General features: G+C 38.6%; 1 protein-coding gene, 1 long non-coding RNA gene and 1 pseudogene across 2 annotated transcripts; all 3 read left to right on the top strand.

The window, feature by feature from the left end:
* Positions 1–13,510: 13,510 nt before the first annotated feature.
* LOC127650183 (uncharacterized) lies at positions 13,511–18,200 on the top strand. The gene is made up of 3 exons (XR_007971399.1): positions 13,511–13,579; positions 16,331–16,502; positions 18,157–18,200. It is a non-coding gene; the product is annotated as an uncharacterized LOC127650183 (long non-coding RNA).
* A 3,546-nt stretch (positions 18,201–21,746) lies between these two features.
* Positions 21,747–27,199, top strand: LOC127651098 (protein TOPAZ1-like). Its single transcript, XM_052136821.1, has 4 exons — positions 21,747–21,874; positions 23,706–23,909; positions 25,995–26,172; positions 26,313–27,199. The coding sequence occupies exons 1-4, from the start codon at positions 21,748–21,750 to the stop codon at positions 26,521–26,523; spliced, it is 720 nt and encodes a 239-aa protein (XP_051992781.1). The 5' UTR covers position 21,747; the 3' UTR covers positions 26,524–27,199.
* Positions 27,200–29,132: 1,933 nt separating this feature from the next.
* Positions 29,133–45,380, top strand: LOC127650861 (E3 ubiquitin-protein ligase TRIM71-like; annotated as a pseudogene).
* The last annotated feature ends 24,929 nt before the right edge of the window (positions 45,381–70,309 follow it).

Below are 70,309 nucleotides of genomic sequence, written 5' to 3'. Positions count from 1 at the left end.
CTAGGATGTGCAGTTGAGTTAAGCATGTACCTCTTTAAAATATATATATGAAATTATAAATGCCCATTTTAGCCACAGAAAGTGAGAAAAACATTAGTGAATTTTCGTCCATTGTACAAATGTGCCTAGGTTTGTGCCCAGGACACCTTTCTCCTATCATGTGAAGTTTCAGTAAGTAAAAAGCAAACAAACAAACAAACAGATACTGCATTAATTGCATTAATTTGTTTAACACGTTAAACAAAAAAATTATAATCACAGAAATGAACGGAAAATTTCCCAGCTCTAGTGGTTAGCCTATATATTATATTTTAACCAGTTTATTTATTTTTAAGTGGAATTTGAATTGAAAAATATATTTGGTTTAAGTTTTTTGTGTTTCAGCAAATGAATAAAAATTGTGTGAAACATTAGTAAGTGTGACCTGGAGCTTCACCTACTTTGAGTCGGGCAGCTAATTCTCATTCAGTCAGTTAAGATCAGTCAACATGAACACACTGTTGTGTAGTTATTTTAGCAAGCTGGTACAAACTTACCTTCATCTGTAAAATTGTTTACATCGACACATTTTCTGAGAACGTCTTGCATCTGGCTATTCAAGCAACAAATGCACATTTTACTCTGCCCAAACAGTGCTACGCCAGCATGGGGATAACATGAAACATAACAGCTGTTACTGAGTATTTGCAATGCATAGGACTCAGGTTGTGCAATAAATAACAAATTAAGAAATGGATGCACGCCGAGGAGAGAGAGAACTTTTTTTTTTTTCCTTGTTTGATGCAGATCTCTGAAGAATCTGAAACTAAACGCCAACAATGAGCCCAGCTGATGCACATGGACATATCTCTTTATGACAAGCCCAAGGGGTTAAATACAGTGCACACACATACAGTTGCACGTGCGGGGCAAAAGTAATTTGGAATCAAATAATAAATCACATCTTTTAAGTTTGCTGCCCGGCATATAATATTAATATTTCACAGACGTGAAATCTGTTTTATATGCATATAGCACAGGAATTCAGAATCAGATTTATTTCCATTTGGTGGAGACGCATTGATGTGGCCAAGTGTAAATGGAATTGGCTTTTTCAATCAGATAGCAATCTGATCAGTAAAAACATATGAAGTAGCCATGTGTAAATACCCCCTGAATGTTCGCATGTTGCTGCTCCGCTGTTTCAGACTTCTTTTTGGCTCGTAGTGAAGAATGAAGAAGCGCATCATAGTGAGTGTGCTGGGGCCTTTAAAGCAACCAAAATGCCAAAAATTTTATAAAAGTAGTCCATGTGATTTGTGTGTAATATGTCAAGGCTTCAGAAGACATTCAATCACTTTTAATGCCGAACAGAAATTTGTTAGATATTCCAGGAATCAAATGATTGATCAACTGATGTACAGAGCCCAAATCAAATATGGTGACACATCAATACAATCAAACGTCATTGGTTGTCATGACATTTGATTTGTGCTCTGTTTTCATGTATTGATCAATGATTTGATTTGATTTCTGGAACAACATAAATAATGACAGAATTACAATTTTTGTTTGACATATTCCTTTAACGCAGGGGTGGGGAACCTTTTTTCCCATTAAGGGCCATTTTAGTATTTGTGAAATTATTCGCGGGCCACACAATTGCTTTCGATTTCTGTTTGTGGGTTGAAATTAATGTACGCATTCCGTCACGTGCTCGCACACCAAAACACTAAAAGGTCTGTCTATTATACAATATTTTGTGTTATCATTAAAAATTATTTTTAAACATTATTTGAAATGAATTTTTTTTTCAGGTTAATTGAATCAAGGCCATTTTTTACTTATCAAATTATTTCTCAAATGGCTTCGCAGGCTGGGTAAAATGGTCTCACGGGCCTTATACGGCCCTGAAGCCTGACGTTCCCCACCCCTGCTTTAATGTATGTGAATTTGGGGTATTTTAAACATTGGAAGGAGACTGGTTACAGCAAGGTTTTTTGTGTATTTTTTGCGACGCCTCTTTGTATTTAAATTGCATTTTTGCTCTCACACTTCTTGTCTCTGATTGCAGATATCAGTTCAAAACCTGAGCTGAGGAGATGTCTTAGGTCATCCACGAGACTGAGCTCGAGGAAAGACCTCAAACGATTGGTGAAAAATTTGTGCTGCACTTTGTGTGGTGACATTAAATACAGTCCTCCCCCTAGTAAGAATCTGGTCCGTTTACTCAATCAGAGACCGAGAGCTGGCCGCCCCCGCCTGACTGCATGGCAGAAAGGTGCCAGTTATATCTCAGTGTCCTCTCAGCCCCTGACCGCACCGATTATCCGGTTTAAGAAAAACCCCATGGTGAAACTGTGCGATGTAGCCCGAGTATTTGACATAGCCTCACGTGACTTCTCATGTGTCTTGCCAGCAGTACTGAGACAAAAGAAAATATTCAAAAGATGGTGGTGCTTAAAGAAAGAATTCAGGTGTCTTGTGCATCCTCATCTTCATGACAACAAGAAGCATAGGAGTAAGATTGACAACCAATCCTTGGACGTTTCCACACCAACAAATAGCTGTGCTTCTTTCTCATCAGGTGATCCTCAAACAGGAGCTTGCAGAGAGAATGATTCAGGCACAGCAGAAACTCAGGATGGATGTGTCAAGGACTGGGTTGGTTGTCTTAACAAGAGTCCAAACTGCAAGAAGAAACAGGCTGATGGAACTGCCCCAGTACTCCCACAATGTGATGAAGAGCACAATTTGAGCAATGGTGATCCTGGTGTGTGTTATTGTGAAGGAGAAATGTCGTGCCCAATGCAAAACATCTCTGAAACATGTGAAGGTTCATCCAGCCCAGTGCATCGGGTACCTCCTCTAATACTCAGACGAATTATTGCAGGGAATGGTTTTCAATTCAGAGAAGAGGATGATGACAAGAACAGTGGCCTTTTTCTGGATGAGGAGAATAGATCAAATGAGGATTTTGATGGTGACGTTAACTCACCTGAAAGCTTCTCCTGCCAGAGAACGCGAGCCTACATGTTTTTCCCTCTATCCTCCTGTTCTCGCACTTGCAAAACTTGGCCCTTCCCGAGATCTGGTCCACCTAACGAAATGAGATCATCACTGCGCACTGGACCTCGCTGGATTGTGGCCATCTCGCAAACTTCTCTCAGTACAGCATCAGAAAAAGACAAACTTTCCAAACCCACAAAACAAAGCAAAGGCAGTGTTGAAACAAGAGAAGTACTTGAGGGAAAGGCTTTTTCTTCTGCATCAGGTGAGAAGCCAACCAGTGGGACTTTAGAAGTGTTGGAAAGGACTCCAAGAGGCGCTTGGACTCAACATATTCATTCTCCAAAACTTGCAGACCAGAGCAATAGCAGTGCTGAAAGAAGAGAATCACTGGAACAGCATCCACTTTCTTTTGGGTCGGGCGAGAAGCCTCCCATGTGCATTTTAACAGAGATAGAAAGGACTGGAAATGGTCTTTCAGGAAGTCTTAACAGTCAAAGAGAGATTCATGTCTCAAAATCTGCAGATATTTGGTCAAACCAGAATTCCAACGAAGTTCTTCTCTTCAGTACATCTGCAGCGACTGAACAGGTTGACGCCTGCAAACCTGTTGTTCTTGGTCATGCAATGCCATTCGCAGGGAGTCCTAAATCCCTACCTCTGGTAAATCATTCCCTACTCAACACGCCTGGTCAGAAAGCTCTCTCAAATGGGTTAAAAAATCATCATGTTGTTCCTCTCATCAGAACATTTGGTCAAAACTTGCCAATAAGATGTGTTCCAAATCCCAAAAGTACCCCAAAAGTTTCCTGTCCTGTTAGCCAAACCTCATGTAATCCTTCAGTTGTGAATCAAGAGGGGGCCAAAAATAGAATTGGGGCTTTTACTAACTATGACCCAGAGTCACTTTCAGAACTATGTCTTAATGTAGGAATGCTGAAAGCACAGTTTCCTTCCTCTGTGACAACTCCTACAGTGGAACAGGATACTGATATTGTCTCAGACTCGTCCTCTTCTGAAGATGAATATGAACAGGTCAGTAGACTTTCTTCAAATGAGGACTCTGCGGAACATGATGATACAGAGAGCTTGCGGTCTTGTGATGATGTGATGTGTCATAACGATGAAGATCAAGACTTCAATCCCCCACAATCATCTGAGCTTTCTTCTACGGTTGGCAACAGCTTCATGGATGTTTCTCGAGCATATGAAGAAGATGTCCTTGTACTGGATGTGATACAGGATGATCCCGAATTGTTTGGTGCTGTTGTCACTGAAACTGAAAAGCAACAAGGTATGTTGGCAGAAGACAATGTCCAGGCTCAGGCGAAGACAGAGTCAAAACATCAAACCAGGAATCCTTGCAAGATTGTCTGGGACCTAAATGCAGACAGGTGATACGTTTAACTTTTTTTTTTTACTAAGTATGGTTGTCCGATGTTCAGTTTGCCTTTATAACAAAATCTCTTAATTCCTTTTGAAGCTCTAGCAAATCTGTCCTTGCTGCTACAGATGTAAACATGGAAAGTGTGGAAGATGTTGGTCTTCTTTCAGGTGTGTGACCTTTGAATGTTTGTGCATTTATGACTTGCTGATTAAGCATAAATGTCAAGAGGTAATTTTTTAGTATGTGTGTTCTGATGCTGATTTTGTAAGTTTACTGTTGTGGGGGAAGGTCAACTCTGTTTTTTCGGTCTTATTTGTTTTACAAATTTGTTCACATTGAAAAGAGTTACATTTAATATCTTGTCTGTCTTCCCTACAGTAAAGGAGACACATAGTTACAGAGCTCAGGCTGCCAATGATATAAGTTGCCTTCGGGTCAGCCCTGCTGCACAGTCAGAGGTCAGTTTCAGTGTTGGGGGGTTGCTAACTACATGTAGCGATGCTACTAACTTAACTACATTTTTCAGTAGCTTGACAGTAGCTCAGATGCTTTTAAAACGGAGTAGCTTTTCCATTAGCAAACTACTTTTTCCAGCAAGTAGCGGTGTAGCGTGAACAAATGCTACATCATGTTGGTCAGATTATAACTAATAGCCTTCCTTATTGCATAGAAGCCAAACTTTTATCGGTTTAAAACATTCGGCTATCTGGCAGCATATTTCTGTCTGCTGATCAGAATCAGGCAGCGTTGTACTCTTCTTTTGTTATGACAGATCACAAACAAACTAGTGAATTACCATTAACTACTGAGAGCTTTTTACAGCTCATTTGGATAAGAGATTGTCTGATGGTTAATAAAAGAACCTAACTATTTTAAATAATATAATTCAAAAAGTTATAAGTTCTAAATATGTTTATTTCGCTTCTCATCATCTGTGCGTCATTGGGAACAGCGAGTTAATTATTATCATATTTATAAATATACAGTATATATATATTATTATAATAATTACTGTCTTACTATTAAATTAACTATTTTCATGTAAAATAACTAAAATGATTGGTAAAATAAATAATTTATGGCATGTGTTATTTTCACTAAGGAGCCAATTTTAAAATTTTTGCTTGATGCATTTTTTCGAAAGAGGCATACCTCAAATTAATAATTTACTATTTTCAAAAACAACGTTTTTCAATAAAATAAAATGTTTATATTGCCCATAGACTACTCAAACTCAAACATATATGCAAAAATTAATAGGTAACATGTTGCAATATGGAATTTTGTGTGTGTCTCCATAAAATTACTTCATTTTACAATTGTTCATGAAAAATGTAACTGCTCTTTTGGGCTGTGCGATATGCAAAATATATTTTAATAATAATCGCATTTAAAATATCGTGATATCCGATTATATGGTCAACCCCCAAGGTCGGTGAATATTTTTGCTTTAATGGTTTTGCTTTAAAAAAAAATATTTATTTAAACATGAAAAACTTAAAAGTAATTTCTAAATTCAAATTGCAAATCGCTTGTACAAAATGCTCTTAAAAGCGAAGATCAATAGTTATTGGGAAACGAGGCCCAGAACTCTCTGAATGTGCGTGTCTAAGAGAAGCTTTCATTGTATTCTTGAACAGCGGAGCTCACTGCTCACACACATCAAATCAGACGTGTATCGGCAGCTTTTCTTTTGTGTGTTCTTCAAAATATAATTACGTTTTGTCAAACACGTGTCTTTGTGTTTAATTTCTTGTAATGTAAAATTCCGAGAAGTCTTATAGGTCGCCTTCCACAGTGGCTTCTACATCAGCTAAATACTCCGCATGGAAAATCCGCATTTGGCGGGTGTTCATTTCAAACCTTGTTCACCAGCAGTAGGCTGTACGACAAATTCGGGATAAAGGAAATCAAAACAGTGTCATGGACTTCAAGCTTTGCAATCGCTCCCACACTTTCTGCTGGAAAATTATCTGTAGAAAGTTTTAAACGATCTTTTGTTGGTGAATGGTGAGACACCTGGCGAGCCACTTGATTTTTAACAAAGAGCCACTTGTGGCTTGTGACCCATAGGTTCCCGACCCCTGATATAGGATGACCATCCAACCACTTATTTTGGACCTGAACAAAGCGAACAAATATTTGTAGAGCAACCTCTGTATGTGACCTGTATAGCTGGCACTTGTATGTCAATGGCAAAAAGGTCAGGAAATACAATAAGCATGAACTTAGGTGGGGCTAACAAGCTCTGAGTCTTTATTCACATATTATCCTCACTAAATATAAACTATAGAACAAAAAATGCCAGCCCAAGGAGAGTTTGTCATAAATATTTTATCTTTAGGGAAGTTGGCTACACCTGTCCACAGCAGGACTGAAAAGTGAAGTATAGTATAAAAATTATTTTTGAATGGCGGTAATTGTTTACACAATTTTTGGTTTTTATTTTATGGCCATTATTAACTATTAATGTTACTATACATTAAATGTATTAAATACATTTAATAAATGTAATTAAACACATTAAAGGTATTTAATTAATACATGAATTAATAACTTTCATTGGTGTACATTTCTTTTTTTGATATTATTGGTTTGATAGTAACATTAAAACAAAATATTGCCTCGTCAAATAGCTTCAGTGTAGCTAGCTACTTTTTTGATAGTAACTTATAGTGTAACTAACTACTTTTTCAAAAGAGTAGCTTGACTGTAGCATAACTACTTAAAATTATGATTTGCTTGTAGCTTGTCAAACTACAGTTTCAAAGTAGCTTCCCCAACACTGGTCAGTATACATGTCTCAAATGTTTGTGCTGGTATTAAATGTCTAAAGAATTTGCATTGATTATACAATAAGTTAATATTGACTTAGAGCTTGGTGCTATTTTGAATACTCTGTGATTTTGCTGGCGATGTAAACTAAATAACACGTGAATATGGAAATTATTTAAATTTTTATTTTACTAAAAACTAAGTTTAGTTTTGAGATCCCTCCGTGTCTCATTATTTGAAAAAAAAAAAATGTAATTGCGTAAAAACTTAAGTAGCTAAAATGTTTGGACTATTTGTTTGTGTGTGTTAGGTGTTTGGAAAACCTGTTAGGAAACAATGATTGGGTGTTTCAACTTCGAGCACTTTTAGCGTTGTGAAGTTCTAGAAGTCTCCTTAAAACATTTTTAACAATACCCACTAGTGTTTGTACATGCATCACAGGAGACTTCCATTTGTCTGTTTTTTTTTATTCTAAAATTCATGAAAATTCCCACAACATCTGAAATTCTATATTGTTAAGTTTTTTTTTAGTTTTAAAGACTCCTTTATCTTGCTAAGGCAAATTTGAAAGCTAAAATGTATCCTAAGTAAACAAATAATGAAATAATATTTTCACACTTTTTGTATAATTTGTCATAAAACTACAGCTTGATTGGAAATAATATTTAGATTGTTTTGTGTGTGTGTGTTCTCTACACATTACATTTTCTCATATTTTTGTCTCAAGCATGCTCTTCACTGACATTTTTGTGGACTACACTAACAATTGACATTTAGTAGTACACTAACAATTGAAAACTTTTTAGGGGCAAAATTGTTTAGTGTGGTGGAAATGATGCCAAAACTTTAGGACAATTACATTTTTGAAAAGTCATATTTTTTTTTTTTTTTTTAAATGTATCAAATGAAAATCACATGATTTTCACTAAATATAATGATGTTTAAAAGTTATAATTTGTATATTTGTAATTATTTTTTATATTTTAATATTGAAAGTGTGGGTCTTGAGCAAGGCTAAAACAATAAAATGTATACTTTTAAAGGCATTTAAAAGGTACCAAAAATAAATGATAGACGGCATAGTAAAAAGTCTGTCAGTTGTAATGTGAACTACATATAACAAAAAGCTGAAATATGTTTTAATAAAAATCAACCCCTGAAGGACATGAAATTGCCAGAAGTTGAAGATAAACCTAATTGTTTTTGCAATTCCATTTAGTGGTGCAGAAATTACACACATAAATGGATGGTTCACCCAAAAATGAAAATGCTCATCTTTGATGCCACCCCAGATGTGTATGACTTTCTGTCTTCAGCAGAACACAAACAATGTAAGTGAATGGTGGTTAGACCTTTGTAGCTCCAAAAATCACAAAGGAAACAGAAGAAATTAATATTACTCAAGTGTTAAAATCCATATATTCAGAAGTGATAAAATATGTGTGGGTGAGAAACAGATCAAAATGTAAGCCCTTTTTTTGCTCTAAATCTCCACTTTTACATCTGAAGGTGAAAGGAAAAGTGAAGATTTAGAGTAAAAAAAAAGGACTTCAATATTGTTGTTTCTCACCTACACCTATTATATTGCTTCTAAAGATATGGATTTAAACATTGGAGTCGCATAGATAACTTTTTTGTTTCCTTTATGTGGTTTTGGAGCTACAAAGGTCTAATCATCATTCACTTACACCTACAGAACTGATACACTTTTCTAGAAATCTTAATTTGTGTTCTGCTGAAGAAAGTCATACACATCTGGGATTGCATGAGTGTGAGTAAATAATGAGAATTTTCATTTTGGGGTGAACTAACCCTTGATTTGGCATTTTGTTTTCCAAATACAAATTGTGGTGAGCTTAGAATTGAATTGTGTCCTCTCTTTGTAGAATGCCACAGACTGCAATAACAACCAGAAGATCAGTAACACAAATAATCTGTATGGAATTAAGGTGATGAACACAAGATCAACAAGGCTTGTTATGGACACGTGTAATAATGGTAAGTCAGGCCCAACATCCACTGGCATTTTTAGAGTAAAGTCTGATGTGCTTTGTCTTTGTTCAAATACATTATATACAGAAGATCTGAGTTTAATGTGCCTATGCTGAATATGAAATATTCATATGTTTTGCTTTTGAATACATGATGGCGTATCTGAGTAAATGTGGTTACACAATTTGCATGTAAAATGCTCTGTTTTGTGTCCAAGTTCGTGTCTTGACTGCAACAGAGACTTCTGCTCGAAGAATTTCAAATGTGAGTGTACTTGGAGCAGAATGAACATTATCATTACATTAATGCTACCATAATTATTATTTTTTTGTTCTGGACTATATAATAAATATTTTATCAAATGTTATTCCACACTGATTTTACGAGTTTGCATGCACTATACACAATTAACTAATACTGGCATTATATTAATGCTGTTTAGCTAGAGGGGAACTGGCCCCCACAGTGAGTCTGGTTTCTCCCAAGGTTATTTTTCTCCATTAACCAACACCTTAATGGAGTTTTGTGTTACTTGCCACAGTCGCCTTCGGCTTGCTCACTGGGGTTCTAAATATGATTTAATTAATTTACAATCATATTTACTCAAACTACACAATGAGATATTACAGTTTAATTTTCTGTTAAAGCATGATTTTCTGTAAAGCTGCTTTGAAACAATGTGTGTTGTGAAAAGCACTATACAAATAAAAATGACTTGACATTTTCAACTATGTTTTTCTGTCTTTAGTATTGTTGGTACTATTTCAGTGAACATAACGCCTGCCTGCGAAGTACCTGTTGGTTCCTGCATACAATAAGAGATGGAGATGAAAAGGTTTGTGTTGTAATGATGTCAAATTGGTATATTGTTTCAATATCCTCTACTGGTGAAATTCAGAATGTCTGAATTGCCTCTAATTGTGTTCTTAAAGCTTGTGGTCTCTAATGGTTTGTTTGTTTTTCCTGTTGCAGTTCTGTATGGAAACTGTGAAAAATTTCTGTCATGTTGGTAAACATGTTATTGTATTGCGAGCAGGTAACGGATATTTATTGAACCGTTTAATACACAGCATGACTTGTTTTATGAAAGTGTTTGTGACCCAGGAATAGTTCACCCAAAAATGCTAATTCTGTTGTCATATACTCCACCTCACGTTGTTCTAAACCCTTTTGACTGCTGAAGAATGCAAAAGGAGATGTTATGCAAAATGTTTCCCTCAGTCAACATTCGCTTTCATTGCATTTTTCTCTATACAATGAAAGTAAATGGTGACTGAGGCTAACATTGTTCCTAACATATCCTTTTGTGTTCCACAGAAGAAGGAAAAAATACAGGTTTGAAACAGCATGAAGGTGAGTAAATGATGACAGAATTTAACATTTTCAGTGAACTTTAGGGTAAAAATTGCTTCTTTCTGTTTTCTGTCCATCTTTCTATGTGAAGTGGAGGTGTTTATGGGATATTACAGCCGAAGTTCTCCTGGTGTGAATTTTAGTCAAGAGACTGTAAACTCTCTGCTCTCTTGTCTTCTTAATCTGGGTTTACTGAGAGAATTTGTGGTCATCACCAACTTGCTTCTCAGACACAAGAGGCTGGTGAGTATGTTTGTGATCAAATGTAATTGAGGAATCTAATATATATATATATATATATATATATATGTGTGTGTGTAACAGGGTTATGTGGGCAAGGAGGAGGTGGGAACCGGACGAACCATCAAAATAATGTTTAATGAAAACTTTAAAAAGACACAAAAATAAACACACTGCAGCTGCGTGTGGCTCTCTCCCAAACTGCCGCATGCAGCTTGGCCTTATCCCTCTCCTCGGCTGATTAGCCTGATTGGGGGGCGGTCATGCACACTAATGGCCCGGCCCCACCACCCTCCTCATCACAAAATATATATATATAATATATTTCTCTGTTATGGAGAGAAATTGGTACTTTTATTCACCAAAGTGGCATTCAACTGATCACAAAGTATTGTCAGGACATTAATTACTATTGCAATTTGAAAAACATTTTCAGAACTTTTTAAACTACTTCAAAGAGGTCTCATCAAAAAATCCTCCACGTGCAGCAATGTCAGCTTTGCAGATCCTTGACATTCTAGCTGTCAGTTTGTCCATATAATCGGGTGACATTTTACACCATGGTTACAAAATCTTTTCGGGAACTTCTCACGCACCTTACAATCTAGCTGATCCCACAACACTAAGATCTGTAACACTCTTTTCCAATTATCTGTTGTCCAATGTCTGTTTCTTTGTCCACTCTAACATTTTCTTTTAGATTTTCTGTTTCAAAATTGGATTTTTCTTTGCAATTCTTCCCATAAGCCCTTCACCCCTGAGCCTTCTCTTTACTGCTGTACATGAAACTGGTGTTGAGTGTGTAGAATTCAATTAAGCTGTCAGCTGAGGACATGTGAGGAGTCCATTTCTGAAATTTGAGACTCTGATGTACTTATCCTTGTTTATGCCGAGTTCACACTACTCTATTTTAAGCCCGATCGCCGACAGTTTTGAGGAGATTGCCGTCAAAAGCCCGAAATCGTAGTCAAATCGGAGCTCGCTCCAGTGAGTGATGATCGCAATGTATGAATTATCAAAGATGCGATTTGAGAAGCATGGACACGTCCCCGATTTCAACGAGATATCTAGAATGTTAAATATCTAGACCTGTCTGGGATTCCAAATTGTGCAATATGAAATGTTTTGACTGAATACAACTGCAGCGTTGACCTACAGCCAATGAGAGAAAACGGGACATGGGAAGTTTCAGTGGGAGGAGTCCTGATGGACCTGCAACAGAACATCAACTAGCATGTCTGCGGTATCAAGAAAGTTTTGTAATGAGTTTACCCCTGTCGCCAATAAGTCGTGTAATTTCAAAATGCTACAACTTCCATGACAAAACAGAAAGATGTGTAATATGAACGGTACCATGATCCAACGTCTTTTGAAAGTCATGTATTGTGTTAGTTGTATCTGGGCCTTCCAAATATCTTTCTGTCCTTGTTAGAGCCAGTTGTCCTTTGTATGAAATACATCTTATTTATTTTTTGGCCATTTCAAGCATTGTACAGCCATCATTCCTTAAAACAATGATTGAGTGACGAATTTCTAGAGAAAGTTGTTTCTATTTTCTTTTGCCATATTTTAACTAAAATTGACCAAGTCTATCGCATACGTGGCAACTCAAAAACAAACACAAAGACAATGTTAAGCATTATTAAACGAATCAAATGGCTTTCAGCGGTTATCTATATAATGGCAAGTGATTTTCTAGTACCATATTAGCAACTTAGCATGATTACTCTAGGATAACATGTTGGATTGATGGCTGCTGGAAATGGGGCCTGTCTAGATTTGATCAAAAGTTTACTTTTTTCAAATAGTGATGGTGCTGTTTTTTACATCAGTAATGTCCTGACTATACTTTGTGATCAGAATGCCACTTTAATTCAGAATGCCACTGTACCAAATTTCTTCCAAAACAGCCAAATCTGTACATTATTCCAAACTTTTTTCCGCCAGTGTATGTGTGCAGAACTTCATATTTCAACATCTGTGTTTGTGATTTGTGTGTTAGCCTCCATCTGAGCTTGTGTTAGCCGTTTTTAAACATGTGCGAGAAAGAGGATTGATCAACTATGTACCAGAGCTCATTCACCTCACCTCAAAGGTAAAGTTCACATTCATGATCTTGATCATGTCCAGATCCTCTTACATTTTCACTTTAGCATGTTAACTAGTTTTAAAAAAAAATCGTTCTCTCAAAAATGTAAATCCTGTCACCGTGTCGCTCGCTCCAAACCAGTATCAAGATTTTGTTTTGGCCTCCTGCAAAATCAGCAAAAGTTTGCATATCAGCTGAACTGATGAAGTGAAAAAGGATCTGATCTTGAGATGATCTCCTGTTAGTGCATTTAAAACAGTTAGTGCAAGTAAATCCACAATTCATCTCTGTGTTACTGTGTTTAGCTTGTCGAGGCTGGATGTGTATTCGGTGTGGATCAGTGTGAGGTCATGCAGAGTCACCTTCAAATGATGCAGGTTCCTAGACAACAGATGGACATTTTTCTAGCTGTCAAGTGCAGGTATTATCTCTCTCTCTTTAGATTTTATTTGTGCCTTGAGACATTATGAATCTGTGCCTCAGTGCTTTTCTAAGCTATATACAAACAAGCCTATTGGTACTCATGCCCTAGCAGATGTTTTGTGTTACTGGTTTGTACGATTAAACTTTACCTGTTCGATTTTCAGATTGAGTGTCATTTTCAGGAAGTAAGGCTTTTACACATTCCAATCCTCATGACAACAACACTCAAACTTTCACACACTCACACTTTCCTTTATGTCTGTAGAGCAGTGGCCACTAACCCTCACACTGCAGAGCTTTCTGATCTGGCCCAGGCGGTGGTAAGAGTAGAGGTGAGTTTGCCAACTATTTTTCGTAGTTTCGTGACCATATATACTTGTTTACATATTTATTTTTCCTCTTTATCTTTCTGTCCTATACTCTGCCATGTTTTTCGATTGTCAGTTTGATTACTATACTAAATATGAATATATACCATTTACATATGCTTACTTATACTACCAGATAAGCAACATACAGTGAGTTAATACTAAGGAACATTAGTGTTTATTTCTTTTATACTTCCAATAAGCCAACGATATATAAGTTGCCAATTTTCAGTAAATAAAAGGAACATAAGGCAAGTCTGCAGGGTCAGTTGGCACTTGCTGGCTGTACATTACTGGGGTCTGCACTTGTGCCTACTTTAGCTAACTTTACAGGCATTTTTCTTGTGCTGCTGGTCTTACTGATGAACTTGAAAATTGTCCCTGAAGGCAGAAACAAAAATTTATATTTCATACATCGGAACAGTGCAAAGTAATGGTATTAGCTAAGTTTCAAGAATAATAATGTTAAAGTTTTTGTAAACCATGAAAAATAATTAATTAATGAAGACTAAAAGACAGATAGAAAAATATTAAATGGGAGGAAGACAAATGAACAATAAAATAGACGTTTGACAAATAAATGCTCCTTAAAAATAACACTCTAGCACCATCTAGCTTTCTGAAAATTATCACTGTTGAATGCTTGTCTGAATGTAATATTTTCTAGAAAATATTAAATAAATCTTTTCTCAAGAAATCAGAGGTAAATATATGAGCACATTTTGGACTAAAAAGTTCTAATGGATATTGATTATTGAAGCACTGGCATTACAGCATATTTAGCAGAGCTTGTATGATTGCACAGGGATGCAATCCCCTTTTATCCCCTTTTCTCCCCAATTTGGCATGCCCAATTCCCAAGGCTTACTAGGTTCTCATGGTGGCGCGGTTACCTCAATCCGGGTGGTGGAGTTCAATTCTCAGCTGCCTCCGCTTCTAAGACAGTCAATCCGCACATCACGTGGCTTGCTATGCATGACACCGCGGAGATGCACTGGATATGGAGGCTCAAGCAATTCTCCGTGCTCCATTGAGAGCGAGAACCACTATTCATGACCACGAGGAGGTTACCCCATGTGACTCTACCCTCCCGAGCAACCGGGCCAATTTGGTTGCTTGGGAGACCTGGCTGGATTCACTCAGCATCAATACTCGCTGAGCTACCCAGGCCCCCAATTATTACATTCATTATTACAAATCATAAATGTCGTGTTTTGATTTTGCATGCTTTGATGTGTACTGACACACATTAAGAAGCTACTTTCGATATTAAATTTGTCATGAAACAGTGGCCTAATATCGAAGCTGGAGAATTGGAGTAGGAGCTTTCTAATGATAATGTTAAAATTAACCCTTATGTTGTGTTCTGGTCATTTTGACTCTGATTATTTTTTTTTTATGCTTTTTATTTAAATTTTATTTTTTTATACTTAATCCTATTTATAAAATTCCTTGACTTCATTCATATATGGTATCTGAAATCACACTCACACACACAAATTTGACCATTTTCTTCAAATGGTTTTATTTTACTTTGATATACTTGTGTTTCTGGTCTAAAATGACCAACCATCGGAAATTATGAAATAAAGAAATATTAAGTGTTCACTCTTTGAGGGATATTTCAAGATCTACTTGTTATGTTGTGAATTTTATATACTAATACTCACTGCAGTTTGGCCTCTGAGTGAAACAAATTTGATCATTGCATTCTTCTAATTGAGACATTTCCAACGATATATAACACATCGCTATCTTTTTTTATGGTTTTACCAACTCTGAATATAATTGTTTTGGTAACAAATTTGCAAATGATTAGAAGGAAACCGTTCTTATTTGTCAGCAAATAAAAAGCATTATTTAAGAAGTGGTAGGATCAGTTATATACATTATAAAGTCCAGATTCTAAGCTTTAAAATGACATCTATTTTGTTCAGATCAAGGAAGTTTTTATTAATTTATGTAATTATAATTGGTAATTATTTTTGTTTTAGCAGAGAGTTCCCTCCACTGGCCAGGTATAAGCTCAGTTCAATTAATCCTCCTATCAATAAAAATGTTTTCTTGTTAAAGTAAGTTCAAAAAAAGAGTACAAAACCTGTCATAATTACTAAAAAAGCAGTTGATAAAGATCTAATGTGATTTCTCGTGATGATAAATGCAATATGAGAGCTTTATAAACAATCTTAGTGGGCCGGTCATTTTTGACCGGGAACACAAAATGTGTTAGCACAAGATGAACACAACACAAGGGTTAAATAAGAATATTAAATATGATGAGAGTATATGCCACCTTCTTGCTTGGCCATTTACTTTCCTGGTGTGTTTTCCTTTTTTTGTTCCTAACGTGTAGTAACTATAGTCATGCGTATTTAATACATTACACATCTAATTTTACCTGGTGCTTGTTCGAAATGCATATGAAATAATTTCTTTGAATAATTATAAATACTCCCTCAACCCCCTCCTCCTCCTCCTCTACAGTTGATATAACATTTATATTTGCATGTTATAGAATTGTTTTACTGTTATGGTTATGTTTGCATCAAGGAGCTCTTTTGCATGGCAAAAAATACAAGTACTCGGCTGCTTATAACATCTTTGAGAGCATGGGGTTGTGGATTGGGGGCCTTAGGCCACTTGCAGATAGGAAGGACCGGCACTGGCTATCCTCTCAATCGTCCCTTTTTCTGTTTTATGTGTGTGTGTGGCCAGATGTTGAAGCATCAGGAAGACTGGACTGGTTTGGCACAAGTGTTCTGTGGTGTTTGTGTTGGTACACACATTCCTACTGAACTTACCAGGTTCTGCTCCTGTGTTACAATGGCACTGTTGAAAGAACCTAAGGACAAACTCACCCTCCCATATGAGTTATTTGCTGAATCAGGTAAGCATGCACACCTATACAGTACCTGTCAAAAGTTTGGATAAACCTTCTCATTCTTTATCATGACCTATATTCCACATTTTAGAATAAATGTTATCACAGCTATGAAATTAACACAGTATGGGAATTAACTAATTAAATAAAAATAGATTATATTTTAGTGTCTTTGAAGTATTCACTCTTTGTGTAGATTACAGCTTTGCGCACTCTGGGAATTATCTGTCAACCATCTTCATGAGGTACATCCTGGGATGCTTTTTAAAAAGTATTGGAGTTCTCATGTATGTTGGTTACGTGTTTTGTTTTTGCTTCGCTTTCTAGTCCAACTCACCCGAATTTAATTAACATTTAGTTTTATAATTCCTACATAGGCAGAATATATATTCGTCTACAAAACTAATTTCAAGCATTTAAGTATAAATCACAAAATTTAAGATCATGAGAAACATGTGTCAAAAATTGACCAGGTTTAAAAAATTAGAAAGGTCATTGAAGTCATTCATGGATGAAAACGCCTCTAGCGTGGTCATCCACGTAGCCCTTATTATCAGGTCTTAAAGGCTATTGGCAATTGCAACAGGGAAACCCTGTCCATTGCCTTTATTATTTACTGCAAAAGCCCAAAATGACATAACGTTACATCTCTTCTGAGTAGATAAGTAATTGGCTCTCTGGTTAGATGTGTCACTCATCTCCCTCAGAAAATCGAGGTTACAGCCATAACCCAAAGTTCTCTTTCATTCGACATCTCAATATGGGATATAGATGGTGCCTTTTTTATGCTTCCAGCACTGCAAGCGTCAAAGCAAATCTTGTGATATCTTGTTTATAGAACCTCACAAACGTGTGTGGCAAAGCCCAATTGTCTGCAACTCAAACATGCTTGGTGGAGATTTCCTTGAAAAAAGCCAATGCAGCAGTCATCTTAAGTCATGGAGTCTATTTATATAGTCATAAATGTTGCTTCTTATTTCTTAAATTGTGCATCCTGGTTTCCTCACTCCTCCGTCCTCAAGCCTGTGAACTGGAAACCAATCAAGGTCCGCCATCATGAAGGATTGTTTTAATTCTCTAAATGCACTGCGATGTGGTGAGGAATGGTGAAAGCTTATCGAGGACACTTGAGCGAGGCAGCACAGGCACATCCTATGCAAAATACTTTTTGGTCGAAGCACATGACACACGTAAATTCTCTTCCCCCTTCACATCTGACAAAAGTTTTTATTCATGTTTCACCTTCACTGTTTAAATAAACCATAATTGTCACATAATTTAACAGTATCCCTTGAATTATTGGTTTTATTATGAAAAAATAAATTTACAAAATTTCAAGATCATAATGGCAAGCTCTCTGAGGTAATGCAGCTGTGCAGAGATGGCACTTTGAAGTGACGCTTGAGTGAGCAGGACAAATCTGTCTCACTTAAATTCCTTTGTCCCCATCTCCTTTCCTTTCATCCTGTCCGAGGACACACAATTTTAGAAATGAGAAGCACCCACTGTCAAAATGTTCTAGTAATGAAAAGCTCTTTATTTCATTGGTTAGAAGTTGGCCTTTGGGAGTGCAATCTCTTTAAAATGTTGAAAAATCCAGTACCCAGGAATCACAAATGATTACACTTGGATATTGATGTTGTGTTTTTTTTTTTGCTAGTATGTCAGCAAGTCTCATTCGATGACATGATGAAAACCATTCTGGGTAGAATTGGAGTCTCACTGATCTTTAGGTACCACAAGACAAGAGACTGGAATAAAGTGAGTGTATATGCTGTTTGAATAAGCACATGCTACAATAAGAATCTTTGACTTGACTAATACAGTGCATCCGGAAAGTATTCACAGCGCTTCACTTTTTCCACATTTTGTTATGTTACAGCCTTTTTCCAAAATAATTTTCCTCAAAATTCTACAAACAGTACCCCATAATGACAACATGAAAAAAAGTTTGTTTGAAATCTTTGCAAATTTCTTAAAAATAAAAAAAAACAAAGAAATAACATGTACATAAGTATTCACAGCCTTTGCTCAATACTTTGTTGAAGCACCTTTGGCACCAATTACAGCCTCAAGTTTTTTTTTGTATGATGCTACAAGCTTGGCAGACCTATTTTTGGGCAGTTTCTCCTATTCTTCTTTGCAGGACCTCTCAAGCTCCATCAGGTTGGATGGGGAGCATCGGTGCACTCCTTTGTTAATTTGGCTGTGTGGTTAGGGTCATTGTCCTGTTGGAAGATGAACCTTGGCCCCAGTATGAGGTCCAGAGTGCTCTGGAGCAGGTTTTCATCAAGGATATCTCTTCAGTGCTGCATTCATCTTTCCCTCGATCCAGACTAGTCTCCCAGTCCCTGCCGCTGAAAAACATCCACACAGCATGATGCTGCCACCACCATGCTTCACTGTAGGGATGGTATTGGCCAGGTGATGAAGTTTCCACCAGACATGATGCTTGCCATTCAGGCCAAAGAGTTCAATCTTTGTTTCATCAGACCAGAGAATTTTATTTCTCATTGTCTGAGAGTCCTTCAGGTGCCTTTGGCAAACTCCAGGCGGGCTGTCATGTGCCTTTTACTGAGGAGTGGCTTCCGTCTTGCTTCTCTACCTTACAGGCCTGATTGGTGGAGCGCTGCAGAGATGGTTGTTCTTCTGGAAGGTTCTCCTCTCTCCACAGAGAAATGCTGGAGCTCTGTCAGAGTGACCATTGGGTTCTTGATCACCTCCCTGACTAAGGCCCTTCTCCCCCGATTACTCAGTTTGGCCAGGCGGCCAGCTCTAGGAAGTGTCCTGGTGGTTCCAAACTTCTATTTACGGATGATGGAGGCCACTGTGCTCATTGGGACCTTCAATGCTGCAGAAATGTTTCTGTACCCTTCCCCAGATCTGTGCCTCAATACAATCCTGTCTCGGAGGTCTACAGACAATTACTTGGACTTCATGGCTTGGTTTGTGCTCTGACATGCACTGTTAACTGTGGGACCTTTTATACAGGTGCTGGTCATATAATTAAAATATCATCAAAAAGTTAATTTATTTCAGTAATTCCATTCAAAAAGTGAAACTTGGGTAATGTATACATTCATTCCACACAGACTGATATATTTCAAGTGTTCATTCCTTTTTAATTTTGATGATTATAACTGACAACTAATGAAAAACCCCAAAATCAGTATCTCAGAAAATGTGAATATTGTGAAAAGGTTCAATATTGAAGACACCGGGTGCCACACTCTAATCAGCTAATTAACTCAAAACACCTGCAAAGGCCTTTAAATGGTCTCTCAGTCTAGTTCTGTAGGCTACACAATCATGGGGAAGACGGCTGACTTGACAGCTGTCCAAAAGCCGACCATTGACACCTTGCACAAGGAGGGCAAGACACAAAAGGTCATTGATAAAGAGGCTGGCTGTTCACAGAGCTCTGTGTCCAAGCACATTAATAGAGAGGCGAAGGGAAGGAAAAGATGTAGAAAAAGTGTACAAGCAATAGGGATAACCGCACCCTGGAGAGGATTGTGAAACAAAACCCATTCAAAAATGTGGGTGAGATTCACAAAGAGGGGACTGCAGCTGGAGTCAGTGCTTCAAGAACCACCACACACAGACGTATGCAAGACATGGGTTTCAGCTGTCGCATTCCTTGTGTCAAGCCACTCTTGAACAAGACACAGCGTCAGAAGCGTCTCGTTTGGGCTAAAGACAAAAAGGACTGGAGTGGTCCAAAGTTATGTTCTCTGATGAAAGTAAATTTTGCATTTCCTTTGGAAATCAAGGTCCCAGAGTCTGGAGGAATAGAGGAGAGGGACAGAATCCACGTTGCTTGAAGTCCAGTGTAAAGTTTCCACAGTGATGGTTTGGGGTGCCATGTCATCTGCTGGTGTTGGTCCACTGTGTTTTCTGAGGTCCAATGTCAACGCAGCCGTCTACCGGGAAGTTTTAGAGCACTTCATCCTTCCTGCTGCTGACCAACTTTATGGAGATGCAGATTTCTTTTTCCAACAGGACTTGGCACCTGCACACAGTGCCAAAGCTACCAGTACCTGGTTTAAGGACCATGGTATCCCTGTTCTTAATTGGCCAGCAAACTCGCCTGACCTTAACCCTATAGAAAATCTATGGGGTATTGTGAAGAGGAAGATGCGATACGCCAGACCCAACAATGCAGAAGAGCTGAAGGCCACTATCAGAGTAACCTGGACTCTCATAACACCCGAGCAGTGCCATAGACTGATCGACTCCATGCCACGCCGCATTGCTGCAGTAATTCAGGCAAAAGGAGCCCCAACTAAGTATTGAGTGCTGTACATGCTCATACTTTTCATGTTCATACTTTTCAGTTGGCCAACATTTCTAAAAATCCTTTTTTTTGTATTGGTCTTAAAGTAATATTCTAATTTTCGGAGATACTGAATTTGGGATTTTCATTAGTTGTCAGTTTTAATCATCACAATTAAATGAAATAAACAGAAATATATCAGTCTGTGTGTAATGAATGAATATAATATCCAAGTTTCACTTTTTGAATGGAATTACTGAAATAAATAAACTTTTTGATGATATTCTAATTATATGACCAGCACCTGTATAGACACGTGTGTGCCTTTCTAAATCATGTCCAATCAACTGAATTTACCACAGGTGGACTGCGATCAAGTTGTAGAAACATCTCAAGGATGATCAGTGGAAACAGGATGCACCGGAGCTCAATTTTGATTGTCATGGCAAAGGCTGTGAATACTTGTGTACATGGGATTTTCTTCGTTTTTTTTATTTTTTAATAAATTTGCAAAGATTTCAAACAAACTTCTTTCACGTTGTCATTATGGGGTATTGTTTGCAGAATTTTGAGGAAAATAATGAATTTAATTCATTTTGGAATAAGGCTGTAACATAACAAAATGTGGAAAAAGTGATTACTTTCCGGATGCACTGTATGTCTATGTTCCTTTCCTGTTCTCATGCATGCCGCTCAGGGAGTGAAGCTGGTCAGTGTTATGTTCAGACTGCACATTGAGTTCCCCACACTAAAGGGGCTCATGGGTAATGAGCACAAGGTGTCTCGCTGTCAGCTGGTCACCACAGCAACAGAGCTCTTCCTTCATAGCGGAAGTATTGAGGGAGCTCTAAAAATGCTCAGAGGTAAAGAGAAGTTGTGGAACATTTTGCGCATTGTTCAGAATTTTCAAATGAGTGAATGCCTGAATATTTTGTATTTTTTCCTGCAGCTGATGACTGGTTTGTCACCTCAAACATGTGGCCTTGCGAGCAGGCTGACATAGATGATCGAAAACGGGTCCTGACTCTCCTAGCTGGAAAAACATCACACAGAGACACCTTTGAGATTCTTACCAACTTACCTGGACTCAGGCATCATATAAGTTAGTCATTTCATTTCATATAATATTTCTTATGTATACGCTATCCAAAACAAACTTTAGAAACAGTTGTTGATTCGCAGTGTTGCGTATTACAATCAGTTTTTAACATTGAAAGCTTTGTTTTATATAACAATGCAAAAAGTAAGAAATGTACTTTTACAAGCTTAATTTCATTATGACAATAAAGTAGGGCTGTCAATTTAATGCTTTAATTCAGTGTGATTAATTATATAAAATAAATTATGCATTAAAAAGTGTAATGCAACTAATCATGCCACCTGATCTGTATGAAAAATGCCTTAATAGTAGTATGTAATTTCTATCTTTATGAGCCATGTCAGCTGGGGGCAGTCAGCGCACTTCAGAATGCAGGGATCTCAAAATATGATTTTCAAAGTTTTCAACTACTTTTAACTTGACACAGCAATCTAAAAACTAGGGATGTGCGAAACTTCCAATTTTCATTATCGACTTGTCGGTGGGTTCTGTGTTAACCTATGTAAAACTTCGTAATGTTTGTGTGACCCCGGATCAGACACGTTTCAAAGGGATAAATGGATGCTGAGCTCAGCATTTGAACATGGTAACTAACAGACATTCAACAAATACTGTAAATAGACTAAAAACACTATAATATCTTATAGGTTGCACAAAAGTACTAATGTGCATCCTGAATGCAGAATGACGCGCTACAATGTAACCCGAGTGCTTTAGGACAATCCTTGCAAAACTGTCAGATTACACATCTATTTCATGTTATCCTAAGGGTTTAAACCTTTTTTTATGCAACTATTTTAGCAGTTCAGACTGAATCAGCAAAAGGCTTTAATCTGTCCACAACACCTCACAAATATGGGGAGAATTACTCACAGCAGAGGATTTAACATCTGACAGTGATTTTCTTTAAATTAATTGTTTATGCTGTGCTTTGATGGCTGTAAAAGCAGCTGTGCATAAAATATCTAGACCTAAAAAATTTAAGAGACTTCTTGCAGAGGGTTTATGCGGACTGTTATTCACTATTAAGCACAGCAAGCTATCATCATGCAAAAAAATGAAAACGGTGTGTCTCTTAAATAATTAGAGAATTGCTTCTCCCATTAAAACCTCCACCACTAAAATACGAATGTTAATAGTCGACCCCACTAATATACTAATTGGTTGTTGGACGACTGTTCGATTAGTCGACCACCCTGGCACATCCCTACTAAAAACACTGCATTATGATACTGAAAACCAGTGAAACACTCCAAAAACTTCCATCTGACACATGTACATGGACCGGCAATTAAAAGTAGCACAGACGGAATGCAAGAGCATCCTGTGAGAACCGGACAGATTGACAATGATATGGAAATAAAACAAAAAATATAGTTTGACTTCTAAAGCCAATTTTTGTATTGTCTAATTAGTGCTTTACTCATCTGCCAAAAAAATGCAATACATTTCGTATATATATTTATTTATTATAAATAACCAATATATATTTTTTATTGTTTGAATTATGCATTTATATCTTTATTTGGGGACATTTCTACACAAATATTGATATGTGAGAAATTGTGATTAATTTGTTTAATTGACAGCCCCAAAAGAAAGTAATTTTTAATCAATCATAAGTCCCCTGATGTAATTTCAGTCAGTATAGCATGGCGCCACTAGTAATGTTGTTTTCATCAGACTAAATTATATTTGTTTTAGTTATTTCAAAGTACGTTCTAAAATTTTGTCTTTGTTAAATACAAAAATTATCATGTTCAAATTTGTATGCCCTGATCGTTCAACATTGCTTACTTTTTTGACTATTTAACTTTCAAATTTGCTTTTCCAGACAGTATCCATGTAAATGAGTATACAGAAATGTTCAGCACTCATCTACATCTGTGTGTGACGAAGCAAACATTACAGGTTGCTGCAGATATTCTTGAGTTCATGTTAATACATGGTATGGCTCCTGATACCATCCAGCTTCAGAGCCTTATCCATAAACTGGGCAAGCAGAACAATTGGAGCCGTGCCAGGGCTCTCTTTAAATGTGAGTGACAAATCTCAAAATTCTTGTTAGTTGTAGTAATGCCATGTAAACTGATCCTACAAGAATCAATAATCTGCTCAAGTGAATGAGTTGTTTATTCTAGCGCTGTACGATATTGGAAAAAACTGATATTGCGATATTTTGTGTTTTTGCAATATATATTGCAATATGAAAAATTACAGGATGACTTGAAAAGCTATTTGAGAAGAATTAATTATTCTAGAATAATTGGGGTGATTTTGTAGGGAAATGTATCTTCATGGAAAAATTTTATTAAAAAAAGAAACTGAAAATTAGGGATGCACTGAAATTTCGGCAGCCGAAAATGGCACTTTCGGTTTTCGGCCGAAAGAGAAAAAAGGCCGAAAATATGAGCCGAATATATATATACTGCCTCGCCCCGCCCCTCAGTGCTCTGATTTCACTCTGGATCGATCTAGCCCTTATCACGGCGCTACCAAACAAAGGCCGATCATGTCAGCGGTGTGGAAATTCTTCAAAGTTTCTGATAAGGACATCACATTTGCGATCTGCAGTGTTTGTTCAGCAGAACTTTCAAGATATATATATATATATACATACAGAGTCCAGCAAGAGATTCTACAGGAAAGCGCCCCGATCCACAGCAGTGCCACAACTAGCGCTGCTACACCACAACTTGAGACCTATCTATCTGAACTACACCAGAAGCGACAATCCCCTTGACTACTGGCGCATAAACAAAGACCGCTTTCCTTTGCTTGCACGGATTGCTCACAGGTATTTATCTGCCCAAGCACCAGCACAGAGAGTGAGAGACTATTCAGTGCAGCATCTCATGTTCTTGATGAGCTTTCTGACAGGAGAGACTGTCAGAAAGTTTAGCAACTTTTGTTCTTGAAGAGAAACCTGTCACTTGTAGTTAAACAGAAAGCGGTCCAATTTGATGTGTATAGCAATTACATTACACTTGTTCTTCACTTGAGGATACATCTGTCGTTTACAGTTGAGGTTGGATTTAATTCAATTACTGCTGTTTTGCACTGTTGTTTTGCACAATAATGTTCACTTAAAGTGTACATACGTTTACATAAACAGAATAGAGCACTGATCTATATATATAATTATATATTATAGTTATATATAGATTAGTGGAATAGAGGCCCTCTGCCATTCTGTGTTCTGCCTGTTGTTTTAATTAAAATTACTGTTGCATATTTAAACTTTTTGAAAGATGCTAGCTAAGTTCATTACTTGACTGTTGTTTTACATATAATAGTTTTCTAAAACTTTACATTATTTGAATAATTGTTAATAAAATCTGTAAAATTAGATTTTTGCAGAACTGAATGATGAATAATATTTAATAATGTTTTAATATATTTTTTTGTCCAATATTGGTGTGTTACTTTCAATAAAAGTGTGATTTATTTTATTGGTTTGTAGTTTTTCCATTCAGATTCATTAAATTCATGAAATTAATGAAAAAGTATAATGTTAATACAATTGTTTTTTTCTTAAATAGGTAAAAAAAAAGTACGTTTCGGTTTTCGGCCAAGTGCATCCTGGATTTTCAGTTTCGGCCCAGAATTTTAATTTCGGTGCATCCCTACTGAAAATGACTTTTTGACTTATTTTGGGTAGTTTATTTTATTAGAATAATTAATACACCGTTTAATTCACCATGGTTGCATTGTATTCATGTAATACTCTTCTATCAGTTCAGGCTAAAGGGAATGATCTAACCTGTTATGATATTATTAATGCATGTTGCTTACCCTAAAATAAAGGGACTCATTTGCTTTAGCTCTGTACTCCAACCAGGTTTAAACAGAGCATTACACTGAGGAGGAAGTTTCATTATCACAATGGGGAATATGAAACAATTTATATTATAAACAAACACCAAAACTCAGCATGCCCCAGAGTGCACTAAAGCCCCACTTACACCTGTTATTATCATCCATCCTTCAAGTATATTTGGAAGCAACAGTGTTCTGCATTCGAGCTTCATCCCCATACAGTGACATAATAATATATATACATCCTGCAGTAAACGGGGCCTGAACGTCAGATATACAGTACATTTTGTCTTATCTGTTCTAGGCGCTCGGTTAGCAGGGTTTTACTCTGCTGTGGTGTGCGAAAGCGACAGTCTGTTTCTGCCCTGTGGTCTCAGTGAGATTGAGATGACACTGGCCTTTGAAATGTTTATCACCTCTGTCAAAACGAGCCTACAGCCCCCTGCTGGATCCTCCCAACCATTTCTGATTATGCTCAGACGGTGAGTGAGTGTGAGACATATTGATGGACATCTTAACAGTTTAAAGGCAAAACTGATTATGTGCTGGTCCAAACAGAATTGTCTTGGTTTGCTAGTAATTGTAGTGGTTTGTGAGAGTACAAATAAATTGTTTGTTTTAGGCATGCTGATGCTGCGGATGTAACGGAGTGTGTGTACTTGGCAGCCGGCTGTCGGCTCCTCTCTGCAGCTCTCATACCAAACCCCAAACTGAATATCCGCTACACAGCTGTCAATCAAAACCAAGAACAACTCTTTCAACTGGACCGTGGGTCTGCCCACAAATGGTTTTTACAGAACGAGCGCTGGGCACAAGAGATATGGGCAAGCTAACACAGGCTTGTGAACAGTCCCACATGTCACCACTGCTGTCTTTTTCTATGTCTAATCAAGTTACACTAAGCAATGCATCTGTTTCAGACTGTTAATTTGAAACTGGTTTCACGTAATTGTTTTTGTGGTGTTTGTTCATCTCCTTTTTATAGATGTTATATAGATATATTTCTGTTAAAACTTTATTGAAGGACAAGATTTTGTTTTGAGTTGTAAAAATTAGAGGTTTTCATAATGTTTAGATTTGTGTTTATTTGTTTCAAGGTCCTTAACATAAATCTATAAATCCCTTCATTTTAAAGGAATCCAAAGAAGATTCACTCCTGGAACTTTATTTACTTGACACCACAAACTTTGTTCCTGTTGAAAGAAAAAGCACCATGGCCACCATTTTTTCTAAACTCTTCTGAAATAATTGTGCTATATTTGTGATTTAAATCTATTTTTTCTACTTGAGATAAAGACACCATATTGTGCAGTGTGATATTTTTTTATTTTATTTTATTTACTGTTCCTATTGGCCATGTATATCAAAAATACTTTCTGTGGTTAATGTAAATACACTTGAGTGCAATGGTCCTGAGATGCACTTATGTACATTAAAATAATAGACATTCCATCATTAGGTCTGGTTCTCAAGGGATGTGCAAATTTCAGTTTGTTCAGTTTAACTGAAAATAATAAAAATATGTTAAACTCATATATCCCATCTGGTTACATGCTTCTGTTTTGGTACTCCTGTCTGAATGTTTCACAGAAAGAGAATTGTGTGTTCGACTTCATGCAGCTCCGCACTGGACTTCAATCAGCATGTTGATTTTTTTTTTATTTATATATTTATTTTTTTATGCTTTATTTGAACATTCAGTTAACAGTGTGGTACAACAAAATTAGTACACAAGTATTAAGAATAACAGCAATATAGAGAATAGTTAAAGAAAACACTTTACCAACACTGTAGCTAAAAACAAACAAGACTAAATAAGTAAAATAAACAAGAAGAGGGAATTACTTAAATAAAAGAACATTTCACATTAATTTAAGTAAAAAGTTTGTAGGCCATGCAAATTATACATGTTCAGAGTGCTTTTTTTTTTTTTTAAGAGGAGATGAAATTGTAATCAAATACTGTTTTATCTCATGTAAGAATATCAAAACTTAAATAGGCTTACAATTTCAAAACTTGCATTTATGAATATAAACTCTACATTGAAAAATAATTGGATTTATTATAAAGCAGGCATTTGGATCCGTTTCAACAAATCCAAAACTAACTTATGGGATTTATTGAAAAACTTTGCAATATATTGCTTGAGATAAACTACCATCTTTCCAAAGTTGCAGAGAATAACTGCACGACCAAAACAAATGAAGAGGAGTTTCAGTGTCTTAGCAAAAGAGCAATTGGTGTCAAAATCGGATCACGATTTTTTTTACTTTGAGGAAAAACATATGTTGCATGGACCATATATTTTTACATTTTAAATGATCAAAGAGTCCTTTCCAATATGAGATTGCAGAGACAATGTTCTCTTAAGTGAAACATATTTCACCAATAGGTGTGTTTACAGGTTCAGGAGAGGGTGATGAACCTAAAGAGAGAGCATTATTTTTGAAAATCATGTGTAAGCCAGATGGAATATCATCCATAACTGTGGCAAACTCTTTAGGAGTTACTGGTATATTATATTCTGAAAGAAATTCTGTATATCTAAAAATCAGACCTTCGTTATTAAAGCCCTGTCTAACATGAATTGCATGACTGAACCAGTGATTATAGAACAAAGATGTATTCTTAAATAGAATGTTTCTATTGTTCCACATGTAACCGATGAGGAGAAAAGTTATGCTTGTAAATGAGAGTCCATGCCAAAAGAACTTGTTGGTGAAAGTTAGATAGCTTTACACGGTGTTTTTGAATTTCATAATTACATATTAGGACAAACTTTGTGCCACCGAGTTGTGAGAAGGCAAGCTGAAGGAAAATATTCCAAATATGGGATGTTTAAGGAATCGCAAGTTATTTAATGAGCTAAAAATCTATGAAGTTCAATCCACCCTTTTTGTGAGAATTTAGTATCACTGACTTTTTCAAATAATGGGATTTGTTTATCCATAAAATGTTTTATTAATATTCCATCTATAACATTACATGTGGGCTTATCAATGTACAATCCGCTAACTTACTAATAATTACCTCTGTATTGCCAATACTGATGCCTTTTAGATGGCTTGCTTTGATGTGTGAACTAAGAAATTGTGTCGCAATTAAAAAAACATATATAGGGAGAGACTGGACTTCCCTGTCTTACTCCACGGTTTAAGAAGAATCTAGGAGATGTATTCATATATAGTACAGCATTTTGACCAAAACTCATGTTCTAGTGTGTCTAACTCTTTATAGTATATAGTCTAATAAATAAAATAAAACTTTCTTTTTGGAGTAAATATGAATATTATAATACATCTAATATTAAGCGTATGTTGTTTGATATATGTCTGTTTGGCAGAAATCCTGACTGTGTTTCATCAATAATGGGATTTAAGACACATTAATCAGCATGTAGGTTAGAAATGTTGTCCTACTTGAACTGGCGTCACCGTGACGTATGCCATCAAAGTACCGCGAGAGCGATCCAGCTGGCTCAGCTGCACAAGCTCTGATGACGACACAGCTCATTCACGATTGGCCAGACTCACGACACGTATTTCATTGGCTGCGTGCGATATTACATACTTCACATACTACTTTTACTACTACTGCTCTGTCAGTAATGAGAGTAGTATGGTAGTATGCCATTACCCTGGTGTTTATTCTGGCACCTCCAAATCGGCGAAAACTCAAACAACTCTGTGTTTTTATAACATGCCATATTATGTTTGTCATAGTCACATCATGTTTATTCATAAAAAAAAGAATAAAAATGATTCAAAATAGGCCTACTGACTCCTTTATTGATATTAAAATAATACAGGATTTTATTGGACTTTCTTCTTATACAACAACAGGCTCTGTATTAGCACAAAACTTTTTCAAATGAACAATGTTTCTGGTTATTTTATGTAAACTTCAAACATCTATCTGAATTCCACTTCGTCAGTAATAAACTGACGAATCTGATCTTCCGTGACTGCTGTAGGTTCAGCAGATGACCAGAAGTTTAACTGCTCTCTTTTCAACTCCGACTGCACCCGGCAAGTCCCGCCGATCGGCAAATCGTGATGCAGTTCAACTCGAACACACCTAATGTTTGTCTTGTTCTGTTTTAAAGGCACTAGTCTCTCTGTCTTTAAAACCACTAATAAATAAATATAAACTCCAAAAGCATACCCTACTTATGAAAAAGAAGTCCAGATCATCTGCAACAGTGGGAGTCGAATTTTTGCTAAATAGGCTACCTAAAAATAAAATAAAATAAATAAATATATATATATATATATATATATATATATATATATATATATATATATATATATATATATATATATACACACACACACACACACACACACACATAAATATATATAAATCGTCTCCCACTGGTTGCAGATGATCTGGAACTTATTTTTCATAAGTAGGCCTAGATGCTTTTGGAGTTTGGCAGTATCAGTATCTCCACATTGGATTGATTTTCTAATTTTTTATCGAAATAAACATTTTTATTTCCAAATTTGAGGCGAATTTCGAATATTTTCATTATTTTTAATTAGATTAAGTTAAGTTTTGAAGTTTGTAAAATATACAGTAATATTTCAGAATTTGTTGTATGTTTAAATTAGATTAAATTAAATAACACGTGCACAAATGATTCAAGAGGCAGTATACATTTAAATAATTTTTTTTTTTTTTTTAACAAATTACCTTTTCAGCGTTAAAAATTTTAGCCTATTTCAAATGTAAAACACAAAGAAATAAACAAATCTAATGCAAATTGATTTATAAGTTAAACTTACAAGTAAAAAAATAATAATAACTTAATTTGGCAAATTAACGACGACTGGCTATTTGTTGAATTCCAGACGGAATACAAATGTTTTTAATTGTTGTAATATGTTTAATTGTATGGTTTCCTCCAGAGAGAGAGAGAACATATAATGGAATAATTTCGGATACACAGACGGCACAACTTAAAAATTGTTCCATGGAATTTTTCGTTCTTCCTTTAAGGGCATGATGCTTATAAATAATCACAACGATAAATACGTTTTACTTCCAAGTTAATTCGTTGTTTATAGATCTTTACTAGCACGCCTTTCACACATCAACCCACCCTACCATCCCCTCACTCTCTCGCACGTACTACACGCCGAGCCCCCTCCTCCCTTACCAACCCCCCTAAACATGTCCAGCCGGAAGTGCGATTAGCTCTAGTCTAGATGAAAAAGTGTTACCACTTCTCTTACGGGAATAAGCATTTGTGGGGTGGGTGGCGCGCATCTTCATATTTGAGTGCTCGGTGGAAGTGGTTTTTTTATTTTAAATTTGACTTAAGGATAAAGTGGGCGTTCTGCACGCGCGCATGCTGCACGGATGATCAGCGCGTGCTGCCCTGCTGAACGCTGGTGGGGGCTCATACTTCAAGAGGAAACGTTTCTCTACCTCAACATTGCATCAAACACTGAAGAACACAGCTGGGACATAAGACAACACTTACACCGAGGAGTATAATGAAGCAAGAGCAAAACGTTTTGTGTTTTGATGAAATTTGTATTTTTTGGGATGTAACATCAGATATTATTAATTTCGACCATTGAGCGTCTAACGCTGTTTTTTTTTTTGTTTTGTTTTGTTTTTTTGTAATATTTTATGGACCAGAAACAGCGGAAGAATAAGAAAAAATACGTCTCTATAACGATGATTGGACAAATCCCATCGTGTCTAAAGTTACTTTTTTATACCGTTAACTAACCACAAAAACGGTAGGAAATTACCAGTTCATTTGCGTATGAAAATATTTAATGTGAAAATATAAACATTTGTATCATAGCAATTAAAATTCGCTGTTGTTTATCATTTTAATTGAAAAGGCTATTTGAAGAGAAAGATACAAATCATTATATTGAAATCACTGTTTTTTTTTTTTTTTTTTTTATTAATTTAATTTGAAAAAGATTGGACAGGCCATTGTGGCCAAAATAAGGTGCTGTAATTACCCTGAATAATCTGTAATGATTTAGTTCAAAGTGGTTCGGGTGCACAAGGCTTCTTCCCCCGACTCGGACCTGCAGACTTTGTCAGGAGCTCTGCGGCAGCAATTCATCTTTCATCTTCATCTCAGACCTCAATCTCAATTTCAGAGTTTCGGACGTTCCACTTCCTCCCTTGTCTACACGCCAGTGTTTGCAGACCAGGCGCAGCCCCGGGGAGCCGCTGAACCTCCGCTGTCCCACATGCAAAAAGACGGTACTCATGTCCGAGGCTGGGTTTGACTCCATTTCCTCCATGAATCTGCTTCTCAGCAGACTCCTGGATGCGGAGGATAATGGAGATAACGACGGGCGATGCGCTGGTTTCTCAAACCCGCAGTGCAGTTCCTGCGATGAGGGGAACCTGGCGAGCTCCTACTGCCTGGACTGTCAGGAGTACCTGTGTGTTAACTGCGTGCGCGCTCACCAGCGGGTGCGCCTCACCAAAGATCACCTCATGGCGGAGAAGACAGAAGCGCGAGCGGTGAACCGTGCAGGTGTGAAGCTCGCGCTCCCAAACCCTACATTATTACCCTATCTTCAGAACCGGACTAACTGCCAGCAACATATCAATGAGGTTAGTGGTAAAAAAAAAAAAAAAAAAAAATCTCTTGTTTAAATGTATTTGTAAAAAAACAGTTTAATCAAATAATGTTGGGAAACATTTGTATCATATATCAAATATTTTGCTTAAGATTTTTTGCATCACACTTTTTAAGTAAACTCTACTTATGGTAATTTAATGTCAGCATAACTTCAAAAACTTTGTTAGATATACATTGTATCAGTTCATTCAACTTTATTTACTTATATCCTATTTGTGTGACGTCCCTTTTATCAACTAATAGCACGTTTTTTTTTTTTCAAACTAACATCTATATTATTATTTTATTTAAGTGAGTCATTAAACTTGATTCCCCAAAGAAAAGCATATTAAGCTGCACTTTTGCTCTGCATATTTACGTTCAAGGCAAAATGTCCATGACTGAACAGGATCCATATTCACCAAAGGGAACACAAATCAACCAAATGGTGACTTTACATAAAACAGCTATTTAAAGTAAAAAAAAATAAATAATAATAATACTAAAAATAGCTAAAATCTCTATGAATTCTTAATGTCAATTAATTAAATGCCATTAAAAGTTCCTTTTGACCAAACAAACAAACATTTATACAAGCTCAAGGGCAAAACATCTGTTCTGTATTCGATCATTTGAGTTAGTACTTAAAATATTATTTTTATGGATTTTTAAGCAGATCAAGGTAATGTGCACGTTTCTGAGTAGAAGCTACTTAATTTCATACGCCATGGTTGACAACTAATTGATTTATTCAGTACAATTTTATAGCTTACAGTATGAGTAAACTTGTGTTAATTGTTCCAAAGGCTTTCACTAGTCCACACAGGCACTTTGATCATCAATTTGCGATGTCTCTTACTGTCAGGATATCCAGGATGCATATTGCCTATTAACCTCCCTTCATTCCTATATGTGTGATTTACTCATTGATTGTTGAGTTCAAAATGAGCTCATTGACATAGGAACACACACTGCTGAATCTACTTGTCAAATGCGTAGTTGCACTGATGTGCTACTTATAAATATATTAAATAGAAAACGAGGAAAATGTTTGGATGGTTGTTGATTTTATGTAGTTTTCTATGATGTAGATTCCTAGATAACTTACTAAACCACTAGTAGAGTTGACTCTTGATGTATTTGACTTTTTTGATTATTTTTTTTTTTACTTCATCTGTAGATTACTTTGTGCACTATCTTAGATTTTCTCCCATCACTGTGAGACTTTTTGTGTGTCTCTTTTATTAATGTTTTATGTCATATCATTTGGAGCTGTAACATCTGCCAGGTTTATTTAAAGAGTATTAAGTTAGTCCTTAAGTAATAGGGAGAAAAGAGGGCAAAGGTGGTGGATATAGGTCGAGGGAAATGTTCTGTGTTGGATGGGGGGTGTGGACCTGCAATGGACCTGTGTGGAAATGCAAATTAATGATGGTCCTTTTTTCCCCCTTCTCTTATTTCTAGTCATTCATGTCACATTGAAAATGTCAAATTAATGCATTTTCTTAGTTTTCTTTCTTGTTTCCCAGGCAATCTATATACAGTACAATAACAGTCACATAAGTAGATAGATGGATGGATGTGGTATCTACACATACTGACACAGGTAATGTGATTACTTTGGTACAAATTGAGGGAAAGCATTGTTTCCTGGGTAACCCCCATGGTGGCATCCCACTGTGTCCTATGTCTCAAGCTGGGTTTAATGGGGGCTAGAGGATATGGGTCAGAGTGTCACATAGTATCAGCTGCACTGCATTATTTTAAAATGAACACTGTCCCTCAAAGAGGAACCCTCCTTATTGCACGTATAGAGAGATTTCCCAAGAAGCAGTCCAAATACAGAAAGGTTCAGTAATAATATGGACAGCATTAAATATAGAGTTTGTGAGTGCCCTTTTGTTCTAATTCAGCTTTCTACAATTCAATACAAAACACTCCCCCTGTCTGCCATTGCAACATGATCACACAGGAAGTTTGCATGTTGTTTCCAATACTTCCAGTACCCTAGGATTGGGCACATTTTGCCAATTCGACAAGGGACATCTCCTATCAGACATGTTTTCATCGGCTCCTGCACGTTTACCTTCCCTTGTGGCTTGACTGTATGCATGTCAGAAAATAAAAACAAATTAATCGTGTTTGGTAATCCATTACAAACGCAATTCGTATGTTGCATTTTTCCTCTTCACTGTATTACAGCCTGTACAGCTCAAAATAAATTGCTTCACAACTCACTTTCAGAGCCCCTCTGTGGACTTTACATGCAGAAAATGGAGCTCACACATGCTGATATGCCTAACAACGCTTACTGCTTTGGCCACTGGGGGCAGTGTTTAGAATTTCGATAAGCACAGACTGATTTTATCTAAAAATACTGTTTCCCATTTCGATGGCCGTTGATCAGAGAAACAGCAGTCAGATTGCCCACCCCACAACTCATGCCAGTGTATGAGCCAATTTTGACATAGCAAACAGCTATGTTGTGATCCCGCCAATTATCAGTGTTGATACATTTTGGGGAAATCAACCTACAAATGCCTTACTTATAGTTGACTCTTTGTTTTAAGCTTGTAAAAATTGCACACAGCAGCTTTTAGAAATTAAGTTTTAAGCTCCAATAATGGTAAAAGAGATTTCTGTGTTTCTTCAAATGTCATCTATGCTATAACATTTGGGTTCGGCTAACAATATTCTTTGCTATCTCGGAGACATCTTGTCTGGCTGGTCCAGAGGATGGTGCTTTCGGTGTGATATAATGGCTTTGTGCCTTAAGTGCCTTACTTTTACCCCCCAGTGCTTGGGGTGTCCAAATCAGCTGATATTGTGCTCCTCTATCTATCACAGTTCTTGTGCCCTGTTGCAAAACCCATAATTGTCATCTGTTTCAGGAATTGTTAAAGTGCAGCTTAGCCTGTGAGCTTACCCTCTCTTTCTGTTTTTATGTTTATGTGTGCATATGTGTTATTCAAGGGGAAAGTATAAAGCCCACTAATGCCGTGCAAATTTATAACAATAAAAAGTATAAAATATAAAAGTATTAAAAGAATATTCCAGGTTCAATACAAGTTGAGCTCAATTGACAGCATTTGTATCTATGTTGACAACCAAAAATAATAATAATTTGTCTTGTCCTTTTCTTCAAAAGTGTAACCACGAGATATAAGCAATATGCATAAAATGGCATGCTAAGCTTTTCTGTGTAAACTTGTAAATTGTAATTTTACAAATTCGTTGCCATGATAGCGGATATCCGTAAACCCTAAAACGACAATAAAAACGACAATTTAAAATATGTAAGGTGGAATTTAATTACCTCATAAGCTCTTCAAGTCTTGAGTATCTGCTAAAATCTAAACATATGATAAAAGGCACTGATGATGGATCGCTGTGGTAGGTAAAAAATACATTTTAACTAGATGATGTATATAAAGAGTACATTTTCAGCACTTTCAAAATCTGCAATTAATTCCAATTAACTATGTGAAATCATGCAATGAACTGTGCTTATATATTTTTAATGACTACAGCACTACAGATAATACATGAGTTTTAACATAAGAATTAATGTAAGTGCTTTTATAAAATTTTAAGCTTCATATTTTTGCCTTTAAACATAAAAACTACATCTATTCACTTCCATTGTAACGCTGCGTTCCATTAAAAGTCAGATGTGGGATATTCCTACTTGATATCTCTGATCTCTGACCATAAAGGCATTCCATTTCCAGATGCTCAGAAGATGACATGCAAGTTAACGGCAATGCTCCCCTAAGCTTAGCAGGTGTTCGACTGTCACCAGAGATGTCTCATAGCTACCCAAATGATAATCAATGCTGCAGCACTAGCATTTGTGCTGCAGGTGTACAATTATTAAAAAAAATTATAAATTAGTATAATTTACCATGCTTTGTACACTTCTCTGCAAAAAATAAACAAGGTTTAATATAATGTAGGCCCATAGGCGGAAATCGTGGGGGGGTCAGGACCCCCCTATCTGAGGGTTGTCCCCCCCTAAAATATCATTAAAATATGTGTATTGTAAATAATTGTTTAAGAAATAAAATGATACAAATGCAAACGGGGCAACAACAAAAAAAACCTTGGTGTCCCCTTCAAAAATTGCTCTTGAGAATTGTTATGTTTATTGTCCCCCCCCAACATTTTGATAAAATGTTCGCCCCTGTGTAGGCCTATTGTAGGAACTTTGACTTTGAGATAAACTCAGCAAAATAAGAAATACGATTGTGAATTGTGTTTAAAAATAAGTAATTAAGAATTTATAACCCGAGCAAGACGAAGGCAACTGTGGCAAGGACACAAAACTCCATAAGATGTTGGTTAATGGAGAAAAATAACCTTGGGAGAAACCAGACTCACTGTGGGGGATAGTTACCCTCTGGCTAACATCATTAATATAATGCAAATATTACCTATGTATAGTGCAATTCATAGTTTAATAATTTTAAACTAAGTAAGTGTTAAGGGACAGTGTTTAAACGAAGATGTTTTATGAACTGTAAGTTTAATGACTAATATCATTAAAGTCCATCCTAGAATAACTGCAGAAGTTCACATAGATGCAATTGTCCTTGTTGCTTGGCTGATGAAGGCTTTTGTTGGCAATTGATAGTCTACGTATTCCATTTCAAGAGTGTAGTACATCATTAGACAGAGGTGATGCAGGCAGAGATCAGTGAGGTGCATCGCAGTTCAACTTGGATGGTATTTGTGGTGGGGTCTGTCTTAAGTCCAAGGTTCAGGCAGTGGCATATGAAGTATCCCATGTCTTGTGGTTGGAGTTGGATGAATGAACCATAAACAATTAATGAACATGCACCTGTGGAACAGTCAATAAGACAGACACTAACAGCTTACAGAGGGTAGGCAATTAAGGTCACAGTTATAAGAACTCAGGACACTAAAGAAACCTTTCTACTGAGTCCAAAAAAAAAAAAGATGCCTAGGGTCCCTGCTCATCTGCGTGAATGTGCATAGGCATGCTGCATGGAGGCATGAGGACTGCAGATGTAATAAATTGCAATGTCCATACAGTGAGACGCCTAAGACAGCACTACAGGGAGAATGGAAGGACAACTGCCACCAAGTTACACCAGGAATGCACAATCCCTCCATCAGTGCTCAGACTCTCTGCAATAGGCTGAGAGAGGCTGGACTGAGGGCTTGTAGGCCTGTTGTAAGGCAGGTCCTTACCAGATATCACTGGCAACAATGTTGGCTATTGGGCAAAAACCCACCTTCGCTGGACCAGACAGGACTGGCAAAAAGTGCTGGTTTTGTCTCATCAGGGGTGATGGTCAGACTCACATTTATCGTGGAAGGAATGAGTGTTACACCGAGGCCTGTACTCTGGAGCGGGATCGATTTGAAGGTGGAGGGTCTGTCTGGGCGGTGTGTCACAGCATCATCGGACTGAGCTTGTTGTCATTGTAGGCAATCTCAATGCTGTGAGTTACAGGGAAGACATCCTCCTCCCTCATGTGGTACCCTTCCTGCAGGCTTATCCTGACATGAGCCTCCAGGATGACAATCACAACTTCTCGTTCTGTGTGTGATATCCTGCAAGACAGGAATGTCAGTGTTCTGCCATGGCCAGTGAAGAGCCTGGATCTCAATCCCATTGAGCACGGCTGGGACCTGTTGGATCAGAGGGTGAGGGCTAGGGTCATTCCCCCTAGAAATGTCTGGGAACTTGCAAGTGCCTTGGTGGCAGAGTGGGGTAACGTCTCACAGCAAGAACTGGTAAATCTGTTGCAGTCTATGAGGAGGAGATGCACTGCAGTACTTAATGCAGCTGATGTGGCACCAGATACTGACTGTTACTTTTGATCCTTGCACCTGCATCTCGACGAAATAGGAGTTGAAGATTTCCACTCAAGTTTCCATGTTGGAAGTTCCATTGCACTTTTGCTATTGAAGAAATTCAGACTGTCCGGGTTGAATAGAATGCAGCATAAGTGCCTACTTGTAACCCCTTTTTTTTTTTTTTTAAAGAAAAGGAGGAATGAGTAAAAATGAATTAAATTGAGCTTAACTTGTATTAAACACAGAGTATTTATTTAATATGTGTGAAAAAATATATATATATTTCGGCCTATTTAATTTGTCAGCTTTACACATACTACATGCGTAAGGTATAATAAGCAGTCAGTCAGGTGGTCATTTTTTCAAATTAGGTGATCAGGTCTTCAGTGTCATTCTGAAGGTGAATATTTTGCAATTGTGACCAACTGACTGCACATTATTTTGCTAAATAGACAACTTAGCAAATAAATCCATTCGTGGAAATTAAATATTTGAGTTTGAAGAGATTATGGAGTGACACAAAATTGGCTTCATAATACAGCTATGCAGGAAATCAGTTGTTTGTGTCAATTATACAATTTCATTGTATTCAATCATTGTAGAATGCTGTGATTGAACAATCAGCATCAGGTATTCCAGAGAGACATGCAATAAATGTATATTGTGCATGGTAGTTAAAAAGGATACACAAATTTTACATTTTACAAAGATGTTGAAATGGTTCACAGCTAAAATGAACACAATGTATGCAGCTCTTAAGACAGTCTTTCTTTGTAAGTAAAGGCCAGGAAGAGTGGGGGTATCAGCACGCTTCGTTAAACTTGCTAATATGGATGAGGTGTTTGCCTTTTGGTCCCTTTCACTGGATGTTGAAGAGACCAAGTGCCATCTGCCATCAGTGACTGATGGATTATTGATCATTCTGAGAGTTGACTCCTCTGAAGAATGAGCCAAGCTGACCAGGGCAGCACTTAAGAATGAAATGTGACCTTGTGCCTGTCCATGTTTATATGTGTTGGATGTTGTACTTATGTTACCTAAACTTTAAAAAAGAAGAAGAAAATAATAAGGACATGATCTATGATATGAATGGAATTCTACCACACTGCTTACTGCACACCATGTTTTATATACTGAATAATAGCAACAACAACAAAAAATGTATAGTGTGAAATAGTGCACATTATATATACACTGATGAAAATTTCAACAGTAGTATGCTAGATTTTTGTCACATGACATTTAATGTATGTTCCATTCAGCTTCAGGTTCATTTGTTGCACTGGAAATAGGTCAAGTTGAGAGCATTTAGGGTTGGGAGGGTTACTTTTGAAATGTATTCCACTACAGATTACTGTTTACATGCTGTCAAATGTAATTTGTAACATATTTTGTTAGATTACTCAAGGTCACTAACATATTCTAAATACTTTGGATTACTTCTTCAGCACTGTTAGATTTTTTTTTCACTTGTTTTGACTATAAAACCTCAATAAAAAAAATGCATTCTCTGAAAAACCTAAATATCTTTTGCAGTGTTGTTTCTAAAACAAGATTAATCAAACTGATTTTGTTTTAAGGATTTTTAGATATTTTTACAGGGGGAAAAAAATACAAAAATGATCAAGAATATGATTTTTTCCCTAATATTAAAAGTCTTTCTAGAAAAATAAAATTATGATCCAATGTGAATTTTATTGATAAAATAATATTATAATGTCTGAAAACGTGCATGTAAAATGGCTATAAATAGCATTTTAGCTTAGCATAAAGCTGACAATTTACACAAGGTCTATTTCTAATTCTTCTGCTCTAAACTTCCTTCAAACTTCTCTGTCTGCTCATATGAATGTAACACATCATAAGAAGGTGTTTCACCGCTGTTCAAATGCACTTTGGATCACATTATATATATGTATAAATGTTTTCTATCTGAAAGGACTAAATATTAAATGAAACAAATGACAATAAAATGCAAAGTAATCTGTTCAGTAATCTAAATACTTTTTGAATGTATCTGTATTCTAATTACCAATGATTTAAATTGTAACTGTAGTTGAGTATAGTTACATATATTTTGTATTTTAAATACGTAATCCTGTTACATGTATTCCATTACTCCCCACACTGAGAGTATTCAATTCTGTGCTTTAAGAAAATGCAAGTATACATTGTGAATACTACAGAAATAGCAAGTTAGCATACTTTTTAGAACATGAAACAGTTGTAGCATGTGTATTACTTTTTTCCCACATATCTCTTTTCTGTCTCTCTCAAACTCTAGTTGTACTGTTTTTTCTGTGAGACGTGCTCTATGCCTGTGTGCCGTGAGTGTGCTGCTGGTCTTCACATCAGTCATGGGTTGGTGTACCTGCAAGATGCCGCACAAAAGTCTCGATCACTTGCCTTCCAACTGCTCACTGTGGCACAGCAGGGACGACAAGCTTTACGGGTAATTTTTACTTTTTACGTTAATGGTAGTATACATTCACCTTGGCTTTTGTTCCTATAAAAGATTATGTGGTAATAATGGATAGATTGATGGATAGCTCTCCTCTCTAAGTGGTATTCTTCTAACTGGGAATCACAACTTTCATGGACAATATGATTATGTCAGTATAGCTGCAGTTAATAATATAGTTTGTGGAGTCTTTCTCAGAGGAAAAGCATTGAAAAGCCATAGCTCCTCTTCTACCGAGAGACTGTTCCATAGGTCATGGGGGTGGTACCTGAAACAGAAACAAACCACAGAGAAAGGGGGGAGATGATGCTCTAAACAGATGCTCTCCCCCTTCTTTTTTAATGGGTTAATGTCCAAGGATGCTTTGCATGTTAACACCATTACCTCAGTTGGCATATAACCCCACCCTTTGACATCTGAGGTTCTGCTTTGGATGGTGAGGTGAAGCCCTCTCATTGGGCAATTTTATACTGCTTCTTTAGATAGAATGTTTGCATCCTGAAAGGAACAAATCTTGATCTCTAATATTATTATGTTTGTAATAAAACCATTCAGAGCCACTATTTGAAGACAACAGATTATTAATTTACCTTGTATTTAACTATCACACTAAAATGATTTAAGACCTAGAACAGGGGTCAGCAACCTTGTTGACTTAGAGTGCCATTTTTTATTTTCCTGGTCAATGGCTATGCAGTGTGTTTTCATCAGCTGAATGGGAGATTAAACACTTATTAAAGTGTGATGAGATTCACGTCTGCAATCCATTCGTGCATTACAAGCCGATCAACGATTTAGCCCTTTTCGGTCAATCACACCTGCAAAATCCTAAAACTTTATTTCCAGGTTGAATTTATATTTTGAATAGACTGAGATTTTTGAACCACACAATATGGGTTTATGATTTCTCTTTAAATCGTTTAATGTAATTTTGAGTGTGACTATGGTTTGAGGGGGTAAATGTATGTTGGGTTGGAAATCATCTAGGTTACTATTGTAACCTCCGTTCCCTGATGGAGGAAATGAAACGTTGTGTTGAAGAAGCGACACAAGGGGTCTTTCTTGAGAGCCTTGCGCATCTCAGAACTTCAGAAAAGGCCAATGAGAAGCGGAGAGAACTCAACCGCATCCAGGAACTACACAGGGGCGGATGGGCATCTTTATAAAGACGTGTCCTGAAAAGGATGTTCAACGCCGCTGTGTATTGCTCTTTCAGAGAAAATAAACTCTTTTAGGAAAATAATCACTTTTAACAGGCAGTCGAATCGCCCAGGGGCAAAGGTGCACTGTTGTGCAGAGAAGGAGAAAGCCGCTGATATGTGCCATAGATCCAACTGTATACGCTCTTGTAGAGATGAGTGAACAGTCAGTGAATACAGCTCGCTGATCACACAACTGCGTGGGCGGGACATGCAAATTCTGTCTGCCAATATCTCAATGGCCTTTTCTCATAGATCAGAGATGTGAAATGCTCTCAAGAGAGACCCCTAATGTCACTTCTTCGACACAACGACGGGAAACTCAAGGATTAATATTGGTGTTTCCTTATTACATCACGTGTTGTTCTGGAAGCAAAAAAAGAAACCAATGAAATACGGAATGTAGGCTGTCATCCGTGCAGCCTGACCGAATCAAAGCGGGCATGTTTACTCTTGGGATTAACCAAAAGTGAAGTGCTGACGGCTCGTGATGCACAAATGGCTTGCACGTGCTGCACAAATCTGTTGGGTATACTGTCTCGTCATATTTAAAAACAAATTTAGCCTCCTATTCAGCTCATGAAAACACGCTGCATGATCACAAAGGATTGCATAAAGATATAGATTAGAATGCAGAATTTATATAAATAATATATTCTACTCCTCTCTCGCCATTGCTGGCGTGCCGGTGATTACCACTGTGCTTGTCAATAGTTGCCCACCCCTGATCTAGAAGTCTGTTTATGTCCTAACTTTACATGCAAGTTATCTGTTTACAGAAAATTAGGAGAGCTGAATTTGAAAATGCTCTTCTCTTTGTGTGTCTTCACATTTGTGTGTAGGTTAGCGTGGAGAGGGCACAGGTTACAGCTGAGCAAGTAGAGATGAAGGCAAAGATGATTCAGACGGAGGTGAAAGCCATTATTCTCTGCCATAAAAAAGCCATAGAGGAACGGGAGTGTGAGCTACTCTGGAAGGTAAGTGTTTTGTATATCTGTTTGTTGGAATGTGTGTTATGATTGTCTATTTAGCTATGTTTCCGTCAATGTTTTTTTTTTTTGCACTTTTTGGGATATCGCATAAAAACTGCTGGATGGTAACGCCAAGATGCAAATAAAATCTCCAAAATGCACATAAAAAAACGTATACGCTCACATGAAGTGGATACATTTTTTAATAGATAAAAAGAAATGCACATAAACCATGATGGAAACAGATTTATCGAATAAACTCCTATTGAATTGATAAGGAATAAAAGATGTACATCAAATAAGTCATGTGATGGAATATCTCGTTCATGACTGGACTAAACAGCAGACCAATTATCGTATCTGAAATGTTGCACTGGTCATCTGGAAATAAAGGTGTTTACAAAATACAAAGACTGCACAATAAATAAATCAAATACAAACTTGAACTGTGCCAAAGATCAATAAAAGACACTTTTTAAAAATATGTTATAGATCTGCACGGTAAAGTCAAAGATGGATGAATGCACACATATAGTGTTCCTAGAAGTGTGTGACGTGCTGTCCCATCCAGACATGAGACAAAGTTCTTTAGTGTTTTATCTGCATGTTCTAAACCATCATTATATTAGTAAACAAACACACACAGTGGCTATATTTTCTCTGGAAATGAAGATTTTGTTCTTTTGAACACATGGAATGAAAACGCTGCTTTATTTGCGATACATTGATATTGCAATATGTTTTTTTTTGCATAAGTTAAATTTGTAACTTGGATGGAAACATAGCTTTTGTCTGTTACAGCTTTATGAACTCTGGATATAATGGAGTACGGCATTCCTGCACAACTAGCAATCTGTAATCTGTTTATTTCAGTGGCCCTATATAACAATATTGGCCCAACCAATAGCATTAGTTTGAGGCGGGACAACCTGTTTTGTCAAAATAATTCCAGATGGGTGGAGTGTTGGTAAAAATATATATTTTTGTAATTCTGTTTAGTGCCACTAGGGGCCTAGAAATTACATATAGCACCTTATGAATACTTCTTTAAATGGAAGACAATTGTGCAAAAGGGTGTCCTTAAGTCCGGACCTTCTCAGCTTCTTCATACCCTCTCAACTCTACTGCATCTCCTTATCTCAAACTCATTTATTTTCCGCTTATGTCCTCTTAGGTGGAGAAAATCCGTCAGGTTAAAGTGAAGTCCCTCTACCTGCAGGTGGAGCATTTGAGGCAACACCTGTGTAAGCTTGACTCTAACGTGACTGCAGTTACACAACTCTTGGAAGACGTTAGAGGCACTACAGGTGTGCTGATGGCACGGGAACGAATGCTGGCTCAGGCACAGGAAACTAAAGCACTACGTTCATTACTACATCCACAAGAGAATGAGCACTTCCTCTTTACCCCTCCAGATTCAGCCTTGCTCCAGACCCTGCGCTCTCTCGGCCATCTCAGTACCGGTGCCTTTGCCCTGCTCAGCACAGCCCAGGGAGAGGGTCTCAGATCTGCCTTGTGCGGAAAGCCTGCTACATTTACCTTGACGGTGAACGACCATGAGGGCCAGCGGCAACAGAAAGGTGGCGACCCTGTGTCAGCTGTAGTTTTGGCTGCTGATGGGAGTGTCTCTGAAGCAGATGTGTTGGACCATCATGACGGTACATACAGTCTGACCTATGTGCTCCAGAGTGAAGGGGAAGGCTTGTTGTCGGTGCTTGTCTGCAACAAGCACATCAAGGGCAGTCCGTTTTCTGTGAAAGTGACTGACATACGAACCTTCTGTTCATTCGGACAACCAGTGGCCACCTTTGGCAGAGAAGGAGAAGCAGAAGGGCAGTTGTGCAGGCCATGGGGTGTTGCTGTGGATGCGGAAGGGTTTGTTGTGGTGGCTGACCGCAGTAACAACCGTATACAAGTGTTTGGGCCCAATGGAGATTTCCAACATGCTTATGGCAGTCTTGGTTCACAGCCTGGACAGTTCAACAGGCCAGCTGGTGTGGCATGTGATTGTCAGAGGCGCATCGTGGTAGCCGATAAGGACAACCATCGCGTTCAGATCTTTACCTTCCAGGGTAAATTCCTGCTCGCCTTTGGAGAGAAGGGTGCCAGGAATGGCCAGTTCAACTATCCTTGGGACGTGGCGGTCAACTCAACTGGACAGATCCTTGTGTCAGATACACGTAACCATCGCATTCAATTCTTTGGCTCGGATGGCTCTTTCATCAACAAGTACGGTTTTGAAGGAGTCCATTGGAAACACTTTGACTCTCCTCGGGGTGTCGCCTTTACCTGCGAGGACCACTTAGTTGTTACTGACTTCAACAACCACCGTCTTCTGGTGATCCAGCCGGACTGTCAGTCAGCACGCTTCTTGGGTGTTGAAGGCTCTGGAAATGGGCAATTCTTGCGTCCGCAAGGCGTTGCAGTCGACCGTGAGAATCGCATCATTGTTTCTGACTCAAGAAACCACCGTGTGCAAGTGTTCCAGGCAGACGGAACTTTCCTTTGTAAATTTGGTACACAAGGGAAAGGTCCAGGCCAGATGGACCGACCCTCAGGTGTCGCAGTGACACCAGATGGGCTGATTGTTGTGGTTGACTTTGGAAACAACCGCATTCTTAAGTTCTGATTGGCCAATTCATATCTCTCTTACACCTTGTTCCATTTCCACTTTCAAATTGTGTTAGGCTCTGTTAATATAATGAGACAGTTTTAAAGGTGAAGTGTGTAATTTCTGCGCCACTAGTGGCACCAAACATAATTACAAAAACAATGACTGCTTTCAAACAGGCTTAACAAATGGCTTAACAAATCTGAACATGTAAAAGATTACACACATCACCTTTAAGGTTAACAAATGAGTCAAACTTGAGGTGCCACATTTTTTAATTATTCTCCAGATGTGATATTTCAAAGTCTGTTAATATACATTTATTCAGTTTGAGATTAATCTTGTTATTCTTTCTATAAACTGGTGTCCATAACCCATTAGTGTGAAGCCACTATTCATCAGCAGGAAAACTTCTCTCCTGACTTGATAAGCTTCCAACTTGAAATCTTGAATGTGATAACTTAGAGCTAATCAATAAACGCTATCAAGTGTGGTTTGATAGCAGCTCTTAAAGTCAGACTAGGGCATATTTTCATTTCTCACCAGTAAACTGAAACCTCTCATGATCTCAGGGATTACTTGAGCTGTATGACATTGTCTACCTCAGCATCTCACCAATCTCATGAAGCACATGTATGAATGTAGTCTTAGAGGAACTGTCCTCTTTCAAAGAATATTAAAGAGAAAAATGCTTTACTTTTACCTACCTCAGTACTTTTATATCTATTTAATGATGCAAAAAATAATATTAATATTCAGAAGTAGATAGTTGAAGTCAGATGTTTACATACACCTTAGCCAAATACTTTTAAACTCCATTTATCATAATTCCTATCATGTAATCGTAGAAACATTCCCTGTCATAGGTCAGTTAGGATCACTACTTTATTTTAAGAATGTGAAATGTCAGAATAATAGTAGAGAGAATTATTTATTTCAGCTTTCTTTCATCACATTCCCAGTGGGTCAGAAGTTTACACACACTTTGTTAGTATTTGGTAGCATTGCCTTTAAATTGTTTAACTTGGGTCAAACATTTTGGGTAGCCTTCCGCAAGCTTCTCACAATAAGTTGCTGGAATTTTGGCCCATTCCTCCAGACAGAACTGGTGTAACCGTGTCAGGTTTGTAAGCCTCCTCGCTCGTACATGCTTTTTCAGTTCTGCCCACAAATTTCCTATCAGACTGAGGTCAGGGCTTTATGATGGCCACTCCAATACCATGACTTTGTTGTCCTTAAGCTATTTTGCCACAACTTTGGAGGTATGCTTGGGGCCATTGTCCATTTGAAAGACCCATTTGCGACAGAGCTTTAACTTCCTGGCTGATGTCTTAAGATGTTGCTTCAATATATCCACATAATTTTCCTTCCTCCTGATTCAATCTATTTTGTGAAGTGCACCAGTCCCTCCTCCAGCAAAGCACCCCCACAACATGATGCTGCCCCCCCCCAAACTACATTCATCGCTAGGAGGCAGGATGTGTCTACTTCCTGAGGCTGTGTGGTCCCATGGTGTAGATACTTGCGTACTATTGTTTGTACAGATGAACATGGTAACTTCAGGTGTTTGGAAATTGCTACCAAGGATGAACCAGAATTGTGGATGTTACAATATTTTTTTCTGAGGTCTTGGCTGATTTCTTTTGATCTTCCCAATTTGTCAAGCAAAGAGGCACTGAGTTTGATGGTAGGTATTAAAATACATCCACAGGCACACCTCCAATTGACTCCAATTAGCCAATCAGTAGCAAATTGGCTAATTGCCTAAAGGCTTGACATAATTTTCTGGAATTTTCCAAGCTGCTTAAAGGCACAGTTAACTTAGTGTGTGTAAACTTCTAACCCACTGGAATTGTGATATGGTCAATTAAAAGTGAAACAATCTGTCTGTAAACAATTGTTTGAAAAATGACATGTATCATGCACAAAGCAGATGCACTAAACGACTTGCAAAACTATAGTTTGCCAATATGAAATCTGTGGAGTGATTTAAAAAATGTTTTTATGACAACTTAAGTATATGTAAACTTCTGACTTCAACTGTAGTTTGTTGTTATTTGCACATGGGTTTGTGTACAAACAAACTAGATTTACATAATGTATTATTTTTTAACTTTGTGTATTTAGATGTTTTATGATTATCTTTCTCAGGTTAAAACCTTTATGTGATGCTGAATGGGTCAAAGTTTCTGGGGTTCAGCTAAGGCCATTAATAACCTCATCAGACCATTTCCTCTTTTACACTTCAAATGGCAGATTTAATGTGGCTGCTTAATTTGAATGGCAGGTTTGAGGTAATGCAACAATCATGGTATGCCACTTTGTTTAGAAGCCATCGTTTTAACAAAAAAACCCTGAATCAGAACTGTCACAGTAGGATGAATCAAACAAGCAAACACAAAAGCAAGTTCTGTTAGATGCATCTCGATGCATGCATATTTCATGATATGCATTGTTAAAGTTGTTTTCTCAGTATTTTAGAAAACAATCAGCATTTTCCAAATGCCAATACTCTAGTATTGTCCCACTATGACTTTTTGCAAATGCACGCAAAAGTTTTTTAGAAAACATTAGAAAAAAAATAATCTAAACACTTGTATAATTTTTTTTTTTTGGCAACCATTTTGAGTTATGCACTTCTCATACCAGCTCTGGCTAAGCTACAATCACAGAAGGTCAGAGTAAAAGACCCAAACACCAAAGATTTAAATGTACTTAATTTTAGTATATATATAGTATATATACAGAGGGAGTTATATATTCTTCCTATATCAACCCTTTAACCCACCAGTATACACAAGTTATACTTAAATCAACATTCAGCACCCTGTATCCAGAGTGTGTGGGTGGTTATTATAGATTTTTTTCCACAGTCAAAAAAGCATATGTCCCCATTTCAAGATGTTTGGGGAGGTTTTTGGAAACATTTGTTTTGGATCATGATTTTTTTTTTTCACTATGCATTTTCTGCTCTAAAAATTGTTTGAAACAGACAGTAGTGTTTGGAAGACATTAGCATTTGAAGTGATGTCACCTATGTGTACCAATAACATTTTTGTAATGTCCAAGAAAGTCTTGTATAAATCTTCCAAAAGCCCCCCAAGTTTATTTTACCTCAACCAAACTTCTCTGTTTTTAGCTCCATTTCACAAAAGGCTTACCAGCAACAGCTAGTGATTATAAATGTTTCCACCTAAATGTCTTTGTATTCACTTTGAAGAAATAACAAATAATCAGATCTAGGATCTAAGATGGAGGAATGTCCTGGGCTAATTGGAGTTTGAAAGGTTTTGCCCTGTGCATTTCTTTGTTAGTTTGTTGTAAGTGGTTAGAAAGAAGAAAGATTTAAGTATTCAATAAGCAACCTAGGTTTTAATGCATCAATGTGCTAATTGGATGAAGGTAGCGCTTCCTTAATGGGATGTTTGCTAGTAGTATTAGATGTAGAGGAGTTAATGATATTAGTGTAAATGGTGATGTTGTTTATTAATGTGTAATTGACCAGTTTAACCAGTGGTTGATCGGAAGGTTTTCTCTTTAGCAGGTTATTATTCCTTAGATCCAGGAATCCTGTTGTCAAGCTGTTTTGTAGTTTTGACAAAAAAATGTGTAGTTGGGAACCAAAGGGGTAAAATGAAAGAAAGGTGAGACTGCATCCAAAAGTAGTGGTCACAGATCTTGAATGTATGTTTACTGAAAGAGTAGTATAACGAAGTATAGCTTTAAAATAAACTCTTGTTAACTAGATGAGATAACTGTCACCCACTGACTGCACAGGCCAAGTTTACAACTGAGATTGAACATTTTCTTTTCTTTTTCAAAATTCAGTTGCTCATTTATATGCAATTTTACGAACTTAATCTTAATTTTTAATAAAAATTCCTGTTATTACATGAAATAGTTTTGCTTTCTGTTAATTCACAATATTTATTTAAAAGAAGAAAAAAATTTGTTTTTTTTTTCACATTTTAGAATAATAGTGAATTCATCAATTTTCAAAACTTTTTTATTATTAAATTTTAGTTTTATAATGAAATAAATTAATATGGTGGCACAATTAAAATGTTGTCTACAAAACTAATTTCAAACATTATAGATTATGCCTTCAGATCAAAAGATTTTTAAGATCGTGAGAAACATTTTAATCAAGTGTTTCAAAACTTTTGACCGGTAGTGTGTATATGTTATACAATATATAAAATAATTGTCTTTTTTTTTTTCACATTTGCCATCAAATGAGGTCTGATCAGCTTTTTGGAATGGAAGGTAGTTGTGTGTAAGCATGACCATGGTTGTTTGTAAGAACATTTCTTTGTTTTTGTTTTTTGTTAGTATGACTTGAGTCCACTGAATGTACTGTAAATGTAACTCAATCTCATACTACAGGAGAGCTTATGCAACTTGCTGAGTTTAGCTTTTTAGCCTTTCTGTATACATTATATGTGTGAAGCTGCAACACTGTATGTCTCTTATCCAAGTGTGGTGGAGACTAAATGTATAGCTGTTGCATAAAGCTCTCTTTGTCTGTTGGATTTTAAACAGTTCCTCTGCAGTTTGCTATTGTTTATACTTGAATAAGATTAGCTTTTTTGATTTTCACATTCTAAGTGCATTTGTGATTCTTTGGCCACTTAACACATGTATTTAAAAAAATAAAATGAGTTTAAAAAGCTTCAAAACACAGTATACATTATATGTATGGTGCCTGCTAATGTTATAGCATCCTCGGTTAAGAATGCAGTTTTACATCTTATGCCTTTATGTAAAATTAGATTTTGAGTCGTATCTAAATTTGCTTTTTCTCTGTACTACGCTGCTTTTGATTGGCATAATAGGCCGACATGCCAGCTCTGATGTGATCAATGTAGTATAGGGGTTTTGAAAGTGCATGCTAGTTTTAGTTTAGTTTGAATGATTATTAGAACGATTATTGCAATGATTTATCATTAGCTCTAAACCGATTATTCAACTTGTGTGCCGACTTGAAAGGTTGTATTAAACGTAAGTATTAACAATAAAGAGGACAAATCATCTTTTAAAAATACCTCTAAATGACATTCACTGAATTAAAGGGGAAAAATACTTTTTATTAAGTTTAATTTAGTAAAGAAATTCACAAAAATAATAATAATAAAAAAAAAAAATATTGTTATCAAGTGTTCTTGTCTTGTTTTCCATTTAAAATTGTCTAAAAATCCTTAAAACGAGATACATTACTTGAGAAGCAACATAAGACATTTAGACTTGCTTTAAGAGAATATATCTTAAATGTAAGTGTATTTTGTATGCAAGTGTATTTTTTACTCTGTTATAGTTCTGCAAGTGCAGTGAAGACAAAATGTATGCATATTGCAAATTTTCTTCACGATAAGAAATGCAAAGTGACATATATTATGATTCAATAAATCACGAGCCACCGGCGCACCGCGTTATAATCTAGCCGCAACTGAGTGCGCATCAGCCGGGTGCAGTTTCCATCTCTCCCCCTTAGATCGGGACATTCGCGCAGCTCTTAGAAGAGGCGCGGACTGCACAGAGAAATGCCAGTTTCGGAGTTTGTATTTAATTACATGACCTGCTTCCGTATTATTTGAAATTTAATAAAGCTATTACGCATTAAATATAGGCTAACTGTTTCCTTTAAAGTGCTCCGGCTCCGCTTATTCCGCAACGAGAGTGCTTCTGTATTTATTAGTGGTGCTTGCAAAGCATCACTATTGTAATCTCACATACTTATTATTTTTATTAGTGGTGCTTGCAAAGCATCACTATTGTAATCTCACATACTTATTATTTTTATTAGTGGTGCTTGCAAAGCATCACTATTGTAATCTCACATACTTATTATTTTTTATTAGTGGTGCTTGCAAAGCATCACTATTGTAATCTCACATACTTATTATTTTTATTAGTGGTGCTTGCAAAGCATCACTATTGTAATCTCACATACTTATTAGTGGTGCTTGCAAAGCATCACTATTGTAATCTCACATACTTATTAGTGGTGCTTGCAAAGCATCACTATTGTAATCTCACATACTTATTATTTTTATTTTTTATTTTTATTTTTATATGTCTTAACAAAACTTCGGCACCTAACTCGTCCCGCACCGTTTGGCGTAGACCCACGAATGAGGTGTCAAATCGAACGGCCTATTGAGGACACGTGTGCTATGACTTTTATAAGCGATCGGGGGTACGGTATTTGCCCCAGGGGCAAAAAAGCGGCCGAAAAATCCCATAGACTTAACATTGAGACAAACTTTGACGCGTCACAGCTCCAAGCGAGGATTTCGTAGAAACGTGTGATTTGCCACATTTGAAGAGGCTGGCAGGCTCTGTAAGAGCATACCTCAATATGGGGTAAAAGTTGCACCCCTGGGGGCAGGAGCTGCCCAAAAATGCCCCAATTGACTTATAATGGTGTAGGACGGCCCATGAAATGAAAAGGCATAGGGATTTGTATTGAACATAGCTCTGGATCACAGTGTCATAGAGACGAGGGGGTGGGCTCATTTTACTCAGACGACCAATCAGTCTCTCAGGATCATTGTGAAGCTATCAAGCCACGCCCTAGCAACCATTAAGAGCACCTTAGCAACAAGTCCCATACACTTCTATTGAAACAGATCAAAGGGATATCTCCGGATAGAAGTGTCATAGAAACACAAGGGTGGTCTCGTTTGACTCGGGACAGCAAACAGCCAATCATGCATCAAATCAACACTTCCTAGCCCCTCCCTAGCAACCATTGTCAAGCACCTTAACAACCAAAATCCATAGAGGGATATCTTCCATTCTGAATGTCACAGAGGCATGGGAGTTGGTTTATATCATTCATACTGACAAGCAGCCTTTGGAGATTCATGATTGGCAGCTGCCAAGCCACTCCCTAGCAACTACACAGAGTACCCTAGCAACCGTTTATCAGTAACTATATCTCTGCACCAGAAAATCAGAGAGACTTCTGGGTTGATTTATTTCAATCAGGATGGCAAGGACACTTGATTAGTATCACTATGGTAACTGCCTAGCAACCAGATGGGGTTACCCTAGCAACCGAGTAACAAATCACATATCTCTGCATCAGAAAAGCGTAGAGACTTCGGGTTGACTTATTTCAATCAGGATGGAAAGGAGACTTCATTAGTATCACTATGGTAACTGCCTAGCAACCAGATGGGCTTACCCTAGCAACCGAGTAACAAATCACATATCTCTGCATCACAAAAACATAGAGACTTCGGGTTGACTTATTTCAATCAGGATGGCAAGGACACTTGATTAGTATCACTATGGTAACTGCCTAGCAACCACATGGGGTTACCCTAGCAACCGAGTAACAAATCACATATCTCTGCACCAGAAAACAGTACAGATTTTTGGGTTGACTTATTTCACTCAGGATGGAAAGGAGCCATGTATTGTATTACCTTGCTAACTGCATAGCAACCACATGGGCTTACCCTAGCAACCTAGTAACAAATCACATATTTCTGCACCAGAAAATTATACAGACTTCTGGGTTGATTTATTTATGACCACAATTTCTGTTCTTTTCAAGCAGGCTATTTGACGAGTTTTGCCACGGCAAGCACCACTCACATTTTCTTCAGGAAATGTACCTATCTAGTTAGTGGTGCTTGCAAAGCATCACTATTGTAATCTCACATACTTATTATTAGTGGTGCTTGCAAAGCATCACTATTGTAATCTCACATACTTATTATTATACTTTTTATTTTTATTTTTATTTTTATTTTTATATCTCTTAACAAAACTTCGGCACCTAACTCGTCCCGCACCGTTTGGCGTAGACCCACGAATGAGGTGTCAAATCGAGCGACCTATTGAGGACACATGTGCTATGACTTTTATAAGCGATCGGAGTGCGGTATTTGCCCCAGGGGCAAAAAAGCGGCGAAAAATCCCATAGACTTAACATTGAGACAAACTTTGGCGTCACAGCTCCAAGCGAGGATTTCGTAGAAGCGTGTGATTTGCCACATTTGAAGAGGCTGGCAGGCTCTGTAAGAGCATACCTCAATATGGGGTAAAAGTTGCACCCCTGGGGGCAGGAGCTGCCCAAAAATGCCCCAATTGACTTATAATGGTGTAGGGCGGCCCATGAAATGAAAAGGCATAGGGATTTGTATTGAACATAGCTCTGGATCACAGTGTCATAGAGACGAGGGGTGGGCTCATTTTACTCAGACAACCAATCAGTCTCTCTGGATCATTGTGAAGCTATCAAGCCACGCCCTAGCAACCATTAAGAGCACCTTAGCAACAAGTCCCATAGACTTCTATTGAAAAAGATCAAAGGGATATCTCCGGATAGAAGTGTCATAGAAACACAAGGGTGGTCTCGTTTGACTCGGGACAGCAAACAGCCAATCATGCATCACTTCAACACTTCCTAGCCCCTCCCTAGCAACCATTGTCGAGCACCTTAACAACCAAAATCCATAGAGGGATATCTTCCATTCTGAATGTCACAGAGGCATGGGAGTTGGTTTATATCATTCATACTGACAAGCAGCCTTTGGAGATTCATGATTGGCAGCTGCCAAGCCACTCCCTAGCAACTACACAGAGTACCCTAGCAACCGTTTAGCAGTAACTATATCTCTGCACCAGAAAATCAGAGAGACTTCTGGGTTGATTTATTTCAATCAGGATGGCAAGGAGACTTGATAAGTATCACTATGTTAACTGCCTAGCAACCAGATGGGGTTACCCTAGCAACCGAGTAACAAATCACATATCTCTGCATCAGAAAAGCGTAGAGACTTCGGGTTGACTTATTTCAATCAGGATGGCAAGGACACTTCATTAGTATCACTATGGTAACTGCCTAGCAACCAGATGGGCTTACCCTAGCAACCGAGTAACAAATCACATATCTCTGCATCACAAAAACATAGAGACTTCGGGTTGACTTATTTCAATCAGGATGGCAAGGACACTTGATAAGTATCACTATGTTAACTGCCTAGCAACCAGATGGGGTTACCCTAGCAACCGAGTAACAAATCACATATCTCTGCATCAGAAAAACGTAGAGACTTCGGGTTGACTTATTTCAATCAGGATGGCAAGGACACTTCATTAGTATCACTATGGTAACTGCCTAGCAACCACATGAGCTTACCCTAGCAACCGAGTAACAAATCACATATCTCTGCATCAGAAAAACGTACAGACTTCGGGTTGACTTATTTCAATCAGGATGGCAAGGACACTTGATTAGTATCACTATGATTACTGCCTAGCAACCAGATGGGGTTACCCTAGCAACCGAGTAACAAATCACATATCTCTGCACCAGAAAATAGTACTGACTTCGGGTTGATTTATTTCACTCAGGATGGCAAGGACACTTCATTACTATCACTATGGTAACTGCCTAGCAACCAGATGGGGTTACCCTAGCAACCGAGAAACAAATCACATATCTCGGCACCAGAAAAGAGTACAGACTTCCAGGTTGATTTATTTCAACCAGGATGGCAAGGACACTTCATTAGTATCAATATGGTAACTGCCTAGCAACCACATGGGGTTACCCTAGCAACCGAGTAACAAATCACATATCTCTGCATCAGAAAAGCGTAGATACTTCTGGGTTGACTTATTTCAATCAGGATGGCAAGGACACTTGATTACTATCACTATGGTAACTGCCTAGCAACCAGATGGGGTTACCCTAGCAACCGAGTAACAAATCACATATCTCTGCACCACAAAATAGTACTGACTTCGGGTTGATTTATTTCACTCAGGATCGCAAGGACACTTGATTACTATCACTATGGTAACTGCCTAGCAACCAGATGGGGTTACCCTAGCAACCGAGAAACAAATCACATATCTCGGCACCAGAAAAGAGTACAGACTTCGGGTTGATTTATTTCACTCAGGATCGCAAGGACACTTGATTACTATCACTATGGTAACTGCCTAGCAACCAGATGGGGTTACCCTAGCAACCGAGAAACAAATCACATATCTCGGCACCAGAAAAGAGTACAGACTTCCGGGTTGATTTATTTCAACCAGGATGGCAAGGACACTTCATTAGTATCAATATGGTAACTGCCTAGCAACCAGATGGGGTTACCCTAGCAACCGAGTAACAAATCACATATCTCTGCACCAGAAAACACTACAGACTTCGGGTTGACTTATTTCACTCAGGATGGAAAGGAGCCATGTATTGTATTACCTTGGTAACTGCATAGCAACCACATGGGCTTACCCTAGCAACCGAGTAAAAAATCACATATTTCTGCACCAGAAAATCGTACAGACTTCTGGGCTGATTTATTTATGACCATAATTTTTTTTCTTTTCCAGTTACAACATGCTGTTTGACGAGTTTTGCCACGGCAAGCACCACTCACATTTTCTTCAGGAAATGTACCTATCTAGTTATACTTTTTATTTTTATTTTTATTTTTATTTTTATATCTCTTAACAAAACTTCGGCACCTAACTCGTCCCGCACCGTTTGGCGTAGACCCACGAATGAGGTGTCAAATCGAGCGACCTATTGAGGACACATGTGCTATGACTTTTATAAGCGATCGGAGTGCGGTATTTGCCCCAGGGGCAAAAAAGCGGCCGAAAAATCCCATAGACTTAACATTGAGACAAACTTTGACGCGTCACAGCTCCAAGCGAGGATTTCGTAGAAACGTGTGATTTGCCACATTTGAAGAGGCTGGCAGGCTCTGTAAGAGCATACCTCAATATGGGGTAAAAGTTGCACCCCTGGGGGCAGGAGCTGCCCAAAAATGCCCCAATTGACTTATAATGGTGTAGGGCGGCCCATGAAATGAAAAGGCATAGGGATTTGTATTGAACATAGCTCTGGATCACAGTGTCATAGAGACGAGGGGGTGGGCTCATTTTACTCAGACAACCAATCAGTCTCTCTGGATCATTGTGAAGCTATCAAGCCACGCCCTAGCAACCATTAAGAGCACCTTAGCAACAAGTCCCATAGACTTCTATTGAAAAAGATCAAAGGGATATCTCCGGATAGAAGTGTCATAGAAACACAAGGGTGGTCTCGTTTGACTCGGGACAGCAAACAGCCAATCATGCATCACTTCAACACTTCCTAGCCCCTCCCTAGCAACCATTGTCGAGCACCTTAACAACCAAAATCCATAGAGGGATATCTTCCATTCTGAATGTCACAGAGGCATGGGAGTTGGTTTATATCATTCATACTGACAAGCAGCCTTTGGAGATTCATGATTGGCAGCTGCCAAGCCACTCCCTAGCAACTACACAGAGTACCCTAGCAACCGTTTAGCAGTAACTATATCTCTGCACCAGAAAATCAGAGAGACTTCTGGGTTGATTTATTTCAATCAGGATGGCAAGGAGACTTGATAAGTATCACTATGTTAACTGCCTAGCAACCAGATGGGGTTACCCTAGCAACCGAGTAACAAATCACATATCTCTGCATCAGAAAAGCGTAGAGACTTCGGGTTGACTTATTTCAATCAGGATGGCAAGGACACTTCATTAGTATCACTATGGTAACTGCCTAGCAACCAGATGGGCTTACCCTAGCAACCGAGTAACAAATCACATATCTCTGCATCACAAAAACATAGAGACTTCGGGTTGACTTATTTCAATCAGGATGGCAAGGAGACTTGATAAGTATCACTATGTTAACTGCCTAGCAACCAGATGGGGTTACCCTAGCAACCGAGTAACAAATCACATATCTCTGCATCAGAAAAGCGTAGAGACTTCGGGTTGACTTATTTCAATCAGGATGGCAAGGACACTTCATTAGTATCACTATGGTAACTGCCTAGCAACCACATGAGCTTACCCTAGCAACCGAGTAACAAATCACATATCTCTGCATCAGAAAAACGTAGAGACTTCCGGGTTGACTTATTTCAATCAGGATGGCAAGGACACTTGATTAGTATCACTATGATTACTGCCTAGCAACCAGATGGGGTTACCCTAGCAACCGAGTAACAAATCACATATCTCTGCACCAGAAAATAGTACTGACTTCGGGTTGATTTATTTCACTCAGGATGGCAAGGACACTTCATTACTATCACTATGGTAACTGCCTAGCAACCAGATGGGGTTACCCTAGCAACCGAGAAACAAATCACATATCTCGGCACCAGAAAAGAGTACAGACTTCCAGGTTGATTTATTTCAACCAGGATGGCAAGGACACTTCATTAGTATCAATATGGTAACTGCCTAGCAACCACATGGGGTTACCCTAGCAACCGAGTAACAAATCACATATCTCTGCATCAGAAAACGTAGATACTTCTGGGTTGACTTATTTCAATCAGGATGGCAAGGACACTTGATTACTATCACTATGGTAACTGCCTAGCAACCAGATGGGGTTACCCTAGCAACCGAGTAACAAATCACATATCTCTGCACCAGAAAATAGTACTGACTTCGGGTTGATTTATTTCACTCAGGATCGCAAGGACACTTGATTACTATCACTATGGTAACTGCCTAGCAACCAGATGGGGTTACCCTAGCAACCGAGAAACAAATCACATATCTCGGCACCAGAAAAGAGTACAGACTTCGGGTTGATTTATTTCACTCAGGATCGCAAGGACACTTGATTACTATCACTATGGTAACTGCCTAGCAACCAGATGGGGTTACCCTAGCAACCGAGAAACAAATCACATATCTCGGCACCAGAAAAGAGTACAGACTTCCGAGTTGATTTATTTCAACCAGGATGGCAAGGACACTTCATTAGTATCAATATGGTAACTGCCTAGCAACCAGATGGGGTTACCCTAGCAACCGAGTAACAAATCACATATCTCTGCACCAGAAAACACTACAGACTTCCGGGTTGACTTATTTCACTCAGGATGGAAAAGAACCATGTATTGTATTACCTTGGTAACTGCATAGCAACCACATGGGCTTACCCTAGCAACCGAGTAAAAAATCACATATTTCTGCACCAGAAAATCGTACAGACTTCTGGGCTGATTTATTTATGACCATAATTTTTTTCTTTTCAAGTTACAACATGCTGTTTGGCGAGTTTTGCCACGGCAAGCACCACTCACATTTTCTTCAGGAAATGTACCTATCTAGTTTTATTTTATTAGTGGTGCTTGCAAAGCATCACTATTGTAATCTCACATACTTATTTTTATTTTTATTCTTCTTTTTATTATTATTCTATCTCCGTACAAAACTTGACACCTAACTCGTCCCGCACCGTTTGGCGTAGACCCACAAATGAGGTGTCAAATCGAGCGGCCTATTGAGGACACGTGTGCTATGACTTTTATAAGCGATCGGAGTACGGTATTTGCCCCAGGGGCAAAAAAGCGGCCGAAAAATCCCATAGACTTAACATTGTGACAAACTTTGAGCGTCACAGCTCCGAGCGAGGATTTCACAGAAACGTGTGATTTGCCACATTTGAAGAGGCTGGCAGGCTCTGTAAGAGCATACCTCAATATGGGGTAAAAGTTGCACCCCTGGGGGCAGGAGCTGCCCAAAAATGCCCCAATTGACTTATAATGGTGTAGGACGGCCCATGAAATGAAAAGGCATAGGGATTTGTATTGAACATAGCTCTGGATCACAGTGTCATAGAGACCAGGGGGTGGGCTCATTTTACTCAGACGACCAATCAGTCTCTCAGGATCATTGTGAAGCTATCAAGCCACGCCCTAGCAACCATTAAGAGCACCTTAGCAACAAGTCCCATAGACTTCTATTGAAACAGATCAAAGGGATATCTCCGGATAGAAGTGTCATAGAAACACAAGGGTGGTCTCGTTTGACTCGGGACAGCAAACAGCCAATCATGCATCAAATCAACACTTCCTAGCCCCTCCCTAGCAACCATTGTCGAGCACCTTAACAACCAAAATCCATAGAGGGATATCTTCCATTCTGAATGTCACAGAGGCATGGGAGTTGGTTTATATCATTCATACTGACAAGCAGCCTTTGGAGATTCATGATTGGCAGCTGCCAAGCCACTCCTAGCAACTAAACAGAGTACCCTAGCAACCGTTTAGCAGTAACTATATCTCTGCACCACAAAATCAGAGAGACTTCTGGGTTGATTTATTTCAATCAGGATGGCAAGGAGACTTGATTAGTATCACTATGGTAACTGCCTAGCAACCAGATGGGGTTACCCTAGCAACCGAGTAACAAATCACATATCTCTGCATCAGAAAAGCGTAGAGACTTCCGGGTTGACTTATTTCAATCAGGATGGAAAGGACACTTCATTAGTATCACTATGGTAACTGCCTAGCAACCAGATGGGCTTACCCTAGCAACCGAGTAACAAATCACATATCTCTGCATCACAAAAACATAGAGACTTCGGGTTGACTTATTTCAATCAGGATGGCAAGGACACTTCATTAGTATCACTATGGTAACTGCCTAGCAACCAGATGAGCTTACCCTAGCAACCGAGTAACAAATCACATATCTCTGCATCAGAAAAGCGTAGAGACTTCGGGTTGACTTATTTCAATCAGGATGGCAAGGACACTTGATTAGTATCACTATGGTATCTGCCTAGCAACCAGATGGGCTTACCCTAGCAACCGAGTAACAAATCACATATCTCTGCATCACAAAAACATAGAGACTTCGGGTTGACTTATTTCAATCAGGATGGCAAGGAGACTTGATAAGTATCACTATGTTAACTGCCTAGCAACCAGATGGGGTTACCCTAGCAACCGAGAAACAAATCACATATCTCGGCACCAGAAAAGAGTACAGACTTCGGGTTGATTTATTTCAATCAGGATGGCAAGGACACTTGATTACTATCACTATGGTAACTGCCTAGCAACCAGATGGGGTTACCCTAGCAACCGAGAAACAAATCACATATCTCGGCACCAGAAAAGAGTACAGACTTCCGGGTTGATTTATTTCAATCAGGATGGCAAGGACACTTGATTACTATCACTATGTTAACTGCCTAGCAACCAGATGGGGTTACCCTAGCAACCGAGAAACAAATCACATATCTCGGCACCAGAAAAGAGTACAGACTTCGGGTTGATTTATTTCAATCAGGATGGCAAGGACACTTGATTACTATCACTATGGTAACTGCCTAGCAACCAGATGGGGTTACCCTAGCAACCGAGAAACAAATCACATATCTCGGCACCAGAAAAGAGTACAGACTTCGGGTTGATTTATTTCACTCAGCATCGCAAGGACACTTGATTACTATCACTATGGTAACTGCCTAGCAACCAGATGGGGTTACCCTAGCAACCGAGTAACAAATCACATATCTCTGCACCACAAAATAGTACTGACTTCGGGTTGATTTATTTCACTCAGGATCGCAAGGACACTTGATTACTATCACTATGGTAACTGCCTAGCAACCAGATGGGGTTACCCTAGCAACCGAGAAACAAATCACATATCTCGGCACCAGAAAAGAGTACAGACTTCGGGTTGATTTATTTCACTCAGCATCGCAAGGACACTTGATTACTATCACTATGGTAACTGCCTAGCAACCAGATGGGGTTACCCTAGCAACCGAGAAACAAATCACATATCTCGGCACCAGAAAACAGTACAGACTTCTGGGTTGATTTATTTCAACCAGGATGGCAAGGACACTTCATTAGTATCAATATGGTAACTGCCTAGCAACCAGATGGGGTTACCCTAGCAACCGAGTAACAAATCACATATCTCTGCACCAGAAAACACTACAGACTTCCGGGTTGACTTATTTCACTCAGGATGGAAAGGAGCCATGTATTGTATTACCTTGGTAACTGCATAGCAACCACATGGGCTTACCCTAGCAACCGAGTAAAAAATCACATATTTCTGCACCAGAAAATCGTACAGACTTCTGGGCTGATTTATTTATGACCATAATTTTTTTCTTTTCCAGTTACAACATGCTGTTTGACGAGTTTTGCCACGGCAAGCACCACTCACATTTTCTTCAGGAAATGTACCCATCTAGTTAGTGGTGCTTGCAAAGCATCACTATTGTAATCTCACATACTTATTTTTATTTTTCTTCTTTTTATTATTATTCTATCTCCGTACAAAACTTGGCACCTAACTCGTCCCGCACCGTTTGGCGTAGACCCACAAATGAGGTGTCAAATCGAGCGGCCTATTGAGGACACGTGTGCTATGACTTTTATAAGCGATCGAGTGCGGTATTTGCCCCAGGGGCAAAAAAGCGGCCGAAAAATCCCATAGACTTAACATTGTGACAAACTTTGAGCGTCACAGCTCCGGCGAGGATTTCACAGAAACGTGTGATTTGCCACATTTGAAGAGGCTGGCAGGCTCTGTAAGAGCATACCTCAATATGGGGTAAAAGTTGCACCCCTGGGGGCAGGAGCTGCCCAAAAATGCCCCAATTGACTTATAATGGTGTAGGACGGCCCATGAAATGAAAAGGCATAGGGATTTGTATTGAACATAGCTCTGGATCACAGTGTCATAGAGACCAGGGGGTGGGCTCATTTTACTCAGACGACCAATCAGTCTCTCAGGATCATTGTGAAGCTATCAAGCCACGCCCTAGCAACCATTAAGAGCACCTTAGCAACAAGTCCCATAGACTTCTATTGAAACAGATCAAAGGGATATCTCCGGATAGAAGTGTCATAGAAACACAAGGGTGGTCTCGTTTGACTCGGGACAGCAAACAGCCAATCATGCATCAAATCAACACTTCCTAGCCCCTCCCTAGCAACCATTGTCGAGCACCTTAACAACCAAAATCCATAGAGGGATATCTTCCATTCTGAATGTCACAGAGGCATGGGAGTTGGTTTATATCATTCATACTGACAAGCAGCCTTTGGAGATTCATGATTGGCAGCTGCCAAGCCACTCCTAGCAACTAAACAGAGTACCCTAGCAACCGTTTAGCAGTAACTATATCTCTGCACCACAAAATCAGAGAGACTTCTGGGTTGATTTATTTCAATCAGGATGGCAAGGAGACTTGATTAGTATCACTATGGTAACTGCCTAGCAACCAGATGGGGTTACCCTAGCAACCGAGTAACAAATCACATATCTCTGCATCAGAAAAGCGTAGAGACTTCGGGTTGACTTATTTCAATCAGGATGGAAAGGACACTTCATTAGTATCACTATGGTAACTGCCTAGCAACCAGATGGGCTTACCCTAGCAACCGAGTAACAAATCACATATCTCTGCATCACAAAAACATAGAGACTTCGGGTTGACTTATTTCAATCAGGATGGCAAGGACACTTCATTAGTATCACTATGGTAACTGCCTAGCAACCAGATGAGCTTACCCTAGCAACCGAGTAACAAATCACATATCTCTGCATCAGAAAAGCGTAGAGACTTCCGGGTTGACTTATTTCAATCAGGATGGCAAGGACACTTGATTAGTATCACTATGGTATCTGCCTAGCAACCAGATGGGCTTACCCTAGCAACCGAGTAACAAATCACATATCTCTGCATCACAAAAACATAGAGACTTCGGGTTGACTTATTTCAATCAGGATGGCAAGGAGACTTGATAAGTATCACTATGTTAACTGCCTAGCAACCAGATGGGGTTACCCTAGCAACCGAGAAACAAATCACATATCTCGGCACCAGAAAAGAGTACAGACTTCGGGTTGATTTATTTCAATCAGGATGGCAAGGACACTTGATTACTATCACTATGGTAACTGCCTAGCAACCAGATGGGGTTACCCTAGCAACCGAGAAACAAATCACATATCTCGGCACCAGAAAAGAGTACAGACTTCGGGTTGATTTATTTCAATCAGGATGGCAAGGACACTTGATTACTATCACTATGTTAACTGCCTAGCAACCAGATGGGGTTACCCTAGCAACCGAGAAACAAATCACATATCTCGGCACCAGAAAAGAGTACAGACTTCGGGTTGATTTATTTCAATCAGGATGGCAAGGACACTTGATTACTATCACTATGGTAACTGCCTAGCAACCAGATGGGGTTACCCTAGCAACCGAGAAACAAATCACATATCTCGGCACCAGAAAAGAGTACAGACTTCGGGTTGATTTATTTCACTCAGCATCGCAAGGACACTTGATTACTATCACTATGGTAACTGCCTAGCAACCAGATGGGGTTACCCTAGCAACCGAGTAACAAATCACATATCTCTGCACCACAAAATAGTACTGACTTCGGGTTGATTTATTTCACTCAGGATCGCAAGGACACTTGATTACTATCACTATGGTAACTGCCTAGCAACCAGATGGGGTTACCCTAGCAACCGAGAAACAAATCACATATCTCGGCACCAGAAAAGAGTACAGACTTCCGGGTTGATTTATTTCACTCAGCATCGCAAGGACACTTGATTACTATCACTATGGTAACTGCCTAGCAACCAGATGGGGTTACCCTAGCAACCGAGAAACAAATCACATATCTCGGCACCAGAAAACAGTACAGACTTCTGGGTTGATTTATTTCAACCAGGATGGCAAGGACACTTCATTAGTATCAATATGGTAACTGCCTAGCAACCAGATGGGGTTACCCTAGCAACCGAGTAACAAATCACATATCTCTGCACCAGAAAACACTACAGACTTCGGGTTGACTTATTTCACTCAGGATGGAAAGGAGCCATGTATTGTATTACCTTGGTAACTGCATAGCAACCACATGGGCTTACCCTAGCAACCGAGTAAAAAATCACATATTTCTGCACCAGAAAATCGTACAGACTTCTGGGCTGATTTATTTATGACCATAATTTTTTTCTTTTCCAGTTACAACATGCTGTTTGACGAGTTTTGCCACGGCAAGCACCACTCACATTTTCTTCAGGAAATGTACCCATCTAGTTTTATTATTTATTATATCTCTTAACAAAACTTCGGCACCTAACTCGTCCCGCACCGTTTGGCGTAGACCCACGAATGAGGTGTCAAATCGAACGGCCTATTGAGGACACGTGTGCTATGACTTTTATAAGCGATCGGAGTGCGGTATTTGCCCCAGGGGCAAAAAAGCGGCCGAAAAATCCCATTGACTTAACATTGAGACAAACTTTGACGCGTCACAGCTCCGAGCGAGGATTTCGCAGAAACGTGTGATTTGCCACATTTGAAGAGGCTGGCAGGCTCTGTAAGAGCATACCTCAATATGGGGTAAAAGTTGCACCCCTGGGGGCAGGAGCTGCCCAAAGTTGCCCCAATTGACTTACAATGGTGTAGGACGGCCCATGAAATAGAGGCATAGGTTTGTAATTAAACATAGCTCTGGATCACAGTGTCATAGAGACAAGGGGCCTGCGCTCATTTTACTCAGACGACCAATCAGTCTCTCAGGATCATTGCAAAGCTATCAAGCCACGCCCTAGCAACCATTTAGAGGACCTTAGCAACAAGTCCCATAGACTTCTAATGAAAGAGATCAAAGGGATATCTCCGGCTAGAAGTGTCATACCAACACAAGGGTGGTCTCGTTTGACTCGGGGCAGCAAACAGCCAATCATGAATCACCTCAACACTTCCTAGCCCCTCCCTAGCAACCATTGTCGAGCACCTTAGCAACCAAAATCCATAGAGGGATATCTTCCATTCTGAATGTCACAGAGGCATGGGAGTTGATTTATATCATTCATACTGACAAGCAGCCTTTGGAATTTCATGATTGGCAGCTGCCAAGCCACTCCCTAGCAACTACACAGAGTACCCTAGCAACCGAGTAACAAATCACATATCTCTACACCAGAAAATCAGTACAGACTTCTGGGTTGATTTATTTCAATCAGGATGGCAAGGAAACTTGATTAGTATCACTATGGTAACTGCCTAGCAACCAGATGGGGTTACCCTAGCAACCGAGTAACAAATCACATATCTCTGCATCAGAAAATAGTACAGACTTCTGGGTTGACTTATTTCACTCAGGATGGCAAGGAAACTTGATTACTATCACTATGGTAACTGCCTAGCAACCAGATGGGGTTACCCTAGCAACCGAGTAACAAATCACATATCTCTGCACCAGAAAATAGTACAGACTTCGGGTTGACTTATTTCAATCAGGATGGCAAGGAGACTTCATTACTATCACTATGGTAACTGCCTAGCAACCAGATGGGTTTACCCTAGCAACCGAGTAACAAATCACATATCTCTGCATCAGAAAAGCGTAGAGACTTCTGGGTTGATTTATTTATGACCATAATTTTTGTTCTTTTCAAGCATGCTATTTGACGAGTTTTGCCACGGCAAGCACCACTCACATTTTCTTCAGGAAATGTACCTATCTACTTATTTTTATTATTTTTATTAGTGGTGCTTGCAAAGCATCACTATTGTAATCTCACATACTTATTTTTATTTTTCTTTTCTTCTTTTTATTATTATTCTATCTCCGTACAAAACTTGACACCTAACTCGTCCCGCACCGTTTGGCGTAGACCCACAAATGAGGTGTCAAATCGAGCGGCCTATTGAGGACACGTGTGCTATGACTTTTATAAGCGATCGGAGTGCGGTATTTGCCCCAGGGGCAAAAAGCGGCCGAAAAATCCCATAGACTTAACATTGTGACAAACTTTGAGGCGTCACAGCTCCGAGCGAGGATTTCACAGAAACGTGTGATTTGCCACATTTGAAGAGGCTGGCAGGCTCTGTAAGAGCATACCTCAATATGGGGTAAAAGTTGCACCCCTGGGGGCAGGAGCTGCCCAAAAATGCCCCAATTGACTTATAATGGTGTAGGACGGCCCATGAAATGAAAAGGCATAGGGATTTGTATTGAACATAGCTCTGGATCACAGTGTCATAGAGACCAGGGGGTGGGCTCATTTTACTCAGACGACCAATCAGTCTCTCAGGATCATTGTGAAGCTATCAAGCCACGCCCTAGCAACCATTAAGAGCACCTTAGCAACAAGTCCCATAGACTTCTATTGAAACAGATCAAAGGGATATCTCCGGATAGAAGTGTCATAGAAACACAAGGGTGGTCTCGTTTGACTCGGGACAGCAAACAGCCAATCATGCATCAAATCAACACTTCCTAGCCCCTCCCTAGCAACCATTGTCGAGCACCTTAACAACCAAAATCCATAGAGGGATATCTTCCATTCTGAATGTCACAGAGGCATGGGAGTTGGTTTATATCATTCATACTGACAAGCAGCCTTTGGAGATTCATGATTGGCAGCTGCCAAGCCACTCCCTAGCAACTAAACAGAGTACCCTAGCAACCGTTTAGCAGTAACTATATCTCTGCACCACAAAATCAGAGAGACTTCTGGGTTGATTTATTTCAATCAGGATGGCAAGGAGACTTGATTAGTATCACTATGGTAACTGCCTAGCAACCAGATGGGGTTACCCTAGCAACCGAGTAACAAATCACATATCTCTGCATCAGAAAAGCGTAGAGACTTCGGGTTGACTTATTTCAATCAGGATGGAAAGGACACTTCATTAGTATCACTATGGTAACTGCCTAGCAACCAGATGGGCTTACCCTAGCAACCGAGTAACAAATCACATATCTCTGCATCACAAAAACATAGAGACTTCCGGGTTGACTTATTTCAATCAGGATGGCAAGGACACTTCATTAGTATCACTATGGTAACTGCCTAGCAACCAGATGAGCTTACCCTAGCAACCGAGTAACAAATCACATATCTCTGCATCAGAAAAGCGTAGAGACTTCGGGTTGACTTATTTCAATCAGGATGGCAAGGACACTTGATTAGTATCACTATGGTATCTGCCTAGCAACCAGATGGGCTTACCCTAGCAACCGAGTAACAAATCACATATCTCTGCATCACAAAAACATAGAGACTTCCGGGTTGACTTATTTCAATCAGGATGGCAAGGAGACTTGATAAGTATCACTATGTTAACTGCCTAGCAACCAGATGGGGTTACCCTAGCAACCGAGAAACAAATCACATATCTCGGCACCAGAAAAGAGTACAGACTTCCGGGTTGATTTATTTCAATCAGGATGGCAAGGACACTTGATTACTATCACTATGGTAACTGCCTAGCAACCAGATGGGGTTACCCTAGCAACCGAGAAACAAATCACATATCTCGGCACCAGAAAAGAGTACAGACTTCCGGGTTGATTTATTTCAATCAGGATGGCAAGGACACTTGATTACTATCACTATGTTAACTGCCTAGCAACCAGATGGGGTTACCCTAGCAACCGAGAAACAAATCACATATCTCGGCACCAGAAAAGAGTACAGACTTCGGGTTGATTTATTTCAATCAGGATGGCAAGGACACTTGATTACTATCACTATGGTAACTGCCTAGCAACCAGATGGGGTTACCCTAGCAACCGAGAAACAAATCACATATCTCGGCACCAGAAAAGAGTACAGACTTCCGGGTTGATTTATTTCACTCAGCATCGCAAGGACACTTGATTACTATCACTATGGTAACTGCCTAGCAACCAGATGGGGTTACCCTAGCAACCGAGTAACAAATCACATATCTCTGCACCACAAAATAGTACTGACTTCCGGGTTGATTTATTTCACTCAGGATCGCAAGGACACTTGATTACTATCACTATGGTAACTGCCTAGCAACCAGATGGGGTTACCCTAGCAACCGAGAAACAAATCACATATCTCGGCACCAGAAAAGAGTACAGACTTCGGGTTGATTTATTTCACTCAGCATCGCAAGGACACTTGATTACTATCACTATGGTAACTGCCTAGCAACCAGATGGGGTTACCCTAGCAACCGAGAAACAAATCACATATCTCGGCACCAGAAAACAGTACAGACTTCTGGGTTGATTTATTTCAACCAGGATGGCAAGGACACTTCATTAGTATCAATATGGTAACTGCCTAGCAACCAGATGGGGTTACCCTAGCAACCGAGTAACAAATCACATATCTCTGCACCAGAAAACACTACAGACTTCCGGGTTGACTTATTTCACTCAGGATGGAAAGGAGCCATGTATTGTATTACCTTGGTAACTGCATAGCAACCACATGGGCTTACCCTAGCAACCGAGTAAAAAATCACATATTTCTGCACCAGAAAATCGTACAGACTTCTGGGCTGATTTATTTATGACCATAATTTTTTTCTTTTCCAGTTACAACATGCTGTTTGGCGAGTTTTGCCACGGCAAGCACCACTCACATTTTCTTCAGGAAATGTACCCATCTAGTTTTATTCTTATTTTTTATATCTCTTAACAAAACTTCGGCACCTAACTCGTCCCGCACCGTTTGGCGTAGACCCACGAATGAGGTGTCAAATCGAACGACCTATTGAGGACACGTGTGCTATGACTTTTATAAGCGATCGGGGTACGGTACTTGCCCCAGGGGCAAAAAAGCAGCCGAAAAATCCCATAGACTTAACATTGAGACAAACTTTGACGCGTCACAGCTCCAAGCGAGGATTTCGTAGAAACGTGTGATTTGCCACATTTGAAGAGGCTGGCAGGCTCTGTAAGAGCATACCTCAATATGGGGTAAAAGCTGCACCCCTGGGGGCAGGAGCTGCCCAAAAATGCCCCAATTGACTTATAATGGTGTAGGACGGCCCCTGAAATGAAAAGGCATAGGGATTTGTATTGAACATAGCTCTGGATCACAGTGTCATAGAGACGAGGGGGTGGGCTCATTTTACTCAGACGACCAATCAGTCTCTCAGGATCATTGTGAAGCTATCAAGCCACGCCCTAGCAACCATTAAGAGCACCTTAGCAACAAGTCCCATAGACTTCTATTGAAACAGATCAAAGGGATATCTCCGGATAGAAGTGTCATAGAAACACAAGGGTGGTCTCGTTTTACTCGGGACAGCAAACAGCCAATCATGCATCAAATCAACACTTCCTAGCCCCTCCCTAGCAACCATTGTCGAGCACCTTAACAACCAAAATCCATAGAGGGATATCTTCCATTCTGAATGTCACAGAGGCATGGGAGTTGGTTTATATCATTCATACTGACAAGCAGCCTTTGGAGATTCATGATTGGCAGCTGCCAAGCCACTCCCTAGCAACTAAACAGAGTACCCTAGCAACCGTTTAGCAGTAACTATATCTCTGCACCAGAAAATCAGAGAGACTTCTGGGTTGATTTATTTCAATCAGGATGGCAAGGACACTTGATTAGTATCACTATGGTAACTGCCTAGCAACCAGATGGGGTTACCCTAGCAACCGAGTAACAAATCACATATCTCTGCATCAGAAAAGCGTAGAGACTTCGGGTTGACTTATTTCAATCAGGATGGAAAGGAGACTTCATTAGTATCACTATGGTAACTGCCTAGCAACCAGATGGGCTTACCCTAGCAACCGAGTAACAAATCACATATCTCTGCATCACAAAAACATACAGACTTCCGGTTTGACTTATTTCAATCAGGATGGCAAGGACACTTGATTAGTATCACTATGGTAACTGCCTAGCAACCACATGGGGTTACCCTAGCAACCTACTAACAAATCACATATTTCTGCACCAGAACATTATACAGACTTCTGGGTTGATTTATTTATGACCACAATTTCTGTTCTTTTCAAGCAGGCTATTTGACGAGTTTTGCCACGGCAAGCACCACTCACATTTTCTTCAGGAAATGTACCTATCTAGTTTGTTATTATTATGTTATTATAATTCCCCTGTACCTTGCGATCTACATAAACTGGAGCTGTTTGGAAGATTTGGAGTGCATTTGGACAGTGATCGGTGTAACTCTTCCTCTCCTCAGTCAGGCGCGAGCTGCAGTGCTGTTCTCACGAGTCATCATTACAGTTTAATGTGATCTCATGTTACGTTAAATGAGATCAAACGACTATTCGACAATAGTTTACATCCACCTTTCGCGCCAT

The sequence above is a fragment of the Xyrauchen texanus genome, chromosome 10 (assembly GCF_025860055.1).
Source record: "Xyrauchen texanus isolate HMW12.3.18 chromosome 10, RBS_HiC_50CHRs, whole genome shotgun sequence".
Taxonomy (NCBI): domain Eukaryota; kingdom Metazoa; phylum Chordata; class Actinopteri; order Cypriniformes; family Catostomidae; genus Xyrauchen; species Xyrauchen texanus.
Note: the sequence above shows the minus strand (reverse complement) of the source record. Positions and strands in the feature narration are given on the sequence as shown.

Bases quoted from the DNA above. Each gene is read 5' to 3' on its own strand.
- LOC127651098 (XM_052136821.1), top strand. From the start codon at position 21,748: ATGTGGCCTTGCGAGCAGGCTGACATAGATGATCGAAAACGGGTCCTG. The intron at 23,910-25,994 runs GTGAGTGACAAA...TATCTGTTCTAG, and splicing joins TGCCAGGGCTCTCTTTAAAT to GCGCTCGGTTAGCAGGGTTT. The intron at 26,173-26,312 runs GTGAGTGAGTGT...TGTTTGTTTTAG, and splicing joins TTTCTGATTATGCTCAGACG to GCATGCTGATGCTGCGGATG.